Source organism: Labrus bergylta, chromosome 8 (assembly GCF_963930695.1).
Source record: "Labrus bergylta chromosome 8, fLabBer1.1, whole genome shotgun sequence".
Classification (NCBI taxonomy): domain Eukaryota; kingdom Metazoa; phylum Chordata; class Actinopteri; order Labriformes; family Labridae; genus Labrus; species Labrus bergylta.
The window spans coordinates 4,571,841-4,637,062 of NC_089202.1; the positions used below are offsets into that span (position 1 = coordinate 4,571,841).

Here is a 65,222-nt window from a genome sequence, read left to right on the forward strand (position 1 = left end):
GTAGAAATCCACACAGGTGGTCAAGGTCTGATTCCTGTCTCGCACAACAAGCCTGTCAACTTCCACCAGACCAAAGCAGATTGATTTTCTGCGTTTGATGGAGGAGGGGAGATGTGTGTCAAATATATGATGGAGGGGAGGCCCCAGGAACCATGAAAAATATGTGACTGGTTGTTCTTGCCCATGAAAATGACTTCCTTTGTTGAACATTTACCGCTTACAGCAGCTGAGAGGAAGAATCCCTCTGTGTGGATTTAAAGCTTCATACTCAGGTAAAGCTTTGAAGTACAGACAGCAGGATACATATTCTCCATCCTCAAGGATTCAAAATGTAGCATGAGGGTCTGATGATCACTTTTATAAGAAAATACAGTAGGATGGCGAGGGATACCTCTTGTGAGTTCCCTGTTTTCCAAACTTCAGCCCCAATCCCAATCTCCATCTCACAGATTCAGCAGTACAGTTTTTTATTGACAAGTACATTTACAAGGAACTTATTTGATCTGTTGTTTTGGTGCAAAACAATTATCAAAGGACTAAGGCAAAAATAGTAAGACGCTATAAAACAGCAGTGCAAGCTGACAACTTAGATAGAATAAGATAAAAATATATTAAAAATATATTGGCCTAATAGAATATTAAAACACAAACTGTATAAAAGGCGCAACGAAGATGCTGTGCAGTTGTGCAGGTATATGTGATTTAAAGTGAAAATGTCGTCCAGTATAACAACAAAGCAAAATTGCACAATTTCCCTGTGTCCACATACCTGCAGATTTTCCTGTGTGAAATAATGATCTCAATCTCAGTGAGAGGGATGACTGAGGCTTTTAAACATTAGATATTTTCAGCATATGATGCAGCAGTTTTAGGGATGCTATAAAAAAATAAACATGAGCTAACAAAAACAGGTTGAAGCTTATAGTAAATTTGCACCAATTTGCTTGTTTTTCCAAAACAATTAACTTCAATGTCGAGAGCTTCCCCAAAGGCAAGACTAGCAGCTTTTCTTTCATCTTGCACACTCACTCACACTTAATCACCAAAAAGTGTGAATTACTGTATTCAGATATTTTAACGGCCAATTAAAGGAGGTGTCTGTGTAAACACTGTCACATGTTTTGGTCCATATTTATGTCAAAGAGTGCCGAGCAGACCAAAGCAAACAGATGACATCAGGGTACATGGACATAGAGAAAGTGGTGCTGAGAAACACGAAGAGATGAAGTGTGAAACAAGTCGGCCGAGACATAGAGAGGCAGAAACAATAAACAGACATCATTTGGTGAGGTAGAAGAAGAGGACTAGGGGAAATTAAAGGAAATTATGAGACGGACTGAAATAAATAATAATTGGAAAACAGGGAAAGTAAATAGATATGATTCCTGGGTGGCCGACCTCTGGGCGACGTGTCTAATACACTGAACAGTCACTGGTTTGCTAACAGGCATGATGTGATAGTGACGAGCGAAGGGGAGAGATGAGGAGTGTAAGAGAGGAGAGAGGTCACATTCAGGACTGGGTGATGATACCTAAAGGTGAGAGGAGAAGAAAGAGGAGAAGAAGATGAGTAAACTCATGGTGTTACTGTAATATGTGTTAAGATAGATCCCCCTATTGAAAGAAGAGAAGGGGTAAAAAGGTTGAAATACAGACGAGACAAATGGGAAGGTGAAAGAGAAATGAAGAGGTGTAGAGGAAGGAGAAACGAGGAGACTTGAGATGTACTTTAAAGCTGCTTTTTCTGGAGAAGAAGTGGACGGAGCAGCTGTTTAAACATCATTGTAGCTCAGAGTTTATTATGAGTATGTGTGCTCCATTATTAATAGCATGAAGTCTACATGCAGCACAGTCAGAAGTATAAAACAATAAGCTGCTTTGGCTCCGTCCATTCAGAAAATATCTGAAGAAATAAAACGTTATTGATTGTCCAGAATGATTAAAACAAACTGCATTTATTTTTTGCACAGTGAAAATGAAATGTGCTTCACAGCATGTAAACTTCCTGTGGCCAACCAGTTTTATTTAATCTACAAACAGTCTCAAGTCCACAATGTTGTCAAAATACAACAACAGGACTAAACACTTTGAAATGTCAGAGAATGTGGTCTTAGTTACTTTTATACTTTACAGTATAAAAGTCCTGCTTCTGTCGTTATTTCTGGTAAGTAACATACAATCTGTTTTTACAATATAAGTTACAGGCTAAGTTATAATAAGTTTCTATATATCTTTTACAGTTTCAAGCTACAACGCTCAGAAATAGAACGCGTTTTCTGTTCAGAGTGACTCCTTTAAGAACTTTCCTTCCTGCGGCGGTTTCTTTAAGAGAAAAATACTCCTTGATTTTATACAAAACATGTTATTGCATGCAATATTTTAGGGATAAATGGAAAAAGCATACTGATAAAATCATCAAAATGAGTGCATGGACTCATTTTGTGGTAACATGAAAACTAGATTTAAGTAACAAACTTAATTTGGAAGTTTCCTTCATGTATGAAGACTTTATGCAGACTTTTTTTTAAATATTATATTCCCAATTTGTCACATTTTCATAATGTGAAAGTGCAAAGTTGAATATTAAAGCTTGTACACTTTTAAAGAAGAAATCTGTTTTATGCCTCACATTGTTAAATTTCTACATTTTCTTTATCAACATTGGACTAAAAGTAACAAGAATATTAACTTATTGCCAACTTAGATTTAGTAATTGTCTAGCATTTATTTCTGTTTGAAACACTGATGAGTGTACAGACTGTACATTGTTGGGCTGTCCCAGATAAAAGATGATCAATCGTAACAATATCTGTTGTCTTGGCCTCCAAATGGCGGCCCTCACTGTGAGAGAGGTTCAAAGATGACCGATCTCACAGTCTTGGGACCAACGACCTTCAACAAATATCCCACCACTCAAGATTAGGACAGTCATTTTCCAATGTGAAAGTTTCTACGATCTACGTCAACTACCAACCAATACAAAGACACACTAATCCGCACAACCACACAGGTGTCAGAGCTGTCCAAAGCGTATGATTACAAAAACGTGACTTACCTCAAGCTCTCAGTGCAAAACTGGCATCCCAATTTGGCCTCTTTTCCCTTGACCATGGCCACAGTTTTCTTTTCCTCAGCTCAGTCAGGTTGATGCTAATGATGCTAATGTCGATGGGTGTTGACTTGCCTTGCAGCCTATGAACCTCATACCTCATTGCATAGTACATGAATGTTGTACCCAACATTGCTAGATCTGTGTTGCACAGTGTTGCTTGCACTAAACACATCGTCTGTAAGAGGCTTTTGGCGTAGTGAAATTGTAATTACTGTTTTTGTCAGATTGTAACTATCTAAAGTTTTTTTTGTTTATGGTTTTAACAGCTGAGCGATCATTTGCTCTCTACATTTTTAGCATATATAGCCCATATGCCTAATGTTCTCCATTAACTGTTGATGGGCAACTGTTCACTGTCAGTCTAATATTAGCTGCTCTACAGAAACACAATCATTATTTATTCTGGTAAACGTTTGCTCAGCTCTCTCTCACTCTTGTTTTTTTTTCTCTACCTCACTCTCTGTTCCTCCAAGAAAGTTTGCTCATCTCTCCAGAGACCCACCTGATGTTTCTGACAGAAGGTGAGCACAAGAGAAGAGACATGCTGTACTCTCAAAAATGTCGTCTTCACTTTGCCATACCACATGTCACACACACACATACACAGTACACACACACACACACACACACACACACACACACACACACACACACACACACACACACACACACACACATTCCACTGCCTCGCTTCATTCTTTAAAGCCTTGAACTGACACTCATCCAAACCACCAAATGACTGATCTGTTTCAAACCGCAACAAGTGGTCAAACATCCTCACAAAGAGACACAAAACATAAACTTTGTGTGCACACATTACCTCACCAACTGGAAAACTGGTTTGTTGCTGAGGATGCCTCCAAGTCCACATATCAATCACACATGTTTTACCTATTGAAGCACACAGCGTAAATGATTGTCTTTTACAGTGTGCCACCAACAAATATTCAATTCAATTGTATTTGTATTACACATTTCATACACACGTAAACTCAATGTGCTGTACACAAGACAAAAATAAACAAACACAATACAAACTCATTTAAAATAAAAAACAAAAACAAGAAAAAACATAAAAAATAATAATAACAAATTAACAAGTGGATGTTTTATCACTTACCTGAATCTGCATCAAAACTTTTCATAGTTCCATGAACAGACAGATAAGGGGGTTGAAAGAGACAGAGAAATTACAAAAGAGGTTGATGGGTTGATAGAGAGACAGGGCAATGCATCGAAAGCTGAACAAAATGTGAGAAGAAAAAAAAAAGACAAAAAAAGATGCAAAAGAGAGCAGTGGAAATCAGAGGCTGAAAGAGGAATGCGAGCTACAGTCCCCCTCCCATTGACAAAATCTGGAGCCTTCATTACCTTTAATCCAAATTTACCAAAAACAGCTCTGTTGGGGATTTGAAAATTCTTATAGCTAATGTGGCCTGAGGTGGCTAACATATTAGCAGACATGAGCATACATGAGGACATAATGATCTGGGAGGCTCACTTCTCTCTAACACCACTGCCCTTTATGTAGCCTAGTATTTTCAAACTGTTTAGGGTCCAAATAAGGTTGACTCAAGTGACATCACTTGAGTCAAATCAATGTATCAGATTTTGCACAGCTATAGTAAAGACTCAGGAGACATTTTTTTTAATGCATTTTTAGCACACACCAAACTATCTGAACTATGACTTCAAAAAAAGTTTGGAGTTTTCTTTTCATTTGAGCAAACATGTTTCAGCATAGCTCAAATCAATTTCAACCACTTTCTCCGTCTCCTAGTACAGTTTTCTTGCAGAATACATTGAAATATGTTGGCAATTAAAGTGAAGGTATGTTTCAGCAGAAGTATTGTGTAATACATTTAAATGAAGGGAGTATATTTGGCTCAAACAGTCATGTTGTGGCCATGACAGCCGTGAGTGGACATCCTGCAGAGATTTCTTAAACTGTGATCATGTATCCAAACTGCTCCTGTCATGCAACTTAACTCCCCTGCAGGAGAAATATTCTTTGCCCAGTTAGAATAACTTAGAACCTTTTTTTTATTGTCTGTCAGAACAAGTCCATCACTGTGGCAGCTCAGTGTTATTTGAGAACAGTTCATTGCACAATACCGTTTTTGCCTCCACAGTAAAACTCAGCCAACGTATTGAGAGGCTAAAACCTGGCCCACAGTCCCACACATCACTGAATGCTGATTGTAGAGTTATTGCAGGCTGTCTATCTCTCAGAAAGACAACGATGTGAGGACATAAAGACGGGCAAGAGCCAACAGTGTTTGTAAAAAGCAGCCAAATCCAGGTTGAGGATTTCAGATCAGATTAACAGACATCCTACTGCAGCCTCCAAGGGAAACGAGCTCTGCTGTGATGAGGAGACACTTCCAGTCCCACAGAGCTTGGCCAAAGAAAACGTGGAGAATGAGAGAGGATGGACAGTGAATGGAGGACATATATAAAGAGAAGAGACAGGTAGGAAGGAGGGAAGGAAGGAATGTAGTCCAATTGAGATTTAATCTCAAGGCACAATGTAACAACAGCAGTACGTCAAGATGACAAATAAGCATTTAATGTACAATTAGAATTGTATTATATATAAATAATAGTTTAAATTACATCTTGTTTCCTTAATACACATTCCTACTTTTAAATATGCAAATAGATCTTAACATGAGAAATAAAACAACTTATATAAAAACGATATATTTCAGGCATTGTAGATAAAAAAATCAAATGTTAAAAATGTATAAAAATAATAGGTGTTTATATATGACTGCTGCTGGTGATGACTGCTACAACTGTTGTGTTTCACATGCACAATAAAAAAGATATAATCAAACAAAACAACATTTATAGTAGCAAATGTAAACATGGAAGTTAAGAGTACTCTGGCTATTCAAATCTGTTTGTTTCCCTACAGATTCCCTCCATGCCAGGACTCTTACCTTTAGTGGTCATTGTCAACATTTAAGTTAGCTTCAGATATTTTTGTGCTCAAACAAAGTTTGGAGAATTTGGGAAATGCTGCGGCCTGCAGTTCTACGCCAAGTTCAAGTGATGTCAGGGGTTTACTTTTCTATCTTTTGCTTTATTTCATCTCCTATCATCCACTTCATCCTTTCCTTTTATTTTCCACTGAATTCTTAAAGGTTGATAGGCCATAAAAAACAATTGTTATAATGAATGTTTTAACTTTGCATTCTGGCCCTGCAGGCTCTCCATCCAGACTTTGTGGTTAAGTGATACTAAGCAGCTCTTGGCATGAGTGTGACTCTGCGATTAGTGCCCCTTTAAACACTTATAATTCACAGCCTATGAAAATATTATCAGAGAGGGCCAGCTCTATGCCTGAGGGGTCAGGAGGTTTTTTTAATGCTACCATGGGCTCTCTGTGTTGAACTGTTTGAGCTCACAGCATTAAGGTCGTCTTAAATCACTTTCAGCGGGCTAAGAATGTTATAAAAAGAAAAGATATAAAAAAAGATATAATCATGTGTGTGGAGCAATGTAAACATGACAATTAAGGATAATACTCAGGCTATTAAAACCCTGACATAACGGGAACATATGGAAATTATTTTCAAAGTTTGAGTTGAAATGACAAACGGTTTGTTTTTCTAATGTTGTGTATAAGGAAAGCCTGAAACCTCATATGTTCACATCTGCACACACCCACACACACCTCCACTCAGACCTAAATTTCCTGTTAAGTAGTGGTAGGAGGTGAATATGAAAGATTTGTCATTTGGCTAGCAGCTCATTTCAGCTCACAGTTTATATCAGGAAGTCTCAATATCAATAAATACTTTTTCTCGCTTCACAGGTGCTTTCCCTTTCCGGGACAAAATCCATGCATGGTGTGTGGAGAAAGAGAAAGGAAATGAGGAAAAAATAACCAGGAAAAATGGGAATTACGAATTAAAAAAGCCACCAAATATAATTTTTAAAAGTCTAAAGGTTTTCCCTCCATTCATTATTCATAATGATAAATAAAAATATGATACAACATCTGCAGACTTGTAGCCCATTTTCAATAGAAATGTTATAAATAGTCAAATCATTATAGCACAGCTGTGAATAAGCAGTCTCTTTTTTCTTAAAATCCTATTACTGTCACGTATTTTCTGTTTTAACCAGTTTTATTAAGGTAGAAAGTTTGTAAACATTCAAATAACAAATAACATGTGATATTTTTAAAAGAAACATGTGACATATTTAACATTTTCATTGTTATTTTATGGCAGTAATCACAGACTTTTCCATCCCAAACTGCAGAGATGAAAAAGTGAACATGCATATGTCTACTACTTTATTTAATATGGTGTTTGTTATTGTTCTTAGTAAGAAACGTTCTTATATTAGACTAAACTAAGTGAACAAACACCAACAATTGACCCACAATTGATACTGCCCGTCACTGCATTTTAGTAAGGGCAAGTTCGCCCCCTGCTGCTCAAAATATAAATGGCATGTTAGTTAAATCATCCCACTGTGATGTGTCACAGTACATTGTGACTCTAAAATAAAGTTTAGTGAACTGATTAAAATCAAGCAAGTTATAAAGAACTTAATGTGAAGACAATGGATCCCTCTGTTTTACAACAGGGCATATTTGATATCACAGAGCGAGCAGAGACAAAACACAATGAGGGGTTCAGTATTTATTGCCCGACTGCTTTCGCAACAAATTGCTGTATTTACTTGTTTGACAGAACTCCTCCAGAGAACCACCTTAAAACTTCAAGATAAAGTTTACTGCCTAAACCATAGTCTTTTGTCTTAACTTAGACACCCAAAGAGATGGCAAATGACTGTCCAGGAGGTACTTTTAAGGCTACTGTGCACAAATAATCCAGGTTTGAAAGCCTGTTGAGGCAGCTGTCATAATTGAAATGCCTTTCTCACACTAACTTTTGGTGGAAATGCAGGCCTTTACAACAAGTCAAAACAAAACACACAGACTATAGTTTGGGAACCAGATTAACATCACTACACATACTCTTAATATAGTCCAACTCTTCATTTAGAGGTATTGTTTCCTTTTCGTCATTTTTTCTTTAACATCAATCTCAGCTACATATGTTCCCTCAGTTAGCCTACATGTGTTTAAAGTAACCATAATTTGTGATCTGAAAACATGAAATAACCCTAGTCAGGTTTGTTCTGTTGTTAACAGTTATCATCAGTCATCAACACTACTTTTGTTACATTTTCATAAAAACACAAATAGGTTTAAAGAAATGGAGCATGACTCAAAACATCTCTTGTCAATAAATCCCTTGGTGATTTTGTTTGCTTCTTTATTACATTTTTCATGAAATTATTGACTACTCAAGCAGCCAATTAACATTTACTAAACTATTACAATGACTTTCATGCAGTTATTGAGTGTTAGTATGTGTTTTTGGAACACCAGTGAAAGCTCAGAGTAACAAAATTAAATTTTAAATGTTTTATTACATTTTTATTTTAAGGAAGAATGTGTGACTTTTTGATCCAGTAGATGTCGCTGGGCACCAACACCAAGCTAAAACAAACTGCTGAACATAAATATGCCACAAGGACAACTCAAACTACCCCAAGGCACAGCACTACCAGACAGCAGCATGACATCCTATTTAAGTACCATTTTTTTCTGTCAATTATGTCCTGACGAAGACTCAGTAGAGTCGAAACCGTCGAGTGGTGCCAGTGGTCTGCATTGTTATGTTAGCAGCCTTATGACATCCAAATAAGCAATGAGCAGACTATGATATGCTTCTTTTCTCCTGGACTAAAACAGCTTTATAAGCAAGGCCGTCCCGTCCATGTCCTTTTTTTATTGAAAATTTACCAAAGATAAATATCTGGATTTGTGGGTAAACCGGAGCAGCCCGGAGAAAACCCATAAGTGGAGATTGAAAAGGGATGAGAGATGAAGGTTGAAGAAGGTGTTGGGACTAAACGGAGGTTAAGGAGGAGTCAACAGGTTGGGAGTGAGGATAAGAAGTTGTGGGCTTCTTCTTCTTCCAGCTCTCGGGTTTCCTTAACCCGACAGAGTGTCTGAATATTTTCCACCTAGAAGGTGCTGGTGTCGTTTCAAGGACCTCAGGCTCTGGTATTGACTCAGGGACTTCAGGGTCCTCTTGGAGTTCGACGACAAGGTGCATCAGAGCAGGACTCCTCCTGCTGCTGGCACGACCCGGTCTCATGCTCCTCCTCACAGCCAGCTGTTTCTGTTTGGGGATGAAGAGCTGAGTTTGTAGTTTCTCAAGCTCTCTCAAGTAATGCGCCTCCTTCTCCAAAGCACCTTCCTTCAAGAGGTTCAGTTCCTCCGCCATATTTTGACAGAAGGTCTCCTGTTCAGCCTTCAGGTTAAAAGTCAGCTGCTGGTACTCCTGATGCTTCACCCTGTCTGCGTGAAACTGCATTTTGTCAGCATGCTTTTTGAAAGGAATGACCGCTGTTTCAGATCTTTCCCTGAGTTCATCGTACAAGACTCTGATGCTCTGGTTTTCCTTCTTCGAGAAGCTTGTTCTTCTGTCTTTCCTCTTGAAGCTCAGCAGCAAACTTCTGGCTGTTAATTTCTGCCTCATTCTCTTGACACAGATTCTGGAGACTGAGTTGAGTTTGAAGCTCCTCCAGTTCCTTCAAGAGAGCCCTTGCTCTTTCAAAGGAAATGTGCTGCAGGGTGTTGATCTCCTCTGCTGTCTTTAAACAGAGGGTGTCCTGTTCAGCCCTCAGATTAAAAATGACCTGCTGCTCCTCCAACACCCTGCTTGCATTAGACTGCATTTCCTTCTCAAGTTTGAGGTCAAGCAAATCAACCTGCTGAGTGAGAGCTGGGACCTCAGTATCATACTTAAAACTAACATTTTGGTATGATACTTTGAGATCATCCAGCTCTTCATGTCATACTAATTCTTTTATATATCATATGCCCATATAAATTTGCAGCATTAATACAATTGGTTTAATATATATATATATATATTTATATATATATATTCACAAGCCCCCGGATGAGCGCCGCTGTGTTGGAGTTTTCCCCGGTGAACGAGAGGGTCACCTCTCTGCGACTTCAGGTTGCGGAGAGGGAAGCCTCTGACTGTTGTATGTGCATATGCACCTAACAGCAGTTCAGAGTACACAGTCTTCTTGGAGTCTCTGGGTGGGGTCCTGGAAGGGGTTCCGTCTGGGGACTCTGTAGTTCTACTGGGAGACTTCAACGCTCACATGGGCAACGATGAGGACACCTGGAGGGGAGTTGATTTGGAGGAACGGCCTGCCTGGTCTGAACCTGATTGGTGTTTTGTTGTTGGACTTCTGTGCTGGTCATGGATTGGCCATAACGATGTGTAGGGATGGGATAGGGATGCTCATAAGTGTACCTGGTACCAGAGCACCCTAGGCCAGAGATCGAAGATCAACTTTGTGGTTGTTCCATCAGACCTGCGGCCGTACCGACACTCTGGTGTGAACTGATCACAATCTGGTGGTGAATTGGATCAGAGGGCGGGGAAGGCTGCCGGACAGACCTGGTAAACCCAAACCCACTGTTTGTGGGATCTTTAACTCCCACCTCCGGAAGAACTTCTCTTTCATCCGATGGAAGGTTGGGGACATGAAGTCCGAGTGGTCCATGTTGAAAGCCTCCATCATGGCTGTAGCCTACGAAACCATTGGTGGACACCAGTGGTAAAGGAAGCCGTCAGGCTGAAGAAGGTGGCCTTTCAGGCTTGGTTAGCCCAGTGGTCTCTGAAAGCATCTGACAGGTTTCAGGTGGCTCAGAGGGCGGTGGCTTCAGTGGTTGCGGAGGCAAAAACCCGGGTCTTGGAGGAGTTCGGGAGGCTTTGGAGAAGGACTTTCGGTTGGCCTCAACGAGGTTCTGTCAAACTGTCTGACGGCTCAGTAAGGACAACACATTTTGTGTTGATATCAACCCAATCAGTGTGTCATCACTTCTAACACATGTTGTGTGTTAATATTTCAACACTGTGTTTAACATAACACAGACTTAACACAGAGATGTGTTTATATATTTCTCTTTTATTCTTAAAATATTGAATGATGCAATATTAATATGCTAAAATATTAAAATGTCCACAAAAAAACAATTCATACAATTAAATGTTTATATCAACCATTTGAAGAAACATATTTAAACTTCCACTGTTATCCAGTAAAAATATCAAGATGACATAGTTCCAGAGCAATGCGCTAACCTGCAAATGATCACTGCAGAGGACATTCAAGAACACAACTATATGTTGTACTGTCAAAATCATGGTCTATCCCTCTCTTGTGAACAATACCCTGAGATACTTAAACTCCTTCACTTGGGGCAAGGACTCACTCCCCACCAATCCACTGTTTTCCGCCAGAGAACCATGTCCTCGGACTTGGAGGTGCTAAGTGCTAACTCTCATCCCAGCCGTTTTACACTCGGCCGCAAACTGCCCCAATGTCTGCTGGAGGTCCCAAACCCAGCATGAGGAATACATCAAAACCACGTCATCTGCAAAAAGCAGAAATGAGATTTTTAGGCCCCCAAACTGGAAACCATCCTACCCCCGGCTGCTCCTTGAGATACTGTCCATGAAAATCACAAACAGGAACGGTGACAAGGGACAACCCTGGCAAAGGCCAACACGCACAGGTAACGTGTCTGACTTTGTGCCGAGGATGTGGACACAGCTCCCACTCACTTTGGTCATACAGAGACCGGATTGCTCATAGCAATGGCCCCGGGACCCCATATTCCCGCAGTATATCCCCTGAGGAACACAGTCATAAGCCTTCTCCAAATCCACAAAACACATGTTGACTAGATGAGCAAATCCCCATACCCCCCAAAGAAGTCCTGCGAGGGTAAAGAGCTGGTCCACTGTCCCACAGTCGGGACGGAATCCACATTGTTCCTTCTTAAAATGAACACAAGATGTGTTTCTTTTAACACATCAGTTTTAAGAGTGTATAATCGAAAGGTTTTGAAGAGAGTAACAGCCAAAGTATTGTTGGGATGCCACATTACTTTTTGTGGGAAACGTGTCAACAGAACTCAAAACTTTAACATTGAATGAGCAAAAGAAATTGCCTTTTTTTTTGTTCTGCAATAGCCTATGTCACATAAATGAACGGATGCACAGCCATCATGCGCAAATAGTTTGTTTTCCAGAAGATGGCGCCAAAGCTTAATTTCTGAATTTGAGTCACCATAAGGCTGTTGTTAAAAGATGCTTGCTGTCAAAAGAGATGCTCACTTCAACAACATACTTTTAATCACCCCTTATACAACATACAAAGAACAATTTAAAAAAGGAAAAATCCTGGAGCATGAACACAGATTAAATCCTAAACGTCATAGACACAAAATATGGGCATGACCTGAATTATTTCCAAAATTTTAAAGCGATTTTATTATTGTTTCAGTAATTTTGTAAACAAATTAAAATGCAAACCTCGAACTAATTTATTTATTCCTTGGCTTTATCTTGTTTTGTACAAAGATGATATAGATACAAATGCGTAAATGCGGAAATTAAACACCAATCGGAGATGACGAAACAGGGGATGTGCGGTGTGTCCAACTCTTCCCCTCGGCCCTTGCACTGCACTGCAGGGATTTCCCATGTTACATACTGTGTAGGCCTACGCATCCTCCCTCACGTAGCCTTGATGTCAGTTTGACACGTACTGTGGTCATCTATGGCTGCGACTGGAGGAGAGGAGTGGAGAGGTGAAAAAGAGGGACGGAATATAAACTAGGCTATATGGAAAATTGGCAAGGTAACAAACCTTGTTCAGATAAAAAAAAAAGTATATTCGTATTCATCAATATGTATTTAAATTGAAGGATTCTTCGGCTACTTGTTTCATACTGAATGCAAGAATGAGTTCATCAATGGTTAGCTGCATACTGAGAACGTGACATGTTAGTTTCATGACTTCTTATATAACAGTGGTGCATCCACACACACACACACACACACACACACACACACACACACACACACACACACACACACATACACACACACACACACCCTGCATCCATAGGGGATCCAGTCTACAGTCCTTTACAGATCGATGCACAATGAAGGCCTGCTTATAAAACAGGCATGTATGGAGCATGCTGTCCAACATGCCCATATGTAGGCTATCAACATCTAAAAACGCACCAAAGCACGTCTATTAAATAAATAGTGTAGGCCTGCTATGAAATATTTGGGTTGTTCACGCAAAGGACGCCTGGTAAGCTACGTTTTCCCGGTATTTCATCACATATGACACGTGACTTACTCTGTTAATGGTGAGAATGAGACAAAACGCTTCATCATTCCCCACCACTTCCACGGTGGCACCCTGCCAGTTTCTTTCTAGCCTTTTTATATCACGATTCCTCCAATAGCGTCAGATTCACTAATCTTTTTATGTTCCTTTCTGTCTTTCCCTTTAGCGATAAAATTATCTTCCATCATCAAATCAGCTCTAAGGAGTTTTATATAGCCTATGATTTGTGAAAAATAAAAAAAAAACACACAAATGCTTCATCCTGGAGGCCGTGACCAGTCCCTCGTCCCAAATGGATACCAGCAGCAAAGGATGACATGACGTCACGTCACTATGGCGACCGGGCTCCCGGAGGCACGTGTCCTGTATAAAAAGGGAAGGCGGCTCTGTCGACTGCGCACACAGACTCAAGCAGCATCAGCCTAGAGGTAAGCCGAAAGACCGATTTACCCTTCAATGTAGAGATGCCATTGTAACCTCTAGATAACATACACTTGCAATAGTGTCTAGCTGAAGACGTTCAGTGTATTTTATATGATTTAGACTTCACAATTAGTCAAAAGGATTAGTTTATTCGACGGTGCACAGATGTAGGCCTGTCTCATGTGAACTTGGATAACAAAAGTGAGCTAATACAGTTTTATTTGCTCCATTATCTCATTCTTATCATTCAAATTTTCGCCTATTCATGAGACAGGCAGTATTGAAAGCCGTCCAAAAAACAGCAGAAGTCGTTACCATCGTGTAAGATTAACTTCGTATACCTTAGTTTACTCTACAACGCATCGGTCCGTTTAATGGAGCCTATACAAGCGCACAAGACAAATGCAAGATGTGTGAGTAGCTCAGCTCAAAGCTTTAATAAGCGAATTTCAGATTTTTAAATAAGCATTGTCCACAGCATGCACGCTGTAGCAGCACAGGAAGAGACAGGCGAGGATGGGAGGGGATGCAGCCGTGGCCTTGCAGCTCCGGAGAGAGCTGGTCGTTGTGTAATGCTCTCCGTCGGAGACGATCATTCAAATCATCGAAATTAAACCAGCTAAAACTATTCACACCGCGGATTTACAAAGTGCCTTACTTTAAGAAATTGTGCACATAAAAGTGATGGTCCATTCATACAGTTCATTCATGTGCGGATGACGTGCCATTTGCAGCTCCCACTGCTGCATCTTTGCGGAAGTGGATTAGTCTCCGTGTTATGTAACACCTCAAAAATACATATTTTACTGTATATCTTACGGACAGCATAGTAAATTATAGCACATAAGGATACATTTTTGAAAGAACAATGGTTTACATTTAACATTGACTATGATACCGCTTTTGTACTTAGTGTACCATAATGACGGGGATTATGCTTGTACGTGAACGCAACGGAGGTGAAGCTACGTGCAGCTCCTGGTTTTCATGATGAAGTCTGTGGTCGTTGCGCCACCAGAGTACAGAGATGATGAGTTGTCTCGTAATGACGGGAAGCAGAGGATGTAGTAATGCAATAACCGAAACTGTTCTAACCTTAGCTGTGTAATGAGGATGAAACAATGGTGTTGAATATGTCCCTGTGCTGCGTTCAGAGGACACAGAGACAGTGCAGTGTCGCATGATTCTGCCGCAGTTTGACTCCAAAGTCGACAGACCTGTTGATGCGGTTTGCAACGAGGCCTGTTCTCTTAAAGCGACAATACTACACATTAGAAGTTAATCTCCAATTACATAATCATCCATACACTTCATATATGGTACATTTTAAACAGTGAAAATGCAATCAGTGGTGGAGGGACTTTTACAAAGGCTTATTTCCTTGCAAAATGTAAATACCCACACTTCATAACCACACTATTGAAAACAACAGCTAGTTGTGCCAAAATAGGAATCTCCATCCCCCTTATAACCTCTTCTGTTATAAACTATTAATTAATAACAAGTAATAATACAGGCCTACATATTACTGTATTATTATATCATGGAGGTTGCGTTTTTCTTACAGTTTCTTGACACATTCATCTTAAATAGGTGTGGCACATGCAGGTGCAGTCATGTCCGGCCTTGTTGAAGGTCATCCCTCTATCATTGGAAGGTCACAGCAGGCCCAGAGCTCCTGTAGTGATGCTAACCTGCTGCTAAATCTTCATCCTCAAACATCTTACAAACAGGACAAAATGCTTTTACGTGTTGTACTCATGGAAGGGGGTCCCACCTTTTTTTTTCATCAATAGATGACTGAAGGTCACTAAGAAAAGGCCAAGGATGCTAAGTATTTAGTCATAGCGGTATTTGTTGCCAAAATGAAAGCCTTGTGATCATAATTATAAGAACATTAGCACCGAATTGACATGTATTAGCAGATAACTAATATAGTTGATTAAGTTAATATTTTAAAATATGACAGTAAATGCAGATAGATTACAGTGTACAATTGCTCCTTAGCCCATAAGTAGTTTCGTCAATACATTCTGGGTTTAAATCTTTACACAAATGCGTGTATTGGTTAAAGATGTTCCCGTTCTTTTTAATATTGTGTTTATTTGTATAACAGGCTCAGATAGATGTCTTACAAAAGAAGGCAGAACTATCTTGACATGTCACTCATGATTACTTTGACATTTATTTAGCTCTTGTAAGCCAGTTGTCTGAAATGTAAATGTCAGTGACTGTTTAAGCAACACACCTTCACCTTTGCTGTTTAAGGTGCAAGATAATAGTCAATGGGATTAGCTAGAGCACATTAGCAATACACAGGACATGTGATTCCATCTTAACAAAGTAGAGCCAGGTGAGTTAGAGAGTTAAAGAGACATGGACCGTCCAAATGTGCTCCACTGCTAGTGGACAATCACACAATTTGTCACAAAACTATTTTACACATATTCTTGAATCATTCATTCTTCCTCAGTTTGTTATGACTCATCTTTTCCAGATTAACACAAATTTTCCATATGAAGGTTATGTGGCTGTTTCAGTGTGTCCCTGTGGACAATGCTGTGCAGCTCGTTTCTCAAGCAGCCATCTTGTCCAGGATGTGTGCAAGAGAGATGGGACTCAGGAGTGACTCAGCACTCTGCACATAACGGTAGCCACTAGTTTGAGGAAATAAACCTCACACACAAAAAGGAGAATAAACACAGCCAGGACACCAAAGACCACCTGTCATACAATGAAGCAGTTATTTCAAGGTGCACATGTTTGCATAGCATTAAAGGGCAGCAAACAAAGTGTTAAACTAAAGTACTGTAATGGTAGCCTGAGAGAGGAGAGGAAGTGACTGACAGGCTCAGCCTCAGGAAATAACTTTCATCTGACTGTTGACACAAACTCAAACATGAGGACTACAAGCACTGTGTGTGTGTGTGTGTGTGTGTGTGTGTGTGTGTGTGTGTGTGTGTGTGTGTGTGTGTGTGTGTGTGTGTGTGTGTGTGTGTAGTCCAGTATTACCTCTGCAGACAAGTCACATGCCTTTCTCTCCTATTGAGTTCTCTGCAGTTTGATACAGCACACCCTTTACTAATTCATGTGGTTGCTGTGTGTTTGTGTGTACGTGATTGTGTGTACAAGTTTAGTAAGTTACTACCTCTATCAAACCAAACTTCCTTAAATTTCTACATTTCTGTGGAGGGGGGAAAGGGTATTACACCACCACTTTAATTCATTAATCTTTGTATCATGCATATTTTCCACAAATGAAGTGTCTAATAGAAACAGTGAACTTCTTCACAGTCTGCTGCTGTCAGCAGGAGACCATGCCTGCTGAGCTGGACACAAGGGCCGTGTTGTTGTGTGTGCGTGTGTCTGAAGAGTGAGGTGATGGTGTTGGACATTTGACTGACTAGCTCATGGCTCCAAAGTGACACTGTCTAAATAATGAGCCTTTCTAAAGAGGGGAAGCAGGTGTAGTGTTCAAGAAAAGATGAGCAGAAGAAAAGCTCACAAAGTTGCAGACAACACAGAAAGTAACTCTGGTTTATTAGTGTGCCATACATTTTAGAGTTTGAAAGGGGCATGTATCGTTCAGTCTTATATTTGAGTCCTCAAGAGGCGGGCAAAAAAAGGGAACACATTACCTAATTGCATGGTAAGTTTGGCCTGTAGCCAATCAATGAAGTGCAGTGGAAAAACACTGAAGCGAAGGAGGGTGTGACCAAAAGCTAGAGGCCGATGGGCTGGAGGCACTGAAAAAAAGGCAGGCAAGGAGGGGGGAGTGGCAAAGTGTGCAGGGAAAGTGAAGTTAGAGTCAGTGAGTTCATTCATTCACTGATACATTTCTAATGAACACGAACCAGAGCAACTTAAAGACTGGGAATAGAAGCTGAAGTCTAAACCTATCATCTCATGGGATGATTTTGTTCCCAAATTGTAATTTTACTTCTAACACTCAGATGAGGAGCACTCTCTTCACTCACATAATTATAACCAAAGATAGTTATAGTTATGATTAAATCAGGCTCCTCTTCTGTATGTAAACTTGAGTAATGTTGGAACAATGTACATGAGTGGAGACTTTTTGGATTTATGTCCTCAAAACTCAGGGACATATAAGGACTGACTGAGGGTGTCACAAAGCCTGCCCAAGAGCCCCTTGACATATTACAGAGAAGAGATGAAGCAGTGTTTATGTGGCAAAGTGTTGGTGCTTGACATCTGAGGAGGTGTTGGCAGAAGTGAAATGCTTTGTCATGCTCTTCTCTCCTCTGGCCATGTCTAGCCTCTTTTACACTTTTAATGCCCTGACGGATTTTGTCTCAGTTTTGAGATTCGACTACCTGATGCTGCCTGTTGTCTTTGTCCTTTTCTGATTGTCTGGTTTTGAGTCATCTTTCCTCTTGTTGTTCCCTTTAGGGCACACAGAGGCAGACCCCCCTCCACTGTGTCTAGGTTTGCGAGATGAAAATGGGTCGCAGCTCAGAGGGAGGGTGGGCTTGTGCTAAATGAGGGGGACTGGGTAGACAAAGACTGGCAAGGACAGACAAAGAGGGAGCTGGAGGGTGGGTGCTGAATTTTAAGGATCATGGGCAGATGGATGAAGAGACAGAAAGAGGAGTAGGTACAGTATTCTGGTCCTCATTAAACAAATTGAACACAATCTCTCTGATAGGCTCACTATTCCTTTCACCTAACCAGAGGTGAGGTCAGAAGAGGTGCACAGTGCTTGTCATGTGATTTTCTTTTTACAGTTTTGTCTGATCTCAGAATCTGATAACGTCCACATCAGAAGTATAGGGTAAACAACTCAGATCTTTAGAGAGAGTTAACTTTCACACAAATAATGCTGTAATTGCTGTTTATTGTAAATTATTTGGACCTGCAGTTAAGAAAGCCCCCATCTTCCCTTAAACTCAGGGTTTTGTTTCTTGTCTGTGCAGTTCAGTCTACTTTTAGATATAAATGTGGCCCCTTTATCTACAGTAAGAAGTTAAGCTGAGGAAGAATGTAAAAGTGTCCTTGCTACACTTCATATGCCTGCCCAGTCTTTCGACTGTTTAATGAGTGTCAGCAGAGAGATGGCTGCAGACAAACAACATGAAACTCTTTGGTCTGCTCAGCACAATGCTGCTTCTGTGAGCGGGGACATATGTGAACGTGTGTGTGTGTGTGTGTGTGTGTGCGTGCGTGCGTGCGTGCGTGTGTGTTTGAGCTAAGTGCTAAACTGCGTATCAGTGCTGATTGGTTTACGGTCAAGAGGCAGAACTGTGTTGGAGGATGGAGAAGAGCTGTTTGCATTAGAATCAATATTTGAATCCATATTATGAAATGGTGTTTAAAAGCTCACCACATATGAAAACCTTAATGTTATTGCCACAGAAACTGTTTTGAAGCAGGGATGAAACAAGAGTATAAAAGTACTACAACAGTACTTTTACACATGACAATACTTGTACTTGATCACCGGACTTAATGAAGTAAATGTGACAAGAGCAGCAAGGGAATCACAATTAAAGTATTCCTAGCTAAACCTAAAGAGTCATGCACACTCCTCTACCAATCTTTATTTCTTTATCTAATTCAACCAGAACTCGTCCATATGGCTCAGTGTGTGTGTGTGTGTGTGTGTGTGTGTGTGTGTGTGTGTGTGTGTGTGTGTGTGTGTGTGTGTGTGTGTGTGTGTGTGTGTGGTTTTTAGCATATAAAACATCACACACACACACACACACACACACACTGCCCCTTATTTAAGTCTACTATTTGCCAAAATATTTATTTAAAGAAATTCACATTTTAATGTTTTACCATTTGCATGTCATTAAAATGACTATTCATTATTTTAGTAATTGTGTTGATTAGTTCTCAACAATGATCACAACTTATATGCAAATAATCCTGCATCAAACTGTCTTTCACTGTCTATTAATCTGTTATTGTTTTCTCAAGTAATCAATCAGTTGTTTTGTCTTTTTTTTTTAGAAATCTTGGATACCCAAAGATCATTTCCATAGTTTAATGTCTTATAGGCATAAATAACTAGAACATATTCATATTTATGAATCTGTAATCAAACATTTGTACTTATCACTGAATTATTAATCAAACTCATGAATCGATTGTTAAGATCTTTTGACATTCATTGAATAGGTATGTTTTTATGTCCCAGTTCTTATGTGCCTTAGTGAAGCAGTATAGCCCCCTCTGCTTACTAAGTAGTATAATGGGCACAGCAGCCAATTTTAATGTTTGAAAACCCAGGGCAACTGCTCTGTTGAGGGGAAATGGAGCACTTAGAGAGCAAAAGCCAACAAGACAAATAGTGAAAAGGAAGTAGAGTTCAAAAGAGAGAAAAGAGAAGGTGACTGCAGAGTTTAGTGAAATCAGAATACATAATGGTAGGAACAAAGGTATACAGAAGAAAACAGTATTATCAGAATAGTATAGTCATACTGCATGTACCCTCTCATTTTCTCTCTCTCTCCCTTGATGACCTTGTGTTAGAGATAGTAACCGAAGAATACAAAATGGCTGCCCTTCCCTGATGGGAGCTAGAAATAGGCACAGAGACAAAACAAGGGTCCAAACAAAGAAATGTGGACATAAAACACACTCTGCTGGTTTAAAACAATCAAACTCAAATGAAATGCTGTTTGACTGGTGAATAGATCGAGTAATATCGGCGCATATCTGCTGTGAAACTATACGATGCCACTGCATATGCTAATATCGGCTGATATTATCGACTCATCGATTAATGGGTCGGGCTCTAGTCTTACTCTTGTCACCCTTTTAGTCTATTTTAAGTGCTCCCACAATGCATTTCTACGGATCAACAGCCTGCTCCCTGCTGAGACACACCCATTTACACTCACACTGTACAGTAGCACACACGCATACACACAAAACAGATTAGGAGATTACAGTAGTCCAATATGACAACCAACCAGTCTCAAGGACACTCAGAGTTACCCTTATGTACTCTGGCCAGTACCTGTCTCACACACACACACACACACACACACACACACACACACACACACACACACACACACACACACACACACACACACACACACACACACACACACACACAGAGGTTAGCCACTGGTCAGGGTAGCGCAGTGTTACCTAATCTACACAGAAAATCATTAATGTTATAAGCTTTAGAGTTTTGTTTCTAACAGACCAAAATCAGAAAGGAAAGGAAGGGTTGGAGTCAGTGAAAGGATGTAGGGGACAGGTGAAGGAAAGGAAAGAGGATTCAATCCGTAGAAATGATTAGGGCCGTGAAGTAGGAGGCGATGAGAAGCGGTCAGAGTGATGGGTGTTCAGTGTGAAAAAAGGAGGTCACATAGTTAAATTAAGGACAGGCTTCCTCTCTGTTCATGCAGACAAGTCTCTGTTTGTCTTGGTGCATACCTACCACTCTCCCTCCCTTCTTATCTCATTGTTTTCTAAACAAGTCCCTGCATGATGTAACACATCCTTACTCCTGCAGCAGAAACACACTAAACATGTCATTTCACAGCCGGTCTCTTCTGGTTACTGCATCAACAGAAATACACCCATTCTACTAACTTTATGAACATACTGCTGTACTGTACCACTCTGGTGTTTAGTTTCAACCTGGAGTGCTAATGGGTCGGGAGGACACTGCCTGTTTGTCATTTTAATGTCGAATTACTTCAGATCTTACAGCTAACACTGCAAAAGAAAAACAGTCAGAAGTATGGTAGATGTTCAGACATCTTCATCAGAGTCTTCTCACACATAACTGCATTACTAAATAATCCTGTGATTTCATGACATTGGCCTTTATTCTAATGTCATTTGTTGTTCTGTTGTTTTCTCTCTTTTTCTTCCAGGTAACTCAGTCCCACTCAAGCAGCAGCAGACATGTCGAACCTCTGTGTTGGAATCAATGGGTGAGTTTGAAACACAAACATATAAACAGGATGGTTCGCACTGATTGATGGGGCTCTGGATATTCTGTCATTGATGCATAGATTTTGAGAAACCAGCAATAGACCAACACGTTTGTTGTTTAAAGATATTAAGAGGGGGTTGAAATGAATTCACACAGGGTATTAAAAAGTTGTGTTATTTCAGCTCAGTGATATGAATCATTGTTATGTTTCTGTGAGGAGATGAAGTAGAGGTTTGAAGTTTTATAACAGGATTCATGTGAGGCCTCAGGGGTGGTTTAACATCCTGAGGAAGTTTCCTAACATATTCCCAAAGCAACTATTATTAATGTCTCTTTTTTCCCTCTCTGTCTCTCTCTCTCTCTCTCTCTCTCTCTCTCTCTCTCTCTCTCTCCCTCCCTTAACTCTACAGCTTCGGTCGTATTGGCCGTCTTGTCTTGAGGGCTTGCCTCCAGAAAGGCATCAAGGTTGTGGCCATCAACGACCCCTTCATTGACTTGGAGTACATGGTGAGAAAAGTTATGAGTTATTTAGTTTCACTTCAGTGGAGCACCTATGTGTGAGCAAAATGACTAACTTAATTAATGAGGAGTAAAAAATGAATAAAAAAACAATTAATGAAATTTGAGTTTTACTGAATTCATTTGGGTGAAGTAGTTGACCAGTTTACCCCGCCAGTGTCCATAGACTCCATCGTGTTAAGAAAGGGAAATAAGACTTGTAATGACGTTTTATCTGTCATAATGAAACAACCAGAAGCCACATGTCTCTTAAACCCCCTGCCCTCATATTCCAGGTCTACATGTTCAAGTATGACTCCACCCATGGCCGTTACCGCGGCGAGGTCAGCCTATCAAATGGCAAGCTTGTTGTTGATGGAAATTCCATCTCCGTCTTCCAGTGGTAAGTGATGGTGATGTGCCTGCACATATATGACAGATCATTAGTGTTGTTGGTGATGTTTACTATCGTAAGGTTAAAAACAGGTCAAATCAATACAATTTAAATGATACCAAAGGGTGTCTGTCTTAGTAGCCGAGGGCTCTGTCACAGTTGTTCTGGTTTTCATCTAAACATTTACTGACTTAAATTTCCTATTTTATGGAGGTATTCAAAAGAACTGTGTAACATTTAAAACTGGTTTTGAAACACACTGACATTTATAATAATGTCTCTCTCTGTATGAGCTACAAGATCAAACCAGGTGACCATGAAAAAGATATTTTAATGTTTTTACCGGTAACTGCTGCAGCCATGTCAGTGTTTGAGAAAGAGATTCAAACAATCAACAGTGAAAATTATATTTGACTGTTGGAACACAGGCAGGAGGATTTTATTTGTTAGAGACTAGGACTAGGACTGCACAGGACGGAATCAGGAACGCTTTGTCCACAGACGTCTTTGACGGACAAATTACTGAAATAACACAAATCAAGATGTTTTCTGGTGGCGGATAAAAAGAACGATAAATCAATTTTTTAGAAAAAGAAAGTTTCTCAGAAGCTTTAAAGCCAGTTTGATCAACCAGTCGATGAAACTAAGCGTTCTGCTGCTTTGGGCCTCACCCATGTGGCTGCCCCTCCAGCCGTTGTAGTACTCACTGTTGTTTTAATCCATTGAGTTACGGACCTCCCCTCTGCAAAGGCAACATCAACACCAAGTGAGGGTTATAGAAGACACATTCCTGTTTCTCTATGAGCAGAGACTTGAGTGTGTGGGGGTTTCCCTCTTGTTTTTGCTATCTACTGTCTTTGGCAAAACTCTTAACCCCAAGAGCCTAACGTGTAAATTAAAAGATGAACTTCTGTCGATCACATGTCATTATCTAGATATGTTATGCACACGACCCTTAAAAGCACAGAATGTCTGTATGTGACCTGCTCTCTCTGCTGTGCTCTCACTTGTGTTTCACGTTGAATTACCTGAGACTGACGATGTTCCTTCTCTGACCGTAGCATGAAGCCAGCAGAGATCCCCTGGGGCGATAGTGGTGCCAAGTACGTTGTGGAGTCCACTGGAGTCTTCCTCAGTGTGGAGAAGGCCTCTGTATGTAAAGCCATACACACAGTTACATATACAGAAACAAAACACACAACCTTTTTTTATTAACCTGTTTTTGTTTTTTTTCTACAACAGTCTCACCTCAGTGGCGGAGCAGAGCGTGTGGTTGTGTCAGCCCCCTCACCGGACGCCCCCATGTTTGTCATGGGAGTTAACGAGGACAAATACGACCCCTCCTCCATGACCATCGTCAGGTAGGGAAATTTGAGCCCTTAATTTGCTTTTTTACATGAACATACCTAGATATAAATAGAGCAGGTGTAATGCTACAACATACACTTGTATGGATTTAATGGAGTAGAGTCTGTTTTAAAAGTGTTTTTTTGTTTGTTTGTTTTTAGCAATGCCTCCTGCACCACCAACTGCCTGGCCCCCCTGGCCAAAGTCATCAATGATAACTTTGGCATTGAGGAGGCTCTCATGGTGAGTCGCCGTAAATCTGAGCTAAACATGCATCATTTTTCACGCAATAGCCAAATGTTGTCATTGAAGTAAGCTTATTGTTGTGACAAAAGCATCATATTTTCACCTTAAAATTATTGATGTTTGTTTATATCACCCTCCCCTCTGTAGACCACAGTCCATGCCTACACAGCCACCCAGAAGACAGTGGATGGTCCCAGTGCCAAGGCCTGGCGTGATGGCCGTGGTGCCCACCTGAACATCATCCCAGCCTCCACTGGTGCTGCCAAGGCTGTGGGCAAAGTCATCCCTGAACTCAACGGGTGAGAACACATCAGTTATCTGCATGATTATCAGACAGACTTTTACTCACTGTGGCAAGGAGGTTCAGAAAATATGAAAACAAAAGGAGACACACGTCCAACAAGCCTCGTTTGTCTGTCCCCTCTCTGCAGGAAGCTGACCGGCATGGCGTTCAGGGTGCCCGTGGCTGACGTTTCAGTTGTGGACCTGACATGCCGTCTGTCAAAGCCGGCATCCTATGCTGAGATCAAGGAGGCCTGCAAGAAGGCAGCGCTCGGGCCCATGAAGGGAGTGCTGGGCTACACCGAGGACCAGGTAACACACAAATGTATTTCACAAACCATGTGAATATATTAAAATATTTAGACTTGGGTCGCTGGTGGCGCAGTGGTTAGAGCGCGCGCCCCATGTATGGAGGCCATAGTCCTCAAAAGTCCTCCTTTCCCACATGTGATTCCCTGCACTCTCGCCCTGATTTCCAACTCTATCCACTGTCCTATCTCTCCATTAAAGGCACAAAAAGCCCAAAAATAAAGATTTAAATAATTAAATTAGACTTAAAGCCGTGAGTCAGCAGGGACAGGACAAGGAAAAGAATGGCGGTTCAGGCCATTTGGGTAGGAATAAAAAGTTTAAAAAAAAAATGGATTGGCATAAAAAATATGACTGCTGTTTTGCTCAGTGGTTAAATCGAATTTCCTGTATACAGCCATTGACAGCATGTCACCCCTAATCTCTGATACCTGTGTAAAAAAGACAGTATATCTATATAGGAGCGCTGTGGCTGTCTGTCATTAAGTGTGTATTTTGTAATTAGTATTGTTAAGGCTTAGCTGTGTGTGGTTTCACTTTAGTATATCTGACTTGTGTGTTTGTGTTTGTGCAGGTGGTGTCCTCTGACTTCATTGGTGACACCCACTCCTCCATCTTTGATGCTGGCGCTGGCATCTCCCTTAATGACAACTTTGTCAAACTCATTTCCTGGTCAGTTTTCTGAAGTCTTGATCAGTTCCACATTGAAAAACAAGAAGTAAAGTAAAGTAAAGTAAGAAGTATGTAAATCTTAATTCCTCTGTTCTCTTTCCTCCCTCTCTCTTCAGGTATGATAATGAGTTCGGCTACAGCCACCGTGTCGCTGACCTGCTGCTGTACATGTACTCCAAGGAGTAGGCACTTCCTGTCACAAAAGGAAGTCAGGAAAGGGACCACCCCCTCCTCTCCCACCTCCCCTGTCTTTTACACACAGGCCCTTCCCATAGCCAAGTCATAGCATCACAGCCCTTAGCTCTACTACAGTATTTGTAGGCAGCAGCAACAGTGTGTTTGAGTGTTCTGAGTTAATCTGTGTTTTCCTTTAAGACGAGATGATCGCTAGGTGACAGTATTTGTGTCCGTGTGCCCCCTCTCCACTGCCACTTTAGATGTGTCGTTATGGCTCATTACCATGGTAACTACTGTATCCATCTCCCTGTTGGTGTGTTTTAAAGGCTTATTCATCAGTGGACGGAGGCAGCTGAGAGGCAGAGCTACTGTAACTTTGCTTATGAGTAAAGAGATAAAGAATAAAACTTGAAAAAACCTCAATGTGTCTTGTTTGATTATCTTTATTGTCTGGTAAAGCCAAACTACACAAAAAGTTTATCCTGAGAGCCAAAATAGAACAAGTGGAAAACATCAAGAAAGATGAAGAAAAAATAAATTGAGATTTATTTGACTTGGATTAATAATTAAAGAAGAACTGTGAATCTTTATGCTGTAACTCTATCAGTTAAAATACAGGATAGTTTTTTTCCACCACCATAAAGAAGTTGAAATTTGTTAATTTTACTAAATGTCTTCATGGCAAGCTGGCTTTTATTCGTCAATTTCATTTTGAAAATCCATAAAATGGCATTGGTACATTATTTATTTGGTCATTGTCTTCCCTCTGCAACAACTCATTTAACTTGAAATGTTTATCTTTACTTTTAGTGTAGATTTTAGACAAGGCACATAATAGATATTATAGATAGATATTATAAATAGACATTTTTGTCTCTTCACCTCTCCAGATTCAAATAAAGAGTTATTATATACTGTATGTAAGCGGGTTGAGGAAACGTGTCCAAGATCTGTTAAGTTAAAGTAAGGAGGCAGAAGAAGTTAGAACAGGGGAAGAATGTATGGATTCAAATACTCAAACTCCTTCCTCAGTGAAGGTATTTATTTTATTAACGGGTCCTTTACCTTGGAATTAGGGAAAGGGTTTCCCAAAGCTCCTCCTTAGGAGTCCTGCATTTGATTTGTCAGCTAGAGGGGTTGCGCCCCCTGCGTCGTTTTATAGGTACTGCAGCAAGTGGAATACAGGCTGAAGACAATTTTTTTTTTTTTAATCCGCCTTTATTGACAAATTTAAACAATACAAAAAATGTTTATACAAATTCTTATAGAGGATGAACATACAATAGCAAAATACACAGGAACAAGTTAATTCAAACATAAATCAAGATTGGGGGGGGAATTATATTTAAAAACAAATAAATAAATAAAAATCTAACTTTTCCAAAAGTATACATCAGGCAAAAGTAAGAAGGCCAGGCTGAAGAAATTAAAGTCTCCTGCCAAATGACTTCCTCTTTACGGAACGCCTGACCGGAAGCACAAAGTGTATGTAAGGATAATGCTGTAGTGCCACCTGCTGTTTCACTGAACATACTGCATTAGGATCACCTTTTACAGTATGATGGAAATATGGGCTAGATCTAGTTTTAGATGGAAAATATATCACTATGTCAAATATGCTTGCAGTAAGATATCCAGAGTACCTGTGTTAGAGGACTGAAAACTAAAATATGTCAAAGCAATATATACCCCTAAAAGCAGCACAGCAGTTTCCTCAGTTTACACCCATCAGATCATCACAGGCACTGAAAACAAAGGATCAGAAATCAGTTAGATGGCACCGTAGCCTCATAGTCGTCGTAGAGGTTTTAGAGTCTTGTTAACTTTTCCTTTTATAAATCAGATTTGTAAGTGTGTAAACAACCTCGCTCAAGAAACAATCTGTCAGCTGGCAAACACACCGAAGAGTGAAATCAGTACGAGGAAGAGCAGGTGAAAACTGTACAGAACTGCATTTGGTTCAATACCTTCTCAGTCAGAGGAACACACATGTTTAACACATTAGCATCTCAAATCAAATAAAATCAAGGAGTTCAAGGTTTTCAAGACAAACAGCTGCTGAAGCTGAAGACTCTTAAAATCCTCATTTGACTGTTTGGCTTTATATTACACTCTCATTTGTTTGCATTATAATGTCTGAATTTGTATAGTATCACTGTCTCTGTATTTCTTTATTTCTAAAGTTTCTATTTTAATGGCTATATGTGCACGGCATCTACTCTGTATTTTATGAAACCACGCTCGTCGCATGTGTCCCTGTTCTAAAAGAAGGTTTAGGTTTAATGAGGCTGTTTATTTTTTAGTGTAACAGACTGAGCTCTTTCTATACTCTACAATGTTTTGCTGGAATTACAATATATCAAAAGTAGAAGATTCAATACTAAGAAAAAACTTTTATTACATGATTGAAAACCACACACAAAGGGGGCTTTAGACCCTGATTTACCTTTATCAAACATAAACATTGTGTCTTTTTCATTGTGACACAATTCAACATTTGAAGAAGGTAATTAATCAAAGTGAACCTTTCTTGTGGTCATCTCATTGCTTTTTTCAGCTTGAGCTTGGTACCTATAGCTGGACTCTAAATCCTTAAATGCTGTAAATTACAAATATTTTTTCTTTTGATTTATAAAACTTAAAAAACAAGGTGTTGAAATTCTGCTGACAGACTTACTTGTTTTTAACTTGTGTTGAATGCTGATAAAAGGAAACTCATGATTTGCTCAAATTAAAATTCACCATCTTTCAAGGCTCTCTTTCAATTCTGAATGATTCTGTATCTTAATGCAAACGATCTGGGATTTGTAATTAATGATTCTCTCTCTTTTAAGCCTCACATTTAGCAATTGGTAAAAAAAAGAAAAGAAAAGAAGAAGTTAAAATTAGGCTTTTATTTTAGAAACAAGTCTTGCACTATGGCGATGCCATTTACATGCACGCATCCTCACAAAGCCTGCATGTGCTGGATACTGTCTCTACCATGGGGCACTGAGGTCGCCAATCTTAAAGCCCTTACTCACCACTGCTCCTTGTATACTCTGGTTGGTTGGTGTGCCTTACCTGCCTGGAGACTAAACCACTGGCATATGTTTATTTATAGGGGTATTCTCTGTCTGCCTCAATGTTACCTACGGAGCTACATAGTTCAGTATTGGAAATTACAACCTTCGCTCCCACGATTTACACCTTTTAACTATCCTTTAAGGCCGTACTGAATTGGCTGAAAAAGGGCGTTCAAGTATACTGCTCTCTCTTCTTGGAATTGTTTGCAAGAGACCTTGACTCTTACTGCCCTTTGTGAGCCCTTGATGTTGATGATTTATGACACATTTTGATGAATGTTTCTTATATTTTGTCATACCTCTATTTATGTTTATTATTGTTAATATTAGTGTTTTATCTCTGAAACCCAGTAAATTGTGCCGCTGCCTGTCTTGGCCAGGACGCTCTTGTAAAAGAGATTCTTATCTCAATAACACTTACCCTGGTTAAATAAAGGTTAAACAAAAAAAAAAAACCTTTCAGACTGAGGTCAGCTGCTCCGTTTTGACAAAAATATATTGACATAAAGTATTCAATTAATAATGTTTTGCTTTTGCTAAGGTGGTTCAAGGACAGAGGACAAATAAACATGTTGTGATCTGCATCTCCTGACTTAAAAAGATTTAAATCTGGTTATTTACCTTCAGCCTAATTTCCCCATCAAAGCAGAGACACTTTGAATTTAGAGAAATTGAGTCAGGCTTCATGCAGAGTAATTGATCCCTGACCTTCACTGCACACTACTGGATTTGTGTTTGCTTTATTTTCTTTTAAAAAAATCTGAATCAGTTGTTTTCCACCTTTCAAGAGTCTTTTTGCACTGTTATCAGAATTAGCTCCTCATGAAGTTCTTATTATTAAACTTCTTATGTTCTGACAGTGATCCTGGGCTGATTGCAAGTTTTAATCCATAATTTGATCAGACAGATGCAGAAAATATTGAACTGTAGAGATGATCTGTGTCAACAGACAATCATTAAAGGCTTTATACGTATTTTATTTATTATTTGTTTTTAAAGAAATGTGTGACAGATGTTTGATAGTTTAAGAAACATCAGATAAGATTACACAACCATAATACATTTTTTTATTTTTTTAAATCTAGTTGTGACCCTTGTTTGCTTAGGGGTTTAGGTCATATGTGTGGAGGCTGTAGTCCTGCAAGCTGGGGGCCCGGGATCTAGTTTGACTCTGGGCTTTTTTCCTGTATATCCCCAATTTCCCTCTCTTATCTACTGTCCTCTCAAAAAAAGCCCCAAAATAAATCTTTTTTAAAACAATGACATTTCTGTCTTTCATATGCACCGGTCTGCCTCAATGTTACCTACGGAGCTATAGTTCAGTATTGGAAGTTACAACCTTCGCTCCCATGATTTACACCTTTTAACTATCCTTAAAGGCCGGATGAAATGTAGCTTTTGTGCTAATTCCGGCATATTTACATGGATACTATTTGTTGATATGTTGATTAATGTGCACTGTCCTAATTAAATAAATAAATGAAATGCTCTGGACTTGTGAGAGAAGGTGATTAGCTGGATCAGGTGTGTCTATGTGGCTATGTGATCAGGAGTGCAGCCTCTATAAGAGCAGAGTGACAGCACTCATTGTGAATACAGGAGCCCTCATGATGGAGAAAAAATGCTCTCAGCTCATACTCTCCTTCCTTCTCACAGCTGCTCTGTGCCTTGAAGCAGCCTTCTTACAAAAGGAAATGTTTTACTCTGGAATGAGCCCCTGGTTAAAGGCCAGAGTGAACTGCAGGGGTAAACATGCTGACCTGATCCCTATGGTGGAAGGATACGATTTAGCGCTGCCTTCATTGTTAGCTTTCTATGGTGTCCAAAAAGCCTGGCTTGGTGGGTACAGGATCCTCGCCAAGAATCACACAGCCTGGGAGACCATAAGTCTGAGGTAAATATCCTGTTTGAAATTGTCTTTATGATGACTTCTTGACTAAAGGAAGTCAATAACAGTTGCTAAACAATATATTCTTAATGTGTGTTTATCAGCAGTGGTTGAGAGGACACAATCTGGGGGCCAACTTCAGATGATGAATGTGCAGTTTTTAATTCTACTACAGGACAGATTGACAGCATTTTATGCTCCACATATGTTGATTATTTCTGTCTTAAAGACAACCTGGTGCTGGTGAAGGAGAACAAGACATGGGAGGATGCACTGCAGCACTGCCATGACATGGGAAGTCAATGTGACAGTGGGGGGCCATGCTTCGGACTCCTGACTCTAAGACACCTGGCTGACTACAACTATGTCAGAGACAGGATCTACAATGCAGACACAAATGAGGTTTGAGACTGGTTTGAACTGCAGATTTCACATTCTCTTGTATTCAAGTATTTATTAATAATAAAAAGATATAACCATGTCTATTAAGATCTCACTTTAACCCTGTACAGTGATCAATTAAAGACAAAATACACACAAAAGTTAGTGCCCAGGCTGCCATGTGAATTTCAGATGAGACAAATTTGTATTAATTTAAAAAAAACTTTACTCGTCAGTTTAACTTGTGCTTGTTATCCTTCACTTCACTAAACTTGTATTTATGATTTAGTTGTAAATCCTTTTCATTCATGGCTCAATCAGGATGTAAGACAGGGACCTTTAGCTCTGGGACGACAGCACTAAGCACTGCCAGAAAAAACATCATCTAAATTTTATTTAATTTTATCTACCTAATTTCAATTAAAAGATTTTTGTGTTTTGAAAAACTTCACATAACGTTGAGAGGAAGACATTTAGTTATCAAACCATTAACTCTCACTTCAATTACATGAATTATGTTACTATGACTAATCGTTCTTATTGTGTTAGATAATATGAAAAGTTATTTATAATTTAACTGAGATTTTAAATGTATCGTTTAATGCTCAAATATTCAAATGATAAAAAAAGGAGAACGCTCAAAAGTCATCAAACTACATCAGAGTCCATCAGAATACAAGTCTAAAACTATTCATGTTTGCTTTGTGTGTCTCAGGTGTGGACAGGTCTGCGCTTCCTGGCAGGAGGCTGGTTTTGGCTCGATGGAGAGAAGATGGAGGACGAGGCGAAGCTGCCACGCTGTCCGTCTGAGTGGAAACACTGCAGGACAGTGTCCAAATTTGACTCCAATAACTGGATCACCAGGGACTGCTCTGAAAAAAGAAACTTCATCTGTGTCAGAAGTAAAAGTGATTAAAACAAAGGATCAGAAATCAGTTAGATGGCACCGTAGCCTCATAGTCGTCGTAGAGGTTTTAGAGTCTTGTTAACTTTTCCTTTTATAAATCAGATTTGTAAGTGTGTAAACAACCTCGCTCAAGAAACAATCTGTCAGCTGGCAAACACACCGAAGAGTGAAATCAGTACGAGGAAGAGCAGGTGAAAACTGTACAGAACTGCATTTGGTTCAATACCTTCTCAGTCAGAGGAACACACATGTTTAACACATTAGCATCTCAAATCAAATAAAATCAAGGAGTTCAAGGTTTTCAAGACAAACAGCTGCTGAAGCTGAAGACTCTTAAAATCCTCATTTGACTGTTTGGCTTTATATTACACTCTCATTTGTTTGCATTATAATGTCTGAATTTGTATAGTATCACTGTCTCTGTATTTCTTTATTTCTAAAGTTTCTATTTTAATGGCTATATGTGCACGGCATCTACTCTGTATTTTATGAAACCACGCTCGTCGCATGTGTCCCTGTTCTAAAAGAAGGTTTAGGTTTAATGAGGCTGTTTATTTTTTAGTGTAACAGACTGAGCTCTTTCTATACTCTACAATGTTTTGCTGGAATTACAATATATCAAAAGTAGAAGATTCAATACTAAGAAAAAACTTTTATTACATGATTGAAAACCACACACAAAGGGGGCTTTAGACCCTGATTTACCTTTATCAAACATAAACATTGTGTCTTTTTCATTGTGACACAATTCAACATTTGAAGAAGGTAATTAATCAAAGTGAACCTTATAGCTGGACTCTAAATCCTTAAATGCTGTAAATTACAAATATTTTTGGTTTATGTCTTCATTGATTAATTAGATTTTTTTTTAAAACATTCAGCATTGGTTCTCTCAATGTAGATTAATTGTAGAAATGTCTCTTTTGTGGCTATTAAGTGCAAGAAGAAGAAACATTTAGTTTCAAAATAAGAAGCAGGTATAAGGGAGTACTCCTTCCTTAAAGCTCCTCTAAGGAACTTTTGTGTTGACTTTGGTGACCCTGTGGAAAACCACTTTGCTGACCTTTTCCTGTCCATGTGTAAGTAGTACTTTGTTTTTAAAGTAACAATGTATTCACCACTGAGAGTCTTTGTCATGGAAACATAATAACACACTTTTGCTGTGGCTATAGCGTTAATCTCTCCGTCTGACCCCTATACCCTGCAGAAACTGTTTCAGGCATTAATTGTCCCAATAAATAAATAATCAATCTTATCGTGTATGGTTTTGTTTGCTTTGATATGTAATAAACAGGCATTAGTTTTAATTTCATTCTGATGTATAGCCAGAAAAATATCTCCTAAGAGGATCCTAAAGGATTGTGTGGGTTTAAGTATCTCACAGTTATTATACCTGCAGCAACAAGTTTGCATTTTACCTGAGGCCATGATCATTTCTCTCACAACACACAGAACATTAAGGTTAGAAGACGTTTGTGATTTAAAAGGGGTCAGAGTAATTGTCATGTAGATGTTGTTTTAATATTAAACGTTTCAAGGTGATGAGTCAGTAAAGAGCGGAAAGTAAAAACTTTGATTTGAGCCTGCCAAGCCTTAGTACAAAAACACAGTGAGGTGTATAATGGTAAATGAATCATGTTTTGTTGGAGTTAAGACAAAGTGGTTTTAAAGACGGAAGACAGAAAAACACTTTTTTTTATCTGCATCACTGACTTAAACAGATTTGAGCGGGTTATTTGCATGAAGCCTGATTTCCCCTTGAAGCATGGAGATACTTTGAATGTAGAACATTTGAATCAGACTTCACCTTCCCTTCACTGCACACGGCTGCATTTGTTTCCACTTTGTTTTTTGTTTATTAACATGAGCAAACTTGTCAGTATCTCTGTACACATTTTTTTTTTAGTCTTCACCACAGCATGTTACACCGTAGGTAAGAGATTGTTAGAAAGTATTTCATTTTAATAAAAACATCTGTGATGATATGTGGCTGCACATAAATCCATCAGAGCATACTATGAGTGTTTAGGTGAACTCTTTTCGTCTTGTAAGAGGATGTTGTCATGCACATTATTACCGCTCAGTGGCGGTTCTAGACCACTTTTACTGAGGGTGCCAGTTGTTTTGTCAGAGGGGAACATTAAACCCAGGTGAAAAATAGACAAAGATGATCGCTTTAAAAAAATATATAAATATTATGCCAAATAATAGTGTACATCATAAAATACCATGATTTCTATTTGTTTCAGTAACAGAATTTAATACTAGATTTTGAGTCCGGTTGTTGAGTCAAATACTGTGTATGTGTCATTAGGGGGGTTCTTCCTTTTGGAGGGCCAGTGCCCCAGTGTTACAGGGGCACTGGCCCCTGTTGGCCCCTGCCTAGAACCACCCATGTTACCGCTTCCTACTTCATAAAGTATTAACCCAGTTTGAATGTTCATGGCTTACTTTTTCTGAAGTAGACATTCAATGTGTTGACTTTCTGTTCTTCATTCTGAAGTAGTTTTAGTGTCAGAGGTGGAGATTTTGAGTGAACACCTGCTCTACCAACTGAGTCACAGCCGCCTAATAGGCTAATTCAAACTGAGTTTCTTTGGCTGCACTGTTGAAAGATTTGGACAAAGTTGCTGCTCATGAAGTATTCGCAGTATTATTTAATCTCGCCGTGACGGAGCAGCTCCATCATTGACTGCAGTCAGCACACACACCAATACACACGCTGACATACACCGACACACACACACGGCAAACTTTTCCCTCTGCCTATAATCACTCAGTAAATCCCTTTATCCTCCTTTCCCTCTCCATTTCATAGCACGACCAAGGGTGCACACTTGAGAGCTCTATTTTTGTATATATATATATATATATATATATATATATATATATACACACAGTATGTATGAAAAACAAAAAAACAAAAAAAACAAATATATATATATATATATATATATACACACAGTATGTATGAAAAACAAAAAAACAAAAAAAAACAAAAAAAACAAATATATATATATATATATATATATATATATATATATATATATATATATATATATATTGATTCATAGCATTTTTACCGGTGGTGCGTTGTATATGCGCTCCGCTGTGTCCCGTTTGGGGGCCAAACAGAAGCGGCCCATTTCTGCATTCTAAATAGGCGGATGCGGCGTGCAATAGTAATCACGTGATTGATTGTTTAATTAAATGTTTGTTTGCAATCTATCATCACAGATACAATGCTGTGGTGTTAATAAAATATGGATTAAAATGTTTCATTTAGTGATGAGTAGACCATATGAAAATGACTCATTCATGAGAAAGTGTGTTTTGTTTAAAATGTTATGTCATTCATAATGCCCAGTGGGAGGGGCTTCTTGCTTTAAAAAATGGCTGCTTGCTGCTTTCAGTCTAGCCCTGGTTACAGAGGAGGTAACGTGTTGGAGACTTTCTTTTTGAAGTGCAGTTTTGTTTGCTCGCTCATGTGGAATTTTGTTTTTGGAAGACCTTTGTTTTGTAACTAGTTTAAATACAATTTTTCCTGTTTTTGATTTTTTTTTGCAAATATAGTGTAGGACATAATTATTTGATCCCCTGCTGATTTTGTAAGTTTGCCCGATTTCAAAGAAGTGAGAGGTCTATAATCTTTATGGTACTTTTAATTTAACACACAGAGACTAAATATTTTTTAAAAAGTCCAGAAAATGACTTAGTACTTGGTGGAGTGACCCTTGTTGGCAAGCACAGAAGTCAGACGATTGTTGTAGTTGGTCACCAGGTTTGCAGACATCTCAGGAGGGATTTTGGTCCACTCCTCTTTACAGATCTTCTCCAAATCCTGAAGGTTTCGAGGCTGTCGCTTTGCAACTCGAACTTTCAGCTCCCTCCACACATTTTTTATAGGATTAAGGTCTGGGGACTGGGTAGGCCACACCATGACTTTAATGTGCTTCTTCTTGAGTCCAAGATCTTACAGTACATGGCCCCATCCATCGGCCCCTCAATGCTGTGAAGTCGTTCTGTACCCTTAGCAGAGAAACAGCCCCAAAGCATAATGTTTCCTCCTCCATGCCTGACGGTGGAGATTGTGTTCTTGGGTTGGAATTCAGCATTTCTCTCCTTCCAAACACAACAACTCCAGTTTATGCCAAAGAGTTCAACTTGTTCTCATCTGACCACATCACCTTCTCCCAAGCCTTCTCTGAATCATTTAGATGTTCATTGGTAAACTTCAGACGGGCCTGTACATGTGCCTTCCTGAGCAGGGGGACCTTGCGGGCACTGCAGGATTTCAATCCGTTACAGCGTAGTGTGTTACCCATTGGTTTTCTTGGTGACTGTGGTCCTAGCTGCCTTGAGATCATTACAAAGCTCCTCCTGTGTAGTTCTGGGCTGATCGCCGACCCTTCTCATGATCATCCTTACCCCAGATCTTGTCCCTGATGGCCTTTGAAAGTTCTTTGGTCTTACCGATGGTGGAGTGATTGGAAAGGAAGAGATTGATTCTGTTGACATGTGTCTTTTATACCCATAACGAGCAGTGATTGGGACTACTTTCTTAAAGTGACAGGACTAATCTGAGTGCCTCCAGGGCACATAACCGGTCTGTGGGAGCCAGAATTCGTGCTGGTTTGTAGGGGATCAAATACTTATTTCCTTCGATCAAATGCAAATTAATTTATAACTTTATACAATGTTTTTTTTCTGGACTTTTTTTTGATATTATATATGTGTTTGTTAAAATAAAGGTTCCATAAAAAGTATAGACCTCTCCCTTTTTTTTAATTGGTCAAACTTACAAAATTAGCAGGGGATCAAATAATTATTTCCTCCACTGTATCTGTCTTTGTAAATACCTTGGGAGGCCGGCTAAAAATAAAACACGTCAATTGCAGTCTTCGACTACGCCTGTGTTTTTAAGATTTTTGGGTGTTTTGAAAGAGGACCCCGTCACACTCTCCTACTCTTAACACGGTGCACCAAATAAACCATGTCTGAATTTTTTTAAGGATAACAACTCAATTAAAAAGTGTGTGAGTGATGAGTGAGTGAGTGAGTGAGTGAGTGTAGCTGGGTCATTCCTTCATCCTCCCTTGTGGTTCACGTTCCCCTGAATCAGCACTTTAGTGGAAGATAGATGCAAATATATTTAGAATTATTTTAAAACATCAAACAGACCGCTGATGGAATCAGTGACTAAACTTTGACAGTTAAAAAAAATTAAATAAATAACAGACCAGATTAAATGATAAAAATTAAATTTAAAAATGATCCATTCAGACTCAAAGACTGGACTGAAGAGGATAGAAGGTCAGCTCCTCCCTTAACTTGTTGTGAATACAGGAGCAGTCATGAGGGGCACAAACTGCCCTCAGCTCACATTTTGCCTCCTGCTCATGACTGCTTTGTGCCTAAAAGCATCCATCACTAAAAAAAAGAACATGTTTCCCTATCCAGCATATATCAGAGTTTCATTCACCAATCATGGGCGAACAACTGGACCAAAGCCAGACTGAAGTGTAGGCTTGAATATGTTGATATCCAGGAAAACGTTTATCGCTGTTCTCTAGGATGTGTTTTTTTCAGGCTGGAACAAGTATGGATCGGTGATTACAAAATCCCAGAGGAAGAGCCTGGAAGAGGGTAAGTCTGAGATGAATATCATTATATCATAGAATCAATATTATTATTATTATTATTATTAATTATTTTTTTAAAGGTTTTTTTTATTTTTATTAAGATTTATATAAGATTTTTTAAGTTTTGGTCTTTTTGTGCCTTCATTGGAGAGATAGATCAGTGGATAGAGTAGGAAACCAGGAGAGAGAGAGTGGGGAATGACATGCAGGAAAGGAGCCACAAGTTGGATTTGAACCTGGGCTGCCCTGCTTGGAGGACCACAGCCTCCACACATGGAGCGTGCGCACAAACCACTGCACCACCAGCGCCCCTAATCAATATTATTTTATGATGAAACTGAAACATGATTAGCTGTAATGCAGTAACTTCATGTGTTATTCTTCTTCATGTGTTTTTTAAGGTGCATGCTCCACAGAGCTGCCACATTTCTGCCTTAGAAAAAACCTGAAGCTGAAAGAAAAGAAGACATGGGAGGATGCACTGCAGCACTGTCAGCACATGAAGAACTGGAGTGGTAAAAACGAGGGGCGGTGCACCTTTGGTCTCCTGACTCTGAGACACTTTGCTGACTACGACTATTTCAGGATCCACACTGCAGACACAGATGAGGTTTGGGAATGGGTAGCAGGGCCACACAAAAATGATGAAAATAATTAAATATTAAAGACATCATGTTCCCCCATCTCAAGATGTGTATTATTAATACAAAAGAAATAACTTTAAATATAGCCTACATTTAATTACATTTGTAATTACATAAATAAAAAAATGGCACTAAAGGAAAAATAAACAAAGCTGATTTCATCTTGTTTATCCAAACATCTCACCCCTGACATGACTCTTGTTGCCATAATCAGCAAGATGATAAGCCAGTTCATTATGGATGGATCAAGGTGTAAACTTGAATTTCGTTTTTGACTCTATTTTAAAACCCAATTCACAAATATTTATTTGAAGTGACGCTACAAAAATATACTTTTTTATTTTTATTCTGAATTTAAGATTTAGTTTTCTCTGATATTTTCGTTTCCCAATTTCTTTTGGATGCTTTTGACATTTTGTATCATTAATATGTCAAGTAATCAAATCGTTACAAATCAAAGATGGCAACCTCATAGATCACTCTAAACTTCATCAAACAACACTCCTGTGACTAAGCAGGTAAAACTCTATGTTCACAAAGATAAAAACAATGAAATTTCCTTGTGTGTCTCAGGTTTGGACGGGTCTGCGGATCATTTTAGCTCGATGGAGAGGAGTTGAAGAACGAGGGGAAGCTGCCACGCTGTCAATCCCACTTTTTTATCTGCAGCTATAGCACTACTTAACAAAGCCGCACACGATGATGCACTTTAACCTTGTAAAGATATTTGTTACATTGTTTTAATGTCAATAAAAAAAAAAAACCTTGTGGCAGACATTGGTCAAAGTTTTTACAGGCTTACTGTTACAGATGACAGAGAACATGAGTTATTAATTTCTGTCAGGACCTAAAGACAATTTCAACCAAAAGATTAAAAAGTGTATCTGAAGAAAATTACCAATCCTGCCTTTAATGTCTGACTGTTTGTGTCAGATTGTATGCTTTTTGTGGCTTTAAAGTCTTTAGTAAAATCTACTTTAGTTTAAAATAAATGGGGAAGGCAATTCAAGGAAAAGCTTTACTTTAAGGAGTTAAGTGGTTTTTAGGCATTTTTACAGTTCAGAGTAAAGACTGATATGAATATGAGCTGCGGCACGTTTTTCTTTCTAAGACTGCTATGATATAAAACAATATTTTGTCAGAGTCATTTATAGGTTGAGTCAAGGCTACTTCTGGGGATCTTTCAATAAGGCTGCAGTTGAATAGTTGTTTTTTTAAATGCTTTATCGGGAAATGCAAATTTAACATGCAAAACAATTTCTGACAGAAATCCAAAATGGAATTGAGTGAAGGACCCAAAACAAACAAACTTCTATTTTACCTTCTGTCTGGGTTGAAATAAAAAGAGATATGATAAGCATTTATATACGGTAAAGGGAGTTTTTTTTTTGTTTTTTTTTTACAAATTTCAAAGAATCTAGAAAGAAAGATAACCCTCACAAAATGTGGAGTAACTGTCAGGAATCAACAATTGTGTAAACAAAACAAACATTTGTATTGTGTTAGGCCTGTGATTTAATCTAATCTGGTCTTTGGGATATTCACTTTCGAACCAGATACATAACTGATGATATCTGAGACCAAATCTTTAAAAATTTACTTTCTAGGTTTCACAAGTAAAATCATCTGCAAACAGAGAAATGTCATTTTCTTGCACTTTTGTACCTGTTACTTCTTCTTACTCTTCTAAGCCTAAAGAGTTTGATTTAGCTCCATTCATTTTCATTAATGCACGTATAATGCTTGAAAAGTCTTAGTAAATCTTTTCTGTCTTTCATGCAACAGTCTCACCTTTGAGTCAGAAATGTGCACCCCCTTGTTGATTTGGAGACAACCAGGTTAGTAACATTTGTATATAAGTAGGAAACACTTACCCTTCAGCCCCTCAACAGATGGAGGTTGTTGTTACAGGCAGAAGATGAAGAAAGTACAGAGCACACAAATCACTTACAGCAAATGACTTCAGGTGCAACAGACTCATTTAGATGAACTCTGTCTTTCTCAGAGTCAAACCAGTGTGTTTGGATTCTACCTGTTTGAAGGAGTCCTTTGTTTAATAATAGGCTACTGTACTGTACCACATTATGCTGGACATAGATGTGGGGTCACATGCATCATGCCAACACCTACAAAAAAACCTCATGGACTTATAATATTATATTGTAAACTCAATAGAAAAATTGCCCATTTGAAATATTTTTACCTTTCAAGGAGTTCTCCTTGATGAACTTCTCCAGGAGCTTCATCTCATACACATCAACTTTGTGCAGTTTACAGGAGAGACCTTAATGATGAAAAGGTTTTAAAATCCAAACTAAAAAGGATTGTGGAGAATCCTTACATTTGTATGTTTTTCCATAAAACAGTAAGTGGCCTTAACTCCAAGCTTAGTTATCCAAACTAAGCCAAACTTTTCATGTACTTACTGTAGACTCCTGCCCTGAACACAGAGTGTATATGTGACATATTCAGTGAAGAACTTCGTCTTTGGGCTGTTTGCATAAACAGAAAAATAATGTGGACACAAATCCAGTGACGTGCAGTGAAGGGAAGGGGTCTGTTGTCTGAATCAGATGGCCAGATTCAAATTTTCTATATATTCAAAATGTCTCCATGCTTGATGGGGAAATCAGGCTGCAGGCAAGTAACCAGATTTAAATATTTTTATTAAGATGCAGATGAAAACATGCAAACTGTTGCCTTCTTTCTAACCACCCTTAACATTAGCAACAGAAAAATATAATTCAGTGAACATTATATATGTCATTCTGTTTTTGTAGCTAGAGAAAGAGAAAACATCAGGGCAAAAAACAGTCCCTTGTAAAATTTAAAAGCAAAAAACTGAGAGACGTGTCAGCAGAATCCTTTTGTGGTTTGTTTTGCCTTTAAAAAGTTGGTGAATATTCAGAATTAAAATATACATATCTTTCACTCTACCACCAAAAGCCAGAGAAGTACGCTAAAAAAGTATATATCTATCCAACCATGCAAGGGCTTTGTGATCAAAGTTTAATATTGACCTTAATGACAGTAATTCTGTCAACTAGGAACAGAAACAACAGCATATCTTTTCTTAAAATGTTTCTAGTTTATTCTCAAATTTGGATACGGAGTAATAATGGATTATGCCTACACTGATTCATAGTATTAACAGATTTGGTTTTAAAACTGAAACTACAAGGTTGGATATTGTGTTTATATAATATAATGTTGTTTCTTGGAATTTAAATAAATAAAACAATTTTGATTGAATGGTATAAATGAATATTGGGGTAAATTAGATTTTTTTAAAAAGGTTCAAATCAAAAACAAGTTTAAGAATTCAAACTCTGCAACTGCCAAAGAACAAAGGAGGACTTGCACCTTCATGCTTGAGAATGAATGATCTGCAAAATTCACAATCTGGTGTTGTAGGTGCACTTCTGATCATCAAGATGCAACAAATATTGAAGAGAAAAATGTCTTGGACAGTTTCAGTACAAGCATGTTTAAGGGACCAAGGACAAGTTCAAAACCTTTTAGAAACAGGTCATATGTTTGTCTCTGAAAGCTATGTGAATTATTGTCACTAAGAGTGTATTTTCTAAAGAGATAAAGATACTTGGCTGGTGCTCTCATGACTTTTATACCCAACATACTGGATGTTATAACAGATGAGTTAATCAAGATATCTCCTTTTGCTTCAATTTCTTTAACCAGGGTCAAAGAGCCAATACGGGGCAGCCTCAAGTTCAAAAGTAAAAAAATAAAGTAACACCTACACCCACATTTCTGTGTGGGGCGCTGGTGGCCTAGTGGTGAGTTTGCACACCCCATGTACGGTGGCTGTCGTCCTTTCCTGCACGTTATTCCCCATTCTCTCTCTGATTTTCAATGCTATCCACTGTCCCGTCCCACCAATAAAGGCATAAAAATTATATTTACTTTGTGGTGTAGAGGAGAGGTGGTCACCTGGACCAGGTGAGGTGTGTCTATGTGGGAGTGAGCAGGAGTCCAGCCGCTGCTATAAAGGCAGAGTGACAGCTCCTACCTTGACTTGTTGTGAAGACAGTCATGAGGAACAAAAGCTGCCCTCAGCTCACACTCTGCTTCCTGCTCATGGCCACTGAGTGCCTTGAAGCATCCACCTTACAAAAGAGTTTTACACTTATAAGACCAGGGACAACGTGGACTGAGGCCAGACTGTACTGCAGGCAGAATAAGATTGACCTGATTCCTTTGAACATTGCAAAAAAGCAGCTGTCTACATGGTCGGTGGAACGTCCTGTCAAAAAAGTTTGGATTGGTGCACACAGAGACCCCGAGGTTCCCTCAGCCTGGAAGAGCATAAGTCTGAGGTATGTTGTACTGTTGGTAATTATTTTCATGCTGAGTCAATATCTTGAAAATATTTTGACGTCAAGTGCAGTTGCAAAGCCAATTTATGTGTTTTATCAGGAGTGGAGGAGATGAAACAATCTGGGCACCGAGTCATCCAGGTGATGAAGACTGTGCACTTCTTAATAATGACACAGGACAGATAGATGGCAGAGCATGCTCCAAATCTCTTCCTTTTGTCTGTTTTGGAGACAACCTGGTGCTGGTGAAGGAGAACAAGACATGGGAGGATGCACTGCAGCACTGCCATGACATGGGAAGTCAATGTGACAGTGGGGGGCCGTGCAGGTTCACCTTCAGACTCCTGACTCTGAAAAAGCTGGCTGACTACAACTATGTCAGAGACAGGATCTACAATGCAGACACAGATGAGGTTTGAGACTGGCATTAACTGACATTATTATATATTTTTTATTATATTCAAAATGTCTCCATGCTTGATGGTGAAATCAGGCTACATGAAAATAACCAGATTTAAATATTTGTATTAAAAAAGATGGAGATGACAACATGCTTTACTGTCTTTCTAACCATCCTTAACCTTAGCAACAGAACATAGCATTCAGTGAAGATTATACATGTGTCATTCTCTTATTGTGAAAAACTGAGCAGCTGACCGCAGTCTGAAGTTATTTATAATTTAACTGAGGTTTTAAATGTATCGTTTAATGCTCAAATATTCAAATGATAAAAAAAGGAGAACGCTCAAAAGTCATCAAACTACATCAGAGTCCATCAGAATACAAGTCTAAAACTATTCATGTTTGCTTTGTGTGTCTCAGGTGTGGACAGGTCTGCGCTTCCTGGCAGGAGGCTGGTTTTGGCTCGATGGAGAGAAGATGGAGGACGAGGAGAAGCTGCCACGCTGTCCGTCTGAGTGGAAACACTGCGGGACAGTGTCCAAATTTGACTCCAATAACTGGATCACCAGGGACTGCTCTGAAAAAAGAAACTTCATCTGTGTCAGAAGTAAAATTCCAGAATAAAGAGAACAACTTGAAGTTTGAGATATACATCAAGATCTGAATTTAAAGCATTGTGTTTAATTGTTGAGGCCAGTTTCAGCTTGGTTAACAGACTGACTATACTCCATATTCTGTAGTTATTATGTTTGTTGTTATTTATATATGTTGAACATAGAAACATTTTAGATGCTCAGGACTGTATCTTATTTTCTTATTGTAACAAAAGCGTGAGATATAATATTACACAGAGAGATGTCATTGACTTGTGTACTTTAATTAAAAACATGTTTATGGAGAGAAAAAAAATCTATTTTCTGTGTGGAGTTCAAACATTAGAATCATTGAATAACCTGTGCTGTAGAAATTAAAATGAAGACATTATATCAGATATAATTACTCTGTTTATCTTATGTGATAAAACAATGCTTGCCTGAACAACGACGCTATACAAATAAAAATTGATCGATTGATTGATGTGTTGCTTCATGTATTGATAAACATTAACATGAGTGTTTTCAAAGTTTGCTTCAAAGAGAAAAGCCATGACTTACGAAGGACTTACAGCCACCAAATACATGTGATAAATACATTTTTACCTGCTTCCTGTGCGTAATCGACAAACAGGGTCTGTGTGTCCTTTACACATGATGATGACTAAGATTTTCTTCAGGTGACTGAGACATTTCAGTTCCAAGTTAGCTAAAATTGACTGAATTTACTACTACGGAAATGTTGATTCTTAAAAAGTGAAAACCTCTGTAAATACTAATGAACTTTGTTTCATTCTCTGTAGATAAACTAACCAGCAGTACTAGTTCTGTAAATGCACTGATTATAGAACGTGCATTATTTGTTTTTTGAGTCTGAGAAAATTAAACAAGCATTAAGCATTTAAAAGGAATACAGTTCTGCGCAGTATACATTTCTTACCAATAGGCAGCCAGACTTTAATTTATTTCCTTTGACATGGTATGGAAATTGAATGACTGAAGTTTAAAACGTCTCACCAGTAATGGCATCCCTTTTGTTATGAATTAAAGATAGGTCACTGTATCTTATTGTGATATAATTCTGATTAAGACAATTTAAAATTAACATCATTTTTTCAGGTTTTTTGGCGTAAGCTAATTTGGGGTTTTATTTCTAATTGTAATTCATTTCCTACCAGTGAATCCGTCGGAGGCATTTGTGAGTTACGCCAAGACAACTTCCGGTCGTCATTCAACCAGAGAGTAGCACGACCGTCTGCTTTTTCTCAGATCTTCTTAAAAACAGTAAGTGCTTACTCAGAAATGTTTTACTTTCTTTCATGTCGATAAGAAACTAAATTAAGTAAATCTAGTTTTATGATTGAGAGAAAATAACATCAAAGCTTTCCTGTGTGAAAAGCGAGTCCACACCGAGTGACAGGTTGTAGCATTTCTAGCTAGCTGATGTACACACATAGTAACATGCACACTTTAGTCATTTTGTTGTTGAAAAAGCCTCTAACGACGATATGCTTTCAAAACAATTAAACATTTGACATGATGGGGACAGCATAACTATTGCTTCTGTAAATGGTTGTGATTCAGCTTATCATACCGATGTAGCTCCACCATGCCTCATTAAACTGTTAACTACCAAAAAGCACAATGTTATCTGGTAGATAAACACATGTAAAATATATTAACCTAAACTTGTCTACAGATAAGTGCTGCAACATGAACACAAAATGACTTATTATCAGACAATATATAGATTCACCCAGCAATAATTTAGACAATATATTAATTCATTCAGGGCGATGTTTTGCTGCTTTTGTCTGTTTTATTTAATTGTTAAATTAAAGTTCATAGTCTTTGTGCTTTTATTCTGACAGAATGAAACATGGTTTTACATCAGCCAGTGAGACATTTGGACACCACTGCAAAAAGATGTGATCTCTGTTTCTAACTAGTTATAGATTTGTGCCCAACTTTCCCAGACAGAAAATGACAACTGTTAGAGATAACCAACAAAAAACAGAGTGTGTATAATGCAACATAATCAGGTTAATATTCATTTTTGAACAACAGAATACAAATGTTTCACCTTAGGAAGAGTTCAGATACCATTACTTGGGGGATTAATTCAGTGTTTTCATTACAGCATTCATGTGTCTCCTCCAGTCTTTCATACTAATCTTTGGTCTTGGGGCAAAAAGTCAAACAGTTCAACTTTGTTTGAAGGCTTGTCAGATGATCACAAAATCAGTGCCTCCTTAACACGGCTGGGAAATGAATCGAAACCAACATTCAGAACCTGTAATCTTGCCCATGTAAATTATTTTGATTATGTTCAGGGCAGAATAACGTCACCTCGACATGGAAGCAGTGTCCGTCGTTTGGACACATTTTGTCTTTAGGGAAGACGACACTGAACAAAAAGAAGTCAAATGTAAACACTGTAGAAAAACCTTTTTTTTTTACTGTTTTAGAGAAGTTCATTTCTTCTTTAAAAGTAAAAGGTGTCTTTTTCATTTCAAGCGATGCTTTGATTTCAGTTCTAAATATTCAATAAATAACCACAAAATAGTTCTTCAGATATGAACTCTTCCATTAGAAAAAAATATCCCAGCTTTAATAGTTGAGCATATTTTCAGTAGAGACCACGTCGGTGAACTATGAGGGCAAAAAACAACAACGAAATAATAGTTTATTAATCGTGATCCAGGTCAAACATTCAATTAACAGTGATTGATATTGATTTGAGGTCATATCGCCTAGCCTTCCTCGTAGAATAAGGTGTTTCTGTTGAAATTCAACAGACACTGATATAGAACGGTTCCCGTTGCATGTAGAGATGCTGATTTAGGGAGTTTGGTGTGGTTGTCTACATTTTTTAAAGAGCTTTGCATAGTAGTGTTTTGTGAACCTTCAGCCTTGTGTCAAAATGGGCCATTATAATATGAATTAGTGTGGCATGTTGTGTCAGTGTGGTCTGTAAAGTTCTTATTTATCTGTTTCCCCGCAGGAATCATTCTCTGTGACCTGACATCATGACGCTGTTTCACTTCGGGAACTGCTTTGCTCTGGCCTATTTCCCTTACTTTATAACCTACAAGTGCAGTGGCCTGTAAGTGTCTGTCTGAATCATAAATCTCCAGTATGTGTGGTTGACGGTGTATGACAATCTATCACTAGTGAAGAGTAGTTGGAATAAAATATGAGTTTTATACTACTGTTTATACAGACATGTTTTCTTTTGTACTCCTCTTCTGTACTAACATATGTTGAGAGATTAAGAAGTCTGTCAATAATCTGCTTAGTAATGGCAGAGGTTTGAGAGGGGGTCTGCATAATCCTCTTAGAAGTGTGAAGTGTGCACTTTAATGTGCTCACACTTTTGCTTTACTACAAAATATTTGTTTCTGTTGCTGTTATTAAATTCAAGACATAAAGAATGACCCCTCATACCTCCGGTTTCTTTTATTAAAAACATGTTGTGCTCTGTGCTTCCTTATTTGAAAGTCCTATCTTTAATGTGTTTGTGTGTTCAATCTTTAGTTCAGAGTACAATGCCTTCTGGAGATGTGTCCAGGCTGGAGCAACCTACTTGTTTGTTCAACTCTGTAAGGTGAGAGAGGTTTCTGCTGGTTAAAAAAATCTGTCATCATTTTGAAGCTCAATGCTTCCTAAAACTTATTCAAAATGTCAATGTTTGTTCATGTGAAGTCAAGTCTTTTAACTCCGTCTGACCTTCAGAGATGTAACTCATCTTGGGGGATAGGTCGTGTGGATTGTTTTCTCTGGGCGACATTAAAAGTGAACATTTTTTTTTGCCACCACTTCAATGCAGGTTTAATAAACAGGGTTTTCTTTTCTGTGTTTCAGATGCTGTTCCTGGCTACCTTTTTCCCCACATGGGAAGTAGGAGCGGGTGTTTATGATTTTGTAGGGGTGAGTAGTGATGACTCTTCATTTTAGCTACAACAGGATATGAATGTAGAAGATCAGTATTTCCCCACACTTTCAGATTTTGTTAACTGTTATAAACGCAAATCAAATCCCACTTAAGCTGAGGAGGTGAGTGTGACACAGAAGTGTGTCTTTGTTGTCCAGGAATTTATGAAATCAACGGTGGACCTGGCAGACTTGTTGGGCCTCCATCTTGTGATGTCTCGTAATGCTGGTAAAGGAGAGTACAAGATCATGGTGGCTGCTATGGGCTGGGCAACAGCAGAACTTGTGATGTCCAGGTAAGCAGCGACACTGTTCCAGCAGGTGAAACATTATGTTTAGTTTAAGGGCGCACTCACACGTGGTAAAGTTGCTCAGTACCGGGCTGAGGCACAATTGTTAAAATGAACTGGACTTTGGGACTCAAGTGTGCTTGGGCACGGTACAGATTACCTAGAGCGAGTGCGCCCCAACAAATCCCTGATTCACTAAAGCTCACAGTTTGTGTCCTGCTGTGTTTTTTCAGATGTCTTCCTCTGTGGGTGGGAGCCAGAGGGATTGAGTTTGACTGGAAATACATTCAGATGAGCTTTGACTCTAACATTAGTTTGGTGAGTATCTGTCCTCTTCTGCTGTTTCACTGCTTTACTGCGTCTAACCCCACATTTCATATCTTCTGCCATCTACTGAAATTAGAACCATAAGACGATCATTTCTCAGCAGTTCCGATATGTGTAAATATCGTCCTCCTGTCTTTCTGTACTTCTGTGTTATCGCCATTGTGTTTGTAATGTGAGTGCTTTGTAGTATGAGACCAGAGTGTGTAAAGCCATGAATTAAAGTGAGTATTTCTATCTTTGTAGATCCATTATATCGCCATGGCAGCCGTGGTGTGGATGTTCACCCGATACGACCTTCCCAAGAGCTTCAGACTTCCTGTCACTGTGCTGCTGGCTCTGTGTGTCTACAAGTCCTTCTTAATGGAGTGAGTGTGACATGCTTTTACACAGACACACACACATATGCTTAACATTAACATAGACATGCTAATACAGGTATCCTGATTGTTCGCAGTCAAACAAATAAAGATGATAAAACATGCCAGTAACTGAACTTTAAGAAGTTCACCTTGGTAGGTTTTGTTGAAGGAGAATAGTTCTTGTTTCATTACGTAGGTATAGGGTAAGATGAGGGACGGTGTAGGTACCAGATCAGCTCGGGTGGTCACATCTGCTCAGGGTCCTGCGTCCTCATTTGATGTTAAACAAGGCTTACTGTCTGTTAACTGTAGGTGGCGTCATTACAAACATTTAAATTTGACATGTAAATATGTTCAGACAGGGACTCTCATCAACCGTGTTACATTTATGGCAGTTAACAATCTGTGTGTTTGAGTTCTTCCTCTTTCATAATTCTTCTCCCTGACTTCTTGATGTCCAGCCAATCACAATGTACTACATCATTATACAAACGCAGGCGAAGGACCCCAAGCAGATCTGGTACCTACAACAATAACAACAATGAAAATGCTTAAATCTGCTCACTTACTTCATGTCCAAAAAATAAATAAATACCCATTAAAGGGGACACTTTGACAGTGTTTTTGAACATTTATTTGTTTAACCTGAGTGTCTACCGACCCACACAATGTGAAATAAATCCACCCAGTCCTTTGTTTGTGGTCTGCATAAGTCTTACAATGCAGAGAAAAATGCTCTGTTTCAAATGTGCTCTCCTTGTGATGTCACAGTGGGATTCTGGTAAAAAAAATCCCCTCCCCTCCCCTGGTATCTCCACCCATGGACTCCACCCCCAGCCTAGAAAACTTTTGCGCATGTCCGCCATTTTTATTCTAGCTAGCGAAGGAGTGATGTCTACGAAAACTCAGGGGGGCTCATTGCATTTAAAGAGACACACACACCAAAACGGAGCGTTCTGAGAGAGCTGGTTTATACAGGGTCACAAACCTCCTCTGGTGCTTGATTCATGTTTTATTTTGACCAAAGCACAGCACAGATGTTTCATTTAGACCACAGGGGACTGTTTGAAAAGGTGGATAATATGTCCTCTTTAAGATTCTACTTGTGATACCATGAGATGAATGTTAAAAAAAACAGAAACCACACCCATATTTGTACATTTAACTCAAAGAGTTTAGAAAAGACTTGAAGTAAACCATTTGTTTGTGAACCTGCATACCCTGTATTACTGTCAGTCTTTCTATAAACGGGACCATAATTTTCCAAAGTTTAGGTTTGCTGTCTTAAAAACAGAGGCATACCAGAGGTGTTAGAGGCAGGTGATTAGCCTCTTTGGTTCTAGATCTGCATTTAGGTCCAGGGCTCTGCTATCCTACTTTTATTAACTCTCCAGTCCCCAACATATGCTATAAGATTACTAGACGTCTTCCTGCTTATCAGCGCTTTACAAGATAAATACATTTTTTAGTGGAACTACATATATTGCCTTTTTCCTGCTAAGCTCAGCTAACCACATCATGGATCTCGTAGTTTACTTCTAATTTAGGGACAAGTCACTTCATCCAGGGTTGACCGACAATGTGGCTGCACGTCACTTAGTAAACCACAGGGGGGCACTAGTTACATGAGTGAAAATAATCAATAAGCCCTGGCTGCAGCACGTGGAATTGGGCGGGGTCTAATATTGTAAGACTTGTATGGCTGTCATGACACAAACAGCACCATGTGTTAGATAAGCACAAGAAGAAGCTTCAAATATGAAGCTATTCTTTTGGGAGCTTTATTATTGAGCGCAAAAAGGACAAAAATAAACCTGTTATAAAGTTTGAAAAGTAAATACATTTCATGGCTCTTTTTTATTTTCATTGTTTAGTCATTTAGTTCATTATTATGAAGTAATTATTGTTATGTTCCTGTGTCATCAGGATATTGTTCCATAATGTGCGGGGGGAAAAATCTATGTCCTGCATTACCAAATTCTGAGTTCATATTATAAACCAGCTGACCTTATTTAGAAGCAAGCAAAGAGTAATTTACATAACATTTAGAGTAAAGTACATCCAGTGGTAGGTAAGAGATAATCTCCCAGTGTACTAAATAATAAAATATATCTAACACTTGATGTACTTAAGTTCTAATTTTCTCCTTTTTGCTTCTTTAAAGTCTTTCTATGTGATTTTTCACACTTTAATGTAATAGAAATCAAGTATATCCTCTGAAAATAACTCTGTGAGTCATGACTGTCTACAATGGGTGTAACACCCGAGTCCCACTGTCTGTGATGTTTTCATGATGTTGAGTCCTATCTTCAGTTTGTTTACATCGCCAGGACGGCAGCTGACTCCTCCCCTCGAGTATAAAAGTTGTTTAATTGAGGGACTAGAGAAAAGAAGAATAACATACTGTACTCACTGCTTAACTGTGTTTCTAGATCACGCTCATTTCAGGTAAATTTACATGCAGTGTGAAGATACGAGCAGAATAAAGATCACTAGCATTAGCATGCTAACACAACAATGCAGCGCAAGTTGTTTTGGTTTCATGCTGGTGCTCAAGGGTGACATCTGCTGGATCAAAAAATCACATATAAAGCCTTTAATGTGTAATAAAACACAGTAACTGTTTACTTAGTAAAGGTATGATGATACTTTAAGCTTACCATTTGATGAAATGGACAGTTTTCATCCGTGACAATTCAAGCTGGGAGATATATCTTTGAATACACTCACACTGTATCTGTCACTGATGTGTGAACAGTTCAGTTTTGTCCTGTAACTTCGTCATTAACATTGTATTCCTCCATGTTTTGTCTGCAGGTTGTTCGTCCACGTCTTCCTGCTGGGCAGCTGGACCGTGCTGCTGGTGAAAGCTGTGCTGACCGGTGCCATCTCTCTCTGCTCACTGTTTCTCTTTGTCACTCTGGTCCACAGCAACTAAGTAACACTCAGCACCCTGAAATAATCCTGCATACATCTCTTCAGTCCAGACTGAACCCGGGTTTGTCATAAAATCATAAACTGACTCCTGAGGTCTTTTGAGTCTTTATACAACTTCCCAAAGACTGATGCTTGTTTATGTTTGGTATGTGGACCTGCCAAACATACCAGTCTAACCAACAAGCCACCAACCTCCTAAACCAACCAGTTTGTCATGGTTTGTTGTGTCTGTACTCGGAAAAGCTGTGACACCCAAGCGTCAGTATGATCAGCCTGTCTAAGCTGTGATGTTTTTTTAAGAGTGGATTTTATATCAGTAGGACCACAAATGAACTGAGACTTCATGAATAATTATTTTCTATGTGTTGAATGAGCCAGCCAAGGTGATTAGATTAAAAAGAAGAACATTTATTAGAGATAAATAACAGTGACACTTCCTTTATAGTAAACTGTCTCCACTAATGTATCATTTATTTATATCAAGCAGGTAGTTAATAATAAGTAGTTCAAAAGTGACTGTAGCAAGATTTTTTACTATTATTAAAGAAATATAAACAATTCCTGAGTGCAGCCCTCATTATGATAATACTGAGATCCTATCTGCATTAAAACTACAAAATGTGGAGTCATAAGCATCTGTGATTTTGATGTTTGATTAAAAAATATGTTTTTGTCTAATCTCAGTCCCAGAGCTTGTACTGTTCAGGCCTTGTGGTGTCTAACTGTTGTCAATCAATCTTTATTTGTATAATGTCAATTCATAACATGTTATCTGGAGAGCCTTTTCAAAAGAGCAGGTACAAGTCCTCTTTCTGATGTTATATTAAATCTAACATATTTAGTTCAAATGTCTTGATGATCAAATGTTTTCTTAGATTTCAACCTTTTTGAAGCTGCTTTCTTGTGATAAATGTAACTGTTCATTCATGATTCCTGTCCCTAACATTCACCACAATGCTACATTTCCAATGTGCCACACAAGGTGTAAATGATTAATGATGCTCTGTAACAATTTCTATCCAACCTCTTGGTTTTTATTTATTTTTCTTTGCATCTACTTAAAGTCATTTCCCCTCCTCACTTAACTCCTGTTAGTTTTTGCCATTAACTGATGGGTTGTCACAGAGAGGCACTAAAATGTTCAGCAGAATGATTTGCAGATAAAGAAAGTAGATAAATTCATTGAGGACGAGAGGAGAAGACGGATTAAGTGTCAAGTGAAACAATGGGGCAAGCAAATTACATCAGTGTTTAGTTCAAGGACGTATTCATGTCCTGGTATTTTTACAATCGATTCTCATTTTACAAAACTGCTTCAATCACATAATCGACAAGAAGCAATGTCAAAGTGAATCCAGCCCAAATAAAAGTAACAGACTTTCTCTTGTTTTCAGCTCTTTTAAACAAAGTGCTTAAAGTATCCTAATACATGCAGGTATATGCTCAGCAGGTGTCAGTGCCCCCACTGAGAAAGACTCTGAACCTTCCTGTTATCTTGATACTGTAATGTTAGTCTTTAGTGTTTATTTGAAGACACGGATCATTTTCTGAACTTTCTTTTAAATATATTTTTTGCTCCTATCCAAAAACTTCTGATTCTTTTATTTAATCTTCGGCACAGCTCAGGAGAAAGGAATGTGCTGCATTCAAGTCGTTCTACTTTTGTGGGAAACTAGCCAACTTGTAGGCTACTCAAAGTAGGCTTCATTGTGGTCATGAAACGGTTTTGGGAAAAAAAAAAAATCAAAAATTATTCTGAACATCAAATGATACTAAAAAGTGAGATATTATATTTGAATGCCCAAGTCTCATTTTCACTATCTGGTTTGGTCTTTCATGTTGTGAAGTTGCAGATTTCCTACGCGTATGAACGCGGCTGAAGTGAGACCTACTTCACCTCTTTTCGTGTTTGCCGGCGGAGTTGCACTTCGATTTAGAAATCCTCGAAACATCATGTCTTCCGATGAGATGTATCTGCTCTACCATGGACTTCTGCTCCCCAAAGAGACTCACTCCTTGGAAAGTTTAAAGTTTGCGCAGGAGTTTACGTTTAAAGACGATGACGTCGTGGCTGTCGTGTATCCAAAGTCAGGTCAGTGTTCATCACCGTTTGGGTTTGGTTCACTTACAAGTAGCTGGTACAGTAGTGATTAAAAAAACTGTGCTCATTTTAGTTTTAATTTGGTTCCTGCGTTTCTGTTCTGGTGCGCTGTCTGTCTGTCTGTCGGTGTTGTTTTGTGCCAGCAAAGTTGCAGAAACGAGTGTCTGACAGCTCATTGTAAAGGAGGCTGCAGAAAGTTTACTTATTGCTTATTGTTTTGACGGGGCACAGAACTGTTTGTAACACCCACCCTGCGGGGGTACTCAGACTTTGCAAGGTCCCCTAACAGGGGTCAAATAAATGACCAGTCAAAAATAAAACACAGAAGCAGATTTAAAGAGAAAAGGTGCCAAGGTTTATTAAATTAACTAACATAAAATTCATGAGTCACCATAAGATAATCGGCGCATGACTTGAATGTCTTATGGGCGGAAATAGGGTTTGGGCATGTATTTTGATGCTTTACTGATGAGGAATTCAGTGTCACACTTCTACAGTAAGGGAGTAAAAAGACTCCTTGTCACACAATATCACTGCAACTTCAACTTAAATCACACTATGTATGAGCATGCAATATCACTGCAACTTAAAGCACACTATTTATCAGCATGCAATATCACTGCAACTTAAAGCACACTATTTATCAGCATGCAATATCACTGCAACTTCAACTATAATCACACTATTTATCAGCATGCAATATCACTGCAACTTAAATCACACTATTTATCAGCATGCAATATCACTGCAACTTAAATCACACTATGTATGAGCATGCAATATCACTGCAACTTAAAGCACACTATTTATCAGCATGCAATATCACTGCAACTTAAATCACACTATTTATCAGCATGCAATATCACTGCAACTTAAATCACACTATGTATGAGCATGCAATATCACTGCAACTTAAATCACACTATTTATCAGCATGCAATATCACTGCAACTTAAATCACACTATGTATGAGCATGCAATATCACTGCAACTTAAAGCACACTATTTATCAGCATGCAATATCACTGCAACTTAAATCACACTATGTATGAGCATGCAATATCACTGCAACTTAAAGCACACTATTTATCAGCATGCAATATCACTGCAACTTAAATCACACTATTTATCAGCATGCAATATCACTGCAACTTCAACTATATTTACACTATTGGCATGCAACAAACTTGTGTCGTTTACACACTCAAATCGGATCCTCCGTCAGCCCTGCAACCAAAATGACCTTGACCCTCCCCGATGGTCCGCCCTGATGCTGCGCTGGGGAAGTGACGAACAAACAAGACGAAAAACAATAAAAATAAACTAGTCCGCCTACTGAGGCAACCCCATAGATATTTTGCCTCAAATACCGGCTACATGTTGATCATTTACTATTGTCACGACCGGCTCACAAACCCATGACAAAACTGGAGGAGACAAGGAGTACGCTCAACAATTCACGTTTATATGCACAACAGCACGTTAAACCAACAGGTACAGAGCGTCGGGGATATCCTCTCTCCCCAATCTCCTTCTCGATGTCTCCCCCCAAGGAGGAAGTTGTTTTGTTCGTCGTTTGCAAAAGAATCTTAGTCCTTTGTCAGTTTACGAATCTGTTGTTTATTGCCGGTAACATGTAGTTAGCATACACCTTCTACCTCGGCTATCCCACTTAACTCTGTCTCATAGCTTTTATGATTAACCACTATCACCACCTTGTGGTCAACTGTAATAGCACCTGATCATCACAGAAGTGAGGCCAGCTCTTATGGGTTGAGAACACCGGGCCCAGGTGACCACACCCACTGGCACCTGAAACAGAAAAAGTGGACACAAGGAACCAGCAGGGTCGTCACACTATGAAGTCATTTTGTCTCAAATAAAACATGTGAATCTGCTCAACAACCAAACTTCTCATCATCATAACTCCAGAACTGTCCTGAGAATCAGTATATTTAAAAGGATCATTCAATATCATAGTAATCCGGTGAAAGTTGTCCCTACAGACGGCTACATTGCAAACAGGAACTGCTTTTTGCAAATTCGGCTCACCTTTCTTTATGCCATGTTGCCAAAATGTAAATGATTTTGGGGAAACACACTGGGCTCATGTGGAGGAGGGTATTAATTGTTTCAGCTGTTTTTGTTTTTTCTGAAAAGACAACTGTCGAGTCAGACTTTGTATCTCTGTGTTGGTAGCTTGTCGTTGTGCAATACTAGTAATTATTACTGCTGTCTTATTCAGTATTAACAGCTGCTCTACTCCTCTCTTCAGGGACAGTCTGGATGCAGGAAGTCCTCCCTCTGTTGCTCAATGGAGGAGATCTGACTCCGATACAAACCATTCCTAACTGGGACAGGGTCCCCTGGCTGGAGGAGAAAAGATTAGAAGCGGTTGTAGATAAGATGGCTTCTCCACGGGCGATGGTCTCACATTTGCCCTACCACCTCATGCCCCCGTCATTCCACACCTCCAAAGCCAAGGTAGCTGGGCGGAGTCTTAAAAAACCCAGTTTATCAGAGGAGCTCCTTGGATCTTTATTTCATTTCAAGCAGACTTATCAAATGTGTCTCTTCTGTCTTTTTGCTGTAGGTGATCTATGTTATGAGGAACCCCAAAGACGTCTTGGTGTCTTCGTTTTACTTTCATCAAATGGCTGGATTCCTTTCAGATCCAGGAACATTCGATGAGTTCATGAACACATTCCTCGAGGGAAGAGGTCAGAAGTCTCATCCCACCTAAATGAAATATAGAAGCAGTTAGAATAGATCATCATTTTGGTGGACTACAACAATTGTAGGGCTGGCCATTTATCAATTTATATTTTCTATTTTGGATTTTAATGATTTTTGATGTGTAGATAATCAAGATAAAATGATACGTTTAGATGCTCAGCGATGCTCTTACTCTGTTCTTTTGTTAAATCCAGCGCACATCTTTTCTACAAAGATCAAATATCAAACAGGAATCACCTTCCAGACATCATAGGAAGAAACCAGTCTGACAGAATGGCAGTACAGTAAAATCAGCAGCTTCTCATCTCTCTCCAGATCTCGAAATTGTCTGCTTGTAGGAGTGAGCTATAAAACTAGCTTATTGTAAATTCCAATATGGAGAGAACAACAAATGTAAAAATATTTCATATTGTTATATATCGTCCTGCTCTCCACTTAATGACATCTAGTTTGCCGTCGACCAGAATCATTTGGAGGAGCGCTTTCAGAAAGGCTGTTTGTTAGTTTAGTTCAGCTCAAGCTTTAAGGACAAGTTATTGTGTCTTGATCTCAATATTCACCAAATTATGTAAATTCAAATTTTAACCAGGATCGACCTCCCTCAATGTATTTGAGTTGTTGCCATTTCCAACGTAGAGAAGTGGTTGAATTCATCCAGTTTAATATTGTCTAATAATATTGTTTTCTGCAGTGTTCTTTGGAAAATGGACCGACCATCTGAAGAGCTGGAAACACTCCGAACTGGGAGACAGAATAATGTTCATCACGTATGAAGAGATGGTTCAGGTAAAACACTCTAATAGATGGTCTAGTTTGTTGAGCTTATTGCCTCCTATTCTGAAGCTGCTTCAGATCCTAGCCTTCCTATTGGCTGATTGAAACGCCCATGGTTATGTCCTTTTCTGAGCTGCTGTCACACAGTCATAGTTATCCTGGTCCAGTGCCCCCTCTGTCATTAGCTCTTTATGGACTCTTACTTTAAGGTCATGTCAATGCCTATTAAAACAAACGTGGTCTTATGAGGAACTCTGATATGCTTATATACTATGTACTAGAATTATTCAAGAGCCATGGCACACATCACAGTTCAGACCCCAATGAATCATAATGCGGTTGAAGTATAAAAAGACAACATGAGGACTCTTATTGTTGAAAAAAATCTAAAAAACAACAACATAGCACCTCTTCTCATATTAGAGCTGCACACTTAGATAGACAAACTTACCTGATGTCATCATGATTCACATACACTTTTATTTGGTTCATGATCAATGGTAAAGGCATGTCTGGCTGATTGACCATATCCTGTCTCTCATTCCTGTTGTTGCACCTTAAATGAAAGGTCACAGTCAGCTAAAAATCAAAGGTTGTATCATGAGCAACATGTTCTTCAGTTCTTCAGAGAGAGAGCATCATATAAGATGAAGACAGACACCTTTTTGCTTCACTCTATTGAGAGAACATGTTTGCTTCCTGAAGGACCTTCCGGCAGCTCTCAAGAGGATGTCAGATTTCCTGGGTCGGGATCTGAGTGAGGAAACCATCCAGAAGATATCACATCACTGTTCCTTTAAGACCATGAAGTCCAACAGCATGTCCAACTTCTCCCTGGTTCCTAAGGTGTACCTGGACAGCGACAAATCTCAATTCCTAAGAAAAGGTATGGCCCCATTGTCCTCAGCTTTTATCACCCTGCTTTGAATTGAAATATCAACCTTCCTGATGCTGACCAGTTCAGTACACCCACCTTTTTTTTTTTGTAGTTATTAGTTAGTAGTATCTGATTGAGAATACATTTTTTTGTCTTTGGAAAGTTAATTAATATGCTTTACAGAAAACATAAAAAGGGAACAATCAGGTGAATAAAAAGGGGGGGGGGGTTATTCTGTTTTTAGCCTCCCTATTAATTTTTCCCGTCAGTACAGCTCCTTGCTTATAACATTTGGTAAACTTACATCTAAACACATAGAGAGAGGGAGAACTACCTTTACACTTAAAAGTATAAATATGATATCTATCCATAGACGTTCATGGTCAATAGGATCTGATTTGTAGAATTGAAGTTGTCCAAACATTATATTGTTGAGAATTTGTTGATCGCATGTGAGTGTCATGATGTGTTTGTGTGTTTGTGTGTTTGTGTGTTAGGTGTTGTAGGAGACTGGAAAAACCATTTCAGCTCAGAACAGCTGGCCAGATTTAGGTCAGTGATTCACAAAGAGCTGCAGGATGAGAGCTTCACTCTGCCCTGGAGTCTGGACTAAACAACACTCGACACTTAGATAAAGTTTTGTTTGATTTTGGAATTCCCTTCGTTCTTTGTAACTACTGTAACTACTACTAACAATTTATTTGTAAAACAATAACATTCATTTTATGTGTTCGAGTTGCTCTTTGGTTTGAAGGTCTCATTCTTGTGGACGCTCGGAAGGAATGATTTTAAACTTGGGTCCAAACATCCACTTCAACTTGGATAGAATTAAATTGAAGTTTTTATTTTCGGACATGTAAAAAAGAGAAGAAAACAAAACAAAACATATGTACAAACAATGAAAGATATTATACAAAAGAAGCTTTCAAATACTTGTTTCTTTAATTTACAAATCTGAAAAGGAGTGGAAAGAAGTCTGAATGTATTTAATCCCACTTCTTTATTAATCATCACTCATCCTGTCAGTCTCTTATTTTTATACTTAAACATACAAAACCTACTCATTACTTCTCTAAACATCGTCTAAAGTGTATATTCAATCCTACAATCCTCAATATAAACATATCAACTCATTAATGTTATATTAATCTGAGTATAAAAAAGTGATGTTTTGACATATACAAATATAAAGTTTAGAATATACTTCAGGATAAACTGATTGGTATCAGGGGTTAAGGTCACTCTGATCTCGTCTGTTGGAAACACAAAGTTGAGAAGCAGCTCGACTGACTGGCTGAAGGAAACAGACATAATATACAAAAATACACACACAAATAAAAACAAACTTTAATCCATGAACAGTTTTCAATTTACCAAATCAAATCAAAGAGACGGTACATTTCTCATCCGTATTTGACCTTCTTTTTCTTTCTGTGCTTCAGTTTGACTTCAATCATTTGATCAAGATTCTTTTAATGATTCCACTTTTTTATTGATAGTTTTATTATGAAAGCATTTGATTTCTGTTTCACTATAATGGAGTTATTAGACAATGTTTAATCATAATCATTAACATGGAGCCACACCCTTTATACAACAACATCAACAGTTAGATAAAAGACTCAGTGACTACATTGACGAGTGCAGACATGGAGACAGTTATAAAATTCACTCAGGCACTATTTATAGGAAGAACGTTATTTAGCTCGTGTCAAATATCTGATACAGCTTAATGACCGAGCAGTAAACCCCAAAGTTATCTCCACTAGAAACAGGATTCTGAGATGATCTTTAAAGTTTAATGCTCCATTTATTCCAAAATTCCTTTCAGCCTCTTGGTATCCAGCCTGAACATCCGTATGACTAATGGTTGAGTCTTACTGCTCTCATCACCCTCTACAGAGTCTGATTACCTGGAAAACAGTTTTATATTTAGTTTATATTATTTAGTCTACCTTGCACTGCTCTTCATGCTACTGCTCTATGTGCCTATGAATTACCCTCTTGGGACAAATACAGATTATTGAATTGAATACAGAGAATACTAAAAAAAAAAGTAATTGAAATGACAGATTACAGTAATTACTATAAGATGTACATTTTCTTGTCTTCAATATTTTACTGTGTTAAGAGGTTTTCTAAAATAAAAAAAAAAAGATTTTTTAACCAAGAATTTCTTCTGTTTTCATTCCTTTTCGGACCTTTTTAAATTATAATAATTATAGTTACAGTGTTGTTCTGTATACCATAACACTGTGTTCTGAGAAAATCTCATATCTAGCTTCATATCGACGCTTACTGGAATAACTTTTACACAATGAAATGACGCATCTGTCATGATTAAGAAATGCTCTTATTTATTGGATGAGGGTTCAGGGACAGTGGAGTCTGTAGTCACAATGTTTACAGGCCTCTGTGCTGTTTAATTACCATTTAAGCTATTTTCTTTGTACACCCTGCAGCATTCAGAAGCTGTAATCCTTTATTGTGCCATTCATACCTGAATATATTAAACCATTAAACCTGCAGCCAATAACACAGGCAAAGTAACATGAGTCATTTAAGTTGCATTACACTGCAGTAGTCCACCAGTTGTTGTTTTTTTTCAGTTTTGAATAGAGTAGGTTGGAGTCTTAGTTTGAGAAACTAAGGTTTGGCTCTGTTGCTCACCGCTAAGCTTACAGTGCCTGAACAAAGGACAGGGGTTCAGTTTTCCATTTGGCAGAGATTGCATCTCACTTTTCACTGCACAGGCATTTGAGTTTCTGTGTTAGTTTGGCTTTGTGCACAGAGCAGCTGAGGATCAGATACTAGAAAAATGTGTCCTTTTTCTGCAGACAAGCTCAGACCAGACGAGTCATGCACACAGCCCGACAGGCATGAAGCAGCAAGAGATGTTAAAAAGGAAGGTGTTTTAGTCAGACGTTTATGGACAAAATAGAAGCTAGAAGCCCACTCTCCTGCTCTTTGTCATCTGGATGTGAATACAAGCAGTTCTTATGTATTGACAATAAAACATACATAAGAATGGTAAATAGAGTTTACATAGAGATTTACAAAAAAATACTTTAACTTTAAGTCAAGAAAATGAAGCTAAAGACAGTCTGTAATCTCAGAGTATAAATACTATGTTGGTGTGAGTTTGTCTTCAAATAGCCTCAGTTACTGCAGACAGACCTGAAATCTCAAGAATTCCCTTGGGAAATTTTGTCTTGGACTCAAAGTGCTGCCAAACATTCAGCTGCTTCCACTTGAATCAATAAAGAAAAAAAACACGTCCAAACATTAACAGAAAGGCACATGCCAATGCAAAATAACACAACATACTGTATATTACACATTACCCATAGTGCACAAGATCTGCAAAAAAACAGCATGCCAGATAAAATAACAAAGGTGAGAAAATATAAAAACATAAAAGTACACCATGATGCATGTTCACCTTCATGTCCTAAATGTTCCTACAGGCTTTAAAGCAGAAACAGTGCATACTACTGCTTAGTGTTTCTTTTCCTTTTGTAAGAGAAAAAAATATATACCAGGAGACTAAATGGCAACATGTCTAGATGTGCCTTCACCCTGCATACAACACACACACACACACACACACACACACACACACACACACACACACACACACACACACACACACACACACACACACACACACACACACACACACACATACATTCATAAAGTCTGTGTCCTGCTGAGCTCATATTTTACATAATTTGTAAATTATAGAAAACATTACTCCACTTATGGTGAAGTTGAAAAGTTGCAGTAGGTCACGACCAGCAGATGACAGCAAAGATCTGTATTTTTGCACAAGCTCTTGAATCTCATGAGCCAATCCCACACAACATACAAATACAGCCATACCACAGGCTCTCCAAGAAACCAGTTTGTGGTGTGACTATTTGAAACACAATACAGTTTACTAGATGTGACCCTGACCTCTGCCGGAGATTCCCGTATCCCGTACTGAACATTAAGAATTAAGTCGGGGATATGTTACATGTCGTTTAGTCTAACCAACCTGTTGTTTTTTCTTACTTTTAATTACTGCTGACTTCATCTTTTTGTTTGCAAGATTGACAACACTTACTATGACACTGAATAAAATAATACCACCATAACTCTACAAACATCTGATTATGTCATTACTTTGTGATTGGTTTAACCAGCTCTAACCTTTCAGTTAAAATTGTATTTATGAAATATCAATCAAAACTCTGCTCCCTTTGGAAAAAACACTCAGTGAAAAAATAACTGCTAAATTATTTACGTCTTTGAAATACGTGTCGTTATATAAACTGTTCATCCCACAGTAATTACAAACTCCTTGTCCATGACCTACAGCACCTATAAGAGACAACTTAACATTAAAAGCAGACTTTTACTTGAACATATGTTTTTGAAAACATGACTCCATGCTTATGGAAAATAAGCAGATTCTCCCTCACATCATTGTATTGCTCTCATGAAGCCACACAGCTCTTCATGAATGTTGTGATTGCTGAACCTAAAACTTCGGATCACAAAGGATTTGTAATAAATGTTATAACATATCGTGCACGCCTTCACATTTTTCTTTTGTTTATCTGTTTGCATAAATAATCAAATTGGATGTTTGATTCAATCAGGAGATTTACTGAAGACACTAATGCTACAGTGCAGTGACATACTGTAGTGTCTAAAGCCTGCAACAATGTATTGAATTTTAGTTAATGAGCTCTTACTGCGACAGCCATCACTTAGTATAGATCATCAAAGATTAAAAAAATTTAACTATTGCACAGTTATATTGTGAATTCATGTGTTGAAAACTCCTTGAGTGAAAGATTTGTAGTGAAAAACACCAGCCATGCTCTTTCGTAACATTCTTACTGACTCCTGAAATGGAATAAAGTAAAAATTGTTAGAGTACACCTTCATCGTTGTCTTAAAGTTTCACATTTTTATTGGTTAAATATTGTACATGTGGTGTAGAATAGCTCCTGCTTGTGTGTGTGTGTGTGTGTGTGTGTGTGTGTGTGTGTGTGTGTGTGTGTGTGTGTATGTGTGTGTGTGTGGGTGTGTCCCTCCCATCCTCCCGTCTCACCATCCCCTGAGTTCTGACACTACTTCAATTACTCTGTGGCCTTTTGTGCCCAGGGAGGGTTTGAGTGGTGGTGTGTTTGAGTGTGTGTTTCTGTTGAGGCAGACGATGTGGTGCCTGCATCGAGGACACCCACCTCGCTGCCGCCGTGTGCCCACCGGTCCTGCCCTGGGCTGCCCACAGGATGCTGTCCTGCTTTGATGCCCTCTCATTAACAGATCGCAGACACTCACACAAGATAGTCAATAACTCTGCAGAAGATCCTGTAATCTGTCTGAGGTCTGTCAAACATAGTCAGCCAAGTCTTCTTAAGAACCTTGACTTCCTTTTCCCCCAGGCAATGCCTACATTTATCCGATGAAAGCTTCAGACAGCCAAATGTTTTTGATCAGTTTCAATGTTTGGAATGGTCTGCTGAGATCTTCTGTCAAATCAAGAAACCAGTGAAACAGTGTTTGGAGGATGCTGCTTTGAAAATCTGGCCCCTGATAAATATTTGAAAACACTGAGGGCTAGACATGCAAGTGTGCAGAAGGAAGTCTTCTTTTAACCACAATGTCTGAGAAAGTCAGCTTCAAACTGGCATCAACCGGGGGATTGTTCTCTGGACATGTTCCCTTTTTGTAAAATAGTATGTTGTATATGTGGAGCTACCGCCAGCTGTTTAGCTCAAAGTTTAGCTAAGCACAAGAAACTAAAACGAGGGGGAAACAGCAAGCCTGACTCTTTCCAAAAGTAACAAAATAATAACTTGTGGGATTAATCCAGAAACTTGCTGATTAATTGAGTTTTTAATGTTGTAATATTTCTTGTCGGGGACTCGGGAGTAGTAACTTTACAGAGTATCCGCTGACGAAGTGTTCTGTACATGACTCATTGCAAAGCAGCCAACTGTAATTACTACTTTTTTGTATAAACAAATCAGATTTAGTGTTTTAAATGATTCTAAATGTTGTTAGTGATGGACAGATCTAGGCTAACATTTTTTGCCATCATCCAACTGTAAATTAGGCTAAACTAAGTTGCTGTGACTATAGTTACATATTTACTGTGCAGACATAAATGTGTCTACTAGTTTGTATAAAAACATGAACAACCTGACAGCTCCTGAAAAAAAGGGCAAAAACATTTGGAGCTTCCCCTGATGGCTGCAGTATAAGCTCGGCGCTCCACGTAAACATGCGACAGTGGACAGATTTTTCTGTCTTATAGTTAGTTCTTATAATACTGATTATTTTCCTAGGGTTCACTCATCTAATATGTTTTATTTGAATTAGATATTTGATGCTAACAAAGGGGGATAACGGTATGATTGACAGCTTTGATAAATACGGCTCCTGCAGCGCTGTGAGCAGAGGAACTGCAAAAGGAAACATAAGAAAGACTAACATAAGTCTATAAATGTTTCTATAACTGCAAAGTGTTTGCATCACACCGAGCCAAGAAACGATTCTGCTGTAAACTGGACTGACTCGAGGGATCTTTACTCTTTCATTGTAACGTTAACCGTTTGTTTTGGTTAGCGGAAGAGGCGGGACATTATAACCACGGCAGTAACTGGGCAACTGTAGCTCCATATGATGTCACCTGTCTCACACAGTTTTTGATGTGTTTCATCTAATTCTTGGCAAAAGAGTGTTTTTCCTCTAAGTAAGTGTAAGAAAAAGGTGTTTTCAGTCACACTTTACCCTAAAGGACTGAAACTACCCATATCGTCAGTCTGAATCCATATTCAACATTTGCTCCCTGAAGCAACCTTTTATGTTTCGGTATCACGTGCATGGTTAAATTATGCTGGATGTCCTTGCAAGATATATTCTGTCTGCTGTCAGCTCTCCCCAGGGTCGTATATTCTGCTGTATACATCAGCAGATAGAACAAGTGATAACATACAGTACAGCATCTAAACATCCTCTCCTTTCTTTATGAATACAACAAGGAATGTCATCAGGGGTGCTAATGCATGCCAATACCCTGGCATACTTCTTACACAGTACATACTGTAGCTATAGGAGTGCAGGGCTGTGTTTACTGAACATGTATTGCGTTTACTTAAACAATGAAGGGTATAGAGTCTCCTAAATATTATATTATTGACTTCTTTGTCTCGCTTTATTCTCACAGTAATTCAAATCAAAACAAATGCTCTACTTATTACATCTAGTCATTTGAAGTTTCAATGTTCTGTAGGGAAAACATATCCAGGTCTTATTATAGGGACATCCAGGTCCCTATAATAAAACTAATTTTCCATATTTAAACTTATAATGTA

General features: G+C 38.7%; 4 protein-coding genes across 4 annotated transcripts; all 4 read left to right on the forward strand.

Annotated features, from left to right (window-relative positions):
• The first annotated feature begins 13,714 nt into the window (after positions 1-13,714).
• gapdhs (glyceraldehyde-3-phosphate dehydrogenase, spermatogenic) lies at positions 13,715-26,079 on the forward strand. The gene is made up of 11 exons (XM_020633887.2): positions 13,715-13,812; positions 21,670-21,729; positions 22,142-22,238; positions 22,526-22,632; positions 23,685-23,775; positions 23,866-23,984; positions 24,132-24,213; positions 24,364-24,515; positions 24,648-24,810; positions 25,382-25,479; positions 25,596-26,079. The coding sequence occupies exons 2-11, from the start codon at positions 21,701-21,703 to the stop codon at positions 25,663-25,665; spliced, it is 1,008 nt and encodes a 335-aa protein (XP_020489543.1). The 5' UTR covers positions 13,715-13,812; positions 21,670-21,700; the 3' UTR covers positions 25,666-26,079.
• Positions 26,080-42,234: 16,155 nt separating this feature from the next.
• On the forward strand, positions 42,235-43,995 carry LOC136179874 (lymphocyte antigen 75-like). Its single transcript, XM_065958148.1, has 3 exons — positions 42,235-42,520; positions 42,621-42,933; positions 43,343-43,995. The coding sequence occupies exons 1-3, from the start codon at positions 42,237-42,239 to the stop codon at positions 43,544-43,546; spliced, it is 801 nt and encodes a 266-aa protein (XP_065814220.1). The 5' UTR covers positions 42,235-42,236; the 3' UTR covers positions 43,547-43,995.
• Positions 43,996-44,702: 707 nt separating this feature from the next.
• On the forward strand, positions 44,703-52,743 carry tmem147 (transmembrane protein 147). The gene is made up of 8 exons (XM_020634270.3): positions 44,703-44,799; positions 46,520-46,621; positions 47,053-47,122; positions 47,380-47,445; positions 47,608-47,744; positions 47,972-48,056; positions 48,309-48,430; positions 51,242-52,743. Exons 2-8 carry the CDS (start codon positions 46,545-46,547, stop codon positions 51,360-51,362), a joined length of 678 nt encoding a protein of 225 aa, XP_020489926.1. The 5' UTR covers positions 44,703-44,799; positions 46,520-46,544; the 3' UTR covers positions 51,363-52,743.
• A 495-nt stretch (positions 52,744-53,238) lies between these two features.
• sult2st3 (sulfotransferase family 2, cytosolic sulfotransferase 3) lies at positions 53,239-60,022 on the forward strand. The gene is made up of 6 exons (XM_020633749.3): positions 53,239-53,453; positions 55,738-55,946; positions 56,056-56,182; positions 56,890-56,984; positions 57,678-57,858; positions 58,347-60,022. Exons 1-6 carry the CDS (start codon positions 53,315-53,317, stop codon positions 58,460-58,462), a joined length of 867 nt encoding a protein of 288 aa, XP_020489405.1. The 5' UTR covers positions 53,239-53,314; the 3' UTR covers positions 58,463-60,022.
• Positions 60,023-65,222: the final 5,200 nt, after the last annotated feature.

Bases quoted from the DNA above. Each gene is read 5' to 3' on its own strand.
- sult2st3 (XM_020633749.3), top strand. From the start codon at position 53,315: ATGTCTTCCGATGAGATGTATCTGCTCTACCATGGACTTCTGCTCCCC. The intron at 53,454-55,737 runs GTCAGTGTTCAT...TCCTCTCTTCAG, and splicing joins TGTCGTGTATCCAAAGTCAG to GGACAGTCTGGATGCAGGAA. The intron at 56,183-56,889 runs GTCAGAAGTCTC...TGTTTTCTGCAG, and splicing joins CACATTCCTCGAGGGAAGAG to TGTTCTTTGGAAAATGGACC.
- LOC136179874 (XM_065958148.1), top strand. From the start codon at position 42,237: ATGAGGAACAAAAGCTGCCCTCAGCTCACACTCTGCTTCCTGCTCATG. The intron at 42,521-42,620 runs GTATGTTGTACT...GTGTTTTATCAG, and splicing joins TGGAAGAGCATAAGTCTGAG to GAGTGGAGGAGATGAAACAA. The intron at 42,934-43,342 runs GTTTGAGACTGG...TGTGTGTCTCAG, and splicing joins ACAATGCAGACACAGATGAG to GTGTGGACAGGTCTGCGCTT.
- tmem147 (XM_020634270.3), top strand. From the start codon at position 46,545: ATGACGCTGTTTCACTTCGGGAACTGCTTTGCTCTGGCCTATTTCCCT. The intron at 46,622-47,052 runs GTAAGTGTCTGT...TTCAATCTTTAG, and splicing joins ACCTACAAGTGCAGTGGCCT to TTCAGAGTACAATGCCTTCT. The intron at 47,123-47,379 runs GTGAGAGAGGTT...TCTGTGTTTCAG, and splicing joins TGTTTGTTCAACTCTGTAAG to ATGCTGTTCCTGGCTACCTT.
- gapdhs (XM_020633887.2), top strand. From the start codon at position 21,701: ATGTCGAACCTCTGTGTTGGAATCAATGG. The intron at 23,985-24,131 runs GTAGGGAAATTT...GTTTGTTTTTAG, and splicing joins TCCTCCATGACCATCGTCAG to CAATGCCTCCTGCACCACCA. The intron at 24,811-25,381 runs GTAACACACAAA...GTGTTTGTGCAG, and splicing joins TGGGCTACACCGAGGACCAG to GTGGTGTCCTCTGACTTCAT.